Genomic DNA, 72,089 nt, shown 5'->3' on the forward strand with positions numbered 1-72,089 from the left:
AGGTAACCTTTCAGTTACCTGAAAGGTGCAGCAGGCATGAGCTGAAGGATTAATTTTAATGTTTACCTCTCTCAGCTCCTTTATTGCATAATTTGCATTGGCTTAAGAGTTTCAAGGCCTGCATTAGGAGCAGAGGCAATTTCTACTCCCTGAAGATCCTGCTCACACCTACATCACCTCTTTGTCCACTTGGGAATCACCACTCCCCTTGTGTCAGTTTAAGGCACATTTTTTGCTACATAAATAAAATATAGACATGGGGAGGAAACCAAGGGTATTGGGCACCTCTCCTTATTTTGCTATATAAGTTACAAATAGTGGCTTTTCCCCCAGTATTCCCTCTCCTGGTCCACCACTGTGGTTCCCCCTGCTTGATGTAGTCAGGGGTCACATTCACAAACTGTCAAAGGTGGGCAGGTGAAATGTGAATCTCTCACTCAGTACCAAGAATATCCCAAAATGACATTGTTAGGAAATTTACCTTCTGTTAAATTTGCTCACTCTGCTGTGCTCTGCTCCCTGTGGAACTCTGAGGTGACAATACAGGGCAGCACATGCAAGAAAACCAACAACCTCAGCAGCAGGAACATCTCCCAGCACCCCTGGATGAGCACCTGGAGCTTGAGTTGAACCCAGGGTGCAGAGTCTCCATCACAGCTTTATCTTTGCACAAGAATTAATCTAAACCTTGCTTTTGCTTAGGAGTTAGTTTGTCACAGCATTGCAATTTTCCATGATATTTTGACTGCTGCTCAATGGCAGTTTATTAAATAACTGGAGAAGGTCTTGGGCCAAGAGGCTTGTACCAACCCATTCCAGCTCAGCCCTGGCTGCTGTGGGGTGGGAATTGGAGTAGCTGCTGCTCCACCTGCCTCACACTTGCATGAGCAGAGGAATCAAAAGGTCTCTGTTTCCTAGGAGTGCTGAGCAGTGCTTATTCCTCCCTTAATGAGCTCTTGAAATGGCATCTGATTTCTCAGTTTGCCCCCAAAGGAGTGGCCTGATCTCTCCTTACACCCCTTTGCAGAGCTCTGCCCGTGTCCAACCTTGTTATGGAAGGCACGAACATTTTCAGACCTGACACTTCTCCCTTTGGCACTGCAGGCTCTCCTGGGAAGTTGCACCAATCTGGGACTGAATTTTACTGCCCTGCTGCCTCAGGAGCACAAAATAGAACGTTAATGGTTCAAACATTTCCCTGGGAATGCTCAAGGAGAAAGGTTTTTATTGAGTTGAAAATTCAAGTGCATGCTTGAGTGAAGCATCGATCATACTTGGACAAGCGATTGTAAGAAATAACGTAGTTAAAAAAAATTAATTCTGAAAATACTGCCAACAATTTCATGATATAGATACTTTTAATATTAAAAGTAAATTGTAAATGTGTCTTTATAAACAATATGCATAAAATAGATCTACTATACTAAGCTCTCTCTTTTTAAATGCTGTTTCACAGTAATCTCTCAGGTACGCCAAGTTTTTCCCTCATAGAAATAGTGCAATCTGAAGAACATACATCATGTCAGGGGATTAACAGCTGCTCTGCTCATTAATACAGGTCCTTGTAGATCTCCTGGAGCAGAGGATGCAGGTTCATGTCCGTCTCGGTTTTCTTGATGACCTGCAGGAGCTGCACGTGCTCCGTGACGATCTGCCTCAGGTCCGTCATTTTCTGCAGCAGCTTTGCAAACAGCTGAGAGGACTCGGGGTGGTTCAGCTTCAGCTGCAGCTCCAGGGCTTGCAAAAGGTTGTCCTGAATGTCTTCAATGGGCTTCACATTTAGCAACCCCGGGCGGTCTGGGGAAAAGAAGGTTGGGAGTTTATCAGCACCGTAACATCCATTTTGGTCATTAATTTCTTACGTGTTTATCAGCAAGTTCAGATGGCATTGCCTGGGAGCTCTCTGGCCATCAGGTATTTTATAAGGTTTCCCTGAGATCTGTTCAAAGAAGTTTTAGGATTTAGATTTAGATTTAGGTTCCAGTTTTAGAATTGGAAATATTTCCCCTAGGTAGTCTGGGGAAAAAAAGTGTTGGGAGTTTATGGACTTTATCAGCACCATAACATCGATTTTCTGCATTAATTTCTTACGCAATTCTCAGCAAATTCAGATGGCATTTTCTGGGAGCTGTCTGACCATCAGGCACTTTGTAAGGTTTCCCTGAGATCTGCTCAAAGGAGTTTTAGGATTTAGATTTATATTCCAATTTTAGAATTGGAAACATTTCCCCTAGGTGGTTTTGGGAACAAAAGGGTTGGGAGTTTATCAGCACCATAACATCGATTTTCTGCATTAATTTCTTACACAATTCTTAGCAAATTCAGATGGCATTTTCTGGGAGCTCTCTGGCTATCAGGCACTTTGTAAGGTTTCCCTGGGATCTGCTCAAAGGAGTTTTAGGATTTAGATTTATATTCCAATTTTAGAATTGGAAACATTTCCCCTAGGTGGTCTGGGGAAAAAAAGGGTTGGGAGTTTATCAGCACCATAACATCGATTTTCTGAGTTAATTTCTTATGTGATTCTTAGCTTACAAAGGTACTTTGTAAGGGATCTGCTTACAAAGGGTACTTTCCCTGGGATCTGCTCAAAGGAGCTTTAGGACTTAGATATAGATTTAGATTTAGATTACAATTTTAGAATTGGAAACATTTCCTCTAGCTGGTGTGGGGAAAAAAAGAGTTAGGAGCTTATCAGCATCTCAGCATCAGGGCCGTGCATTAATTTCTTACACATTTCTTAGCAAGTGAAGCCTTTACAGATGGCATTTCCTGAGAGCTGTCTGACCATCAGGTAGTTTGTAAGATTTCACTGGGATTTGCTCAGAGAGGTTTTAGAACTAGTTTTATGCTCTAGGACTAGGTTTATAGACACTGACACTTCTCTAGGTTTAATCTACTGCAGTGGATTTTCCACAGTAAACTGGGAGTGTGTGTGGGAAAAAAAGAGTTGGGGGATAAACAATCTGTATCAGGTAATTCACTTCTGGAAAATCAATATGTACTGAGGGATTTGCATGTAGCTGCTGTCACTAAAAAGGTTTCCTGCTAAGGTGGATGTGAACCCATCAAAATTAAAAAAAAAAAAAAAAAAAAAAAAAGGCATAAACTCAACTTCTGCAGTTTATTTGATTCTCCAGCACTGAAAGTTAATGAAATGTTGAATGTCTAAGCAATGAAAGATGCTTGACTTTGTTAAATTCTCACATATGACAGTGACCACCATGAATTTGTTACTGCTAAAATACTTAATACTGGGTAACACATCCCAAATATCATAATAAATCATGAAAAGAGTCAATAATTTAAATAAAATTTGCTGTGTAGCTATGAAATTATTTTCATAGCTTGATCAATAAAGAGCAGTGCCTACTGCAAGCCTTAAATCACTTCCCTGAGGCAATAATTCCATTTCAACGAGGAGGAGAGGCTGATCTCCATTAAAACCATGAAAAATAAGCTGTTATTTCCTGTGATCTTGGTAACCTTTCTGAGCAGAGAGTTCTCCTAACTCAGCTCGAGTTGTGCTGGCAGAAAGGCTGGGAGAAAACAAAGCTCTTTATAAATACATGGCTTTACCTCATGGGGGAAAAACTGCAGCGTAAACTAAAAGGCAAAGCTGGCAGGAAAACCAGTGAGGGAGCCATGAAAACGAAGGTCACTGACCAGGAAAGGCTACTCAGCTCTCCAGGAGGGGAGGTTTAGGCAGAGTCTTTTCAAAGACAGGAATGAAAGCAATTTTGAGTGTGAACCTGGATATTGGTATGTCAGTGTGCTCATCTTGCAGACATCATTTATTTATCCCATCCAACTGATAACACCACAAAATCTGGTTCAGAAAGTCTGGAGTGAATATAAAAAAGGTTCCTTTTTATGAATTTTGAGCAGTTTTTTAAGGATACCTAAAGAATTTTTGATAGATATTTATTTTTCAGTTACCTGAATGCATTGCATGGGCTGCAGAATCGAGTGGAATTCTTTCTGAAAATTGCCAAATTTCAGCCTTTCAAAGCTGGTAATGATTTGGGGTTGTGATAGCTTTAAATTCTCCTGGTGTGCTGCAGCTGAACTCTGAGCTGGCTGGGCATGACTCAGTGTGCAGGGACAGAAAAAATCAGAGAGCACAAAGACGTGGCCTCGGTTTCCCCTGAGATCCAGCCCCCTCTGCCCCCTGCTCCTTTGGGGTGGGAAGATTTTGGGGTGTGAGTTTTTCAGGAGCCAATCCCAATTCAAATATTGGGCTTCAGAGTCCAGGAGGAAACTCCACTGGCTCTGGAATTTATCAGAAGCCCCCTGAATTTGGGTGTCTGGGACTGCAGTGGCTAAAATCCTGAAAAACCCCAGGAAAAACCCCAATCTGATGATTTTTTAGTGACCCAGTGGGACCAGAGGCAGAAAAGATGACTCTGACAAAAGCCTAGGAGATCATCAGATGTTATTTTTGTATAAGCCAATTCAAGAGGAAGGAAAATTCCCATTGAAGGCAAGAGAGATTTTTCATGAATGAGAACTCCAGGATATGGGCAGTGTTTTTTGGGTGTTGACAGTTTGCTTTACTTTCTCAGTAAAAACCTCCTACAGAGGAAAATGCTGCTTCTGTTCCAAGAAACTTATCTAAATCAGGAAAAAAAAAAGGAAATAAGAGGCAAAAGCTTAAACATCCAGCTATTATGGTATATTTCAAGCTGTTAAAATGCTCTTAAATATAGATCTGCTCCAGACCAATTTGGTTTTGTACCAAAAGGTGAATTTTGTGTAGTGAGGAGCTGCAGGAAAAAGGAAAATGCTAGGAAAGCACCACGGTTCCCTACTATTTATTATGTCTCTTTATTCACATTTTCTTTATGCTTTCATTCATTGTCACTCAGCTGCTTCAATTGGTTTGAAAACTGTTCTAAAAAATGTTCACAGTGACTGGGAAAGGCCAATAACCCCAAAGTTCTGAGAGCAAGCAGTACCACTTTGTGTAAATTGATATTTTACACTGTCTCAAGGGAAAATACTTTATTTGTTTGTTCACTTACTCATTTGGATGCCTCTTTCATGTCCCTAGCAATAATTACAATCTTTTTTACCTGGTCCTCACATATGAAATTGCCACCTGCATGTCTTTACATTTTATTATCTTTGAATAAATGCATTTTGCTTTTAAATGCCCATTTTAAAATCTCCATAACAAACAGGCAAAGATCTGGCTGAGTGAACACGTGTGCTCCTTGTTTTTTCTTTTGCTGAGGCAGATGTGACTCAGCACTTTGAGGTTTGTCTTCTGAGACTGTCACATGTGTTGGAGTCACCAGGAGTTTGTCAGAACAAAGAAATGCTTTGTAATCAGAGCAAGAACTGCAGATCATCACTGCAGGCATTGAACCAGAGTGCAGGATTTGTGTGGCACTGAAATAGGAACTACTTCTTGGTAATAGTCAGGGATAAAATCTCAAATTTTGCTGAGCTGAGAATGCAGCAAAATTATTGAATACAGTGTTTGTATCAGGAGCAGGGACTTGTGGCTTAAAATTTAAGGTAAAAAACACACAGAAAACAGAAAATGTGACTTTAGAAACATCTCTGGATTTAAATACCAGTTTGATTGCACATGGACTGGCAAGGTGTGGGTCTTTACAGGGATACTCTGCCCCAAATACTGCTGGATTCAAATATTCCTGTATCCAAATATTCCTGTATCCAAATATTCCTGCATCCCAACATTCCTGCATCCCAACATTCCTGTATCCAAATATTCCTGTATCCAAATATTCCTGTATCCCAACATTCCTGTATCCTAAAATTCCTGCATCCAAATATTCCTGCATCCAAACATTCCTGCATCCAAATATTCCTGTATCCAAACATTCCTGCATCCCAACATTCCTGTATCCAAATATTCCTGCATCCAAACATTCCTGTATCCAAGCATTCCTGCATCCTAAAATTCCTGTATCCAAATATTCCTGTATCCAAACATTCCTATATCCCAAAATTCCTGTATCCCAAAATTGCTGTGTCCAAGCAGTCCTGTATCCTAAAATTCCTGTATCCAAACATTTGTGTATCCCAACGCTGCTGTGTCCAAACATTCCTGCATCCAAACGTTCCTACATCCCCAAATTCCTGTATCCCAACATTGCTGTATCCAAACATTCCTGGATCCCAAAATTCCTGTATCCAAACGTTCCTCCTCTATCCAACCACCGTAGAAGATAGTACACAAAAATTCGAGTCCATCCACGCTGCAAAATTCCCTTTTGAGCTTTTTTCTTTGTTTGACAACAGCCTGCTTGAGTGAGTTTGCCCAGCTCACAAATGTGAATTATTCCCATAAGGTTTGCAGCATTATCTTTCCAACTCGTTCTCCCTAAACCTTCTTGTGGCAGAGTTCATTTGCAGCTCAGGTGAATGTGATATTTTAAAGATGCTTCAGTTTTCTCCATGTATAGCAGAGCACTCACTACTGACTGAGGGTGAGTTCAGTGGCACAGAAAAAGAAAATCTCCTAAAAGAATCTTTCCAAATCTCATTTACCCAAAGTGTGTCTTTTCAAGTCACCCCAGCTGGAAGGATGTTGCAAGGAGGGTTTGCTGGTGCTGATGGCCAAAAGCATTTTTGTTGTACAAACCAGGTGAAATCCCATGCTCACACACAGGCTCTCTGTCTGACCAGCATTAAATTCAGAATACAAGACTTTGTTACATTCAGAATACAAGACTTTGTTTTTCACTGACTTTGTTTTACAGCACCAGCAGTAAGAGCAGCTCTGCAGAAATGAGTTCAGAGAAACATTTGGAGTAGTTGAGGCACAGAGAGGCTGCACTGAGCAGCTCAGGAACAGTAAAATTCACTGTGGGAGTATTTCCCCTCTGTTGCTATTACAGTTAATTTGTCAGCTCCTTATTGCTGTGATTTGGGCTTTTTGCCTTTTGAGATAACATGCACAAGCAGCTGTTTGGTTATCAAAAGGCTAAAGAGTTTTATAGGATTTGTGGCAAATTCCAAACACTTCCCAAGGAAAAGCTTTCCATGTGTGATGTTCCAGCTGGAATTATCTTTCCTTTTCCCTTCTCCCCTTCTGTTAGAGCTGCACAAGAGCCAGCCCCCGTGGAGCCAGCAGAATTAGCATAATTTCACCAGGTAATCACAGATTCACTGACATGCAGAGCCCCTGGCTGGGATCTTTTTGGGTTTCACAAAGGGGTTCTGTGTTAGAGATGTTTGTACACAGAATTTTGTGAGGGGATTTAAGCATTGCAGGGCTCCTGCAGCAATCAAGTCCTCGAGGTGCCCTGCTTTTGAAATCCTGTTCTCAGTGAAATCACCCTGCTACATTCAAATAGTTCTTACACAAATACAATTTTGCAAGGGCGTAGCTCTTACAGAAATGTCTGAGACAGCTGAGAAATAGGACCTAGTTTTATATCACACAAGATATTTTAATCCCACAGAATGCACCCCGTTCAATAGATATATCTGGCTGTAAATTCCATGATAAAAGCTTTCTTTAATTGGCAACAAAGGTTAATTGTTTTCAAAACATAAACTCTTTTTTTTTTTCAAGCAGCTGTCATGTTTTTTGGAAAAAAAAAAGTTCTGCAAAAAGATAGGGAGATCTTTGTTGAAATTAAAGGACCTTCCTAGAAAGGACTGATTTATATTTAAATGGATTTATATGTCTCTACAGATTTGTTTCAGAGTTTTGCTACAGTGACTTGATTCAAATTCATCAGTTCTTTACAAGTCTCTGTTTACAAATTATTCTGGAAAAAAAAAAGAGACCTGCAGATAAATCTGGTTCAACAGTTAATTATTGTGTGTGAATCACTGTCCTCCTGCAATCTACAACCTGACATTGGTTACATCATCCCTATTTCCTCTGGTGGAAACCAAACCCTGCTGAGGACAGGGCTCTGCTGAACACCAGTTCCCTTTTTGCAGTGAGGAGTGAATTTTGAGAGGCCTTTGCTCATCTGTCACATTTCATTATACCAAACCCACAAAATATTGGCATGTTCTGAGTAGCGCCCTGAGAGGCTTGTGCCATTTCTCCTCTCCCATGAAAACCAGCCAAAAATACCCCAGCAAGGTGTTTTCCTTCCTGAATGAATGAATGCAGAGCCCTGGGGGATCACAGTGCCCAAGGTTTGCACAAGGAAATTTCTGGGAGGAATTCTTGTGGGGAGCAGAATCAGCAGCACAAATTCTATGGTGACCCCTTGTTTTTCCTGAATGAAACCCAGTGCCAGGAGGAACTGGAGGTGAATTTAAATGCAGATATACCTCAGAGTGCCCTCCCAGCAGCAGGGCTGCTTTTAGAACAATAGCACAAGGTTGTGTCTGATTGCTGAAATGTAATTTAATAACAAAATCCTCGGCTGCTCTGCGGAGGAGCTGAATCCAGAGCATTCAGCACATTCCTGCCATGGATGTGTGCAGCTCCACCTTGGGCCAAAATACACACAAATCACAGGGCAAGATTTTATTTGTGCAACATCACTGCCTTGGGAGTGTTGGCCAAAGGAACAGAGCTTCGATGTGTCTGGAATAAATCTGGAGGTGTCTAAGTGAAATAAATCCTGGTAGGCACCACCAATTCCCAAACCAGAGCAGTGACATCACCTCAGGAGCAGAGAACACACTGGCTGGCTGCAGAAAAGCTGAAATTCAGAGTTTTTTCAGTTGAATGTGGGCAGTCTGATACCTGGGATTTCAGGTTCATGCTTTGCTCAAAGTGCGATGTATGAAGATACAGCTGAGGAAAGCTGAACAAGCACACAATGCCTGGGTTGTTGTTTTTATTTTAGGGGACCATAATTTTCCTGAAAAATGCATTTCCCTCTCCTTTTAAAGGCAAACAAAACGTTGCACAAATGCAAGAACAATGAAAAGCACCATAACCCTGGAAGCCCAATGCCACCTATGCTTTGGAATTGTTCTGGAGTCAAAGCTGTTTTGTGGTCAATTAGCAAGCCACACAATCTAACTGAGGGTTTAAAAAACAAAAAAATCTCCTGCAGAATTTTAGCTCCTGGCAGCGAAATTCCACCCTTCCTGTTTTCCAAAAGATAGCCCTGATTTTGTTTTGTGCCTAAATGGACTGATGACTCAGCAGACATTTCCAGGCCCATCACTAATATCAGGGCATTTCCATTTTCAGTTTCTGTCTGGAACTGAATGAAAGGTGAACAACAAAAAGAGATTTGAAAATGACTAAAAAAAGCTCTGTGTAAATGCACTCACTCCCAGCCCGCAGTGCTGAGCACTTTGCTGTTTGGGCAGGAGTTAGAGATGTCAATTCCATAAAATCCCACATAAATTCTCGACAATCCCACATAAATAGGAGAGCACTTACCTCCACTTAGGATAATGACAGCTATAAATATTGCCAGGTCACTGTCATCTAATTCCAGTGCATTGAACTTCACAGCAAACTCAAACTTGGGCTCCATAAAGTCACAAAAAGGTTTCCTCAGGCTCTTCAGGAACTCCCGCGTCATGAACCCCTGTCCATCGGATATGAGAACCCCATCTTTATTCATCAGGGAGGCCAGCAGGGTGTAGATGATCTCGTGGACCCCATATTTCAGCAGAGTCACTTGGTCGTTGAGGTCGAGGTTGACAAAGCCCGGGATGTTCTTGGCGAACTCGGTGATCTCCTGCACGGCCTCCACGGAGCGGAACTGGCAGCGCTGGAAGATGCGGATGGCCACCTCCTTGTTCTCCTCCTGCAGGGGGGACACGTGCTTGCACTTGATCTGGTCTTCCCCCATCATCAAAGAGTTCATGTCATAAATAACGAAGGGCTAGAAACAAAGGGAAATTCCAGTTACTCCCAAACGTCCTCCCCGAGAGCGCCGGACTCCTGAGGAACCCCAAGAGAACTCAGCAGCAACCCCTCAGACATCTCTGAGGAACATATCAAGGGTTCCCCAAAGAGTTAATTGTCCTGAGGAACCTGTCAAGGGCTCCCCAAATAGTTAAATTGTCCTTAGAAACCCATCAAGGGCTCCCCAAATTGTCCTGAGAAACCCATCAAGGGTTCCCAAAGAGTTAAATTGTCCTGAGAACCTAAATGGTCCCCCAAATAGTTAAATTGACCTGAGGAACCTAAAACTTCCCCAAATAGGTAAATTGTCCTAAGGAACCTATCAAGGGTTCCCCAAATAGTTAAATTGTCCTGACAATCCTAAAGGGTTGCCCAAATAAATAGTCCTGAGGAACAAGAATTAAATGATCCTGAAAAACCCATCAAGGGCTCCCCAAAGAGTTAAATTGTCCTGAAAAACCTAAAGGGCTCCCCAAATAGTTAAGTTGTCCTAAGGAACCTATCAATGGTTCCCAGATAGTTAAATTGTCCTGAGGAACCTGTCAAGGGTCCCCCAAATAGTTAAATTGTACTGAGGAACCTAAAGGGTTCCCCAAAGAGTTAAATTGTCCTTAACCTATAAAAACAAATATCCTACAATGTTAAAATGATTTACAGAAAGGCCAAGTAAAAGGGGGAAAGGAGCACTATTTTAAAGCATACACAGTTTTGCCTTTTCTTTTGTTTGTTTGCTTTTTGCTTTATAGAATGTTCTGTAATTCCAGAATTGAAAGTTTGGAATGTTGAACAAAAGGTTAAAATGATACAACTTTTACCTGAATTATAACAGCTTCTATAAAAGAGAATCTAATGAGTGGAAAGGAACCTTCTTTTTTTTTAGTAGAAAGACAGAGAATATTCTCATTTTGATTCCTTTATTGACATTCATGTTCCTTTCATGTTCTATCCTTGGAAACACTGCAAGTAATATCAACTTTGGGGTATTGATTAACAGATAAATGAGACCTTTTGCTGTTAACTCCTGTAAAAATAACAACATTAGATACGTTTAAACCCACTCAACTTGTCTTTGGGAAAGCAAAAACAAATACCATGCTACAAACCACAATTCAGAACACAAAAATGAGGCTGACTGTGAAATAAACTCAACTGGAACAAATCAATTTTGAAAGCAGCTTAGCAAAAGTGGTGCCAGAATACTTGCATTAGGATCTGGAAACAATCTTTTCTAGAATATGCAAAAGAAGTTCTTGGGTTTAAAGAAGTGGTTATGTGAGGATTTCTCAAATTCATTTGAAGAATCTTTCCCTCAAGAAGATTAATGACTGAATACTTCATTGCTGCACTGAACAAATCTCACTGATAGGCGTAGGTTTGTTAACATACTTGATTAATTAATTAAAATACAAGGGATTATACTTCAACAATCAGACTAAAGAAATAATTTTTAAAATGGAAGGTCATTTATGATTGCAGATTGTAATAGGGACGCTGATTCTCATGGTTTTGTGTTTACAGCTCCAGACCACGACATTCCAGGAGGGATTAAATTATTTTCCCACTTGCACTGAGGATTTTCAGTGTGAAACTGAAACAACAAACACACTGCACTGAGAAAAGCCAGGAGGGCAAGAATTGTTCAGGTAATGACTTTTTGGCAGCAGCAAAGCCATTAAATACATATCTGCACATATGGTTATATACATACATGGAATAGTGGAGTAACAGGACCGCAGCAGATGCTTTCAAAATGCATATTTTGGTTCTAGTGGGCAATTTCTTCCTGCTCTTTCTAGTGGGAGCACCAAGTACAAGAAAAAGTCATTATTAGTCCATGCCCAGGTGCTTTAGAAAGCTGATACTACATCATTGGCCTATCCATGATAGATGAAAATCAAGAAAGAGTTCAAAACAGCCAAAGATTTTTTAATATAAAGATTCAGATGAACTTGAGAGTAGAATCCTATGTCAAATGAGCTCTGTATGCCCCAGGAGATGATGAATAACTCATTCTAGTTTTGATACACTCACTTGCTTATTTAAACATTTTAAATTAATTCAGATCATACAGCAACTAAAAAATAATATGAATTTAAACTATGCCCATAGCAAACATTTTGATGCTCCAGAGCACCAAATCCATTGACAAGAACATGAAAGTTGTAACCATTAAATCCTGAGGGTCACTCTTGCAGTGGTATCTTCAAGAAAGACTTGAAAGTCAGCAGCACTGAAAAGCTGGGTTCTGTCTACTGCCTTATTGCTGTTTCTAATGTGCCAAAGTTTAAAAACTCCCAAGAAAAAAGGAGAATTAATTGATGCAATTATACATTTACTGGGTGAGAATTGCAGTGGTGGAACTTTCAGGCACGAGCAGGTTGCACATCAGTTTCTGCAGAATAAATAAACTTAGCTAGTTCAAACTTTATGCTGAAAAGTTACTCACATTGTTAGTGCCCACCACATCTTTTATATGAGGGGTCAACCAATTTCTGGACAACATTAAAATTATTATTAATTGGCTTTAAGGAAAGGAAGAAATACCTTTTTGGAGCCTGAAGTACCTCTGAGTTCTGGGTTGTCTTTGAAATTCTTAAGGAAAATAAAATACACTCTCTGCTGTAATCCTGACAATAAAATTTCTGCCAATGACTCTTGAAAATACGTCAAGCTAAGAGTTTTAAGTTGTGTAAAACTATTTTGCTCCTTAGGTATTAAAATGTTACCAACATGATCAGATATTATTTATGCTCCTCTCACTGATACAGAAGATTATTATGGATGGCAAATGAAGTTTCCAATGCAACCCACAAACCCACTTATCACTATTCCTTACTTTTTCAAGATTTTCCTGTCTATTCTCCTAAACTTCCAACTGCACCAACACAGGGCAGTGATGTGACCTGAGATAACCCAGAGAAAAGCAGGAATTAATCAGAGCTTCATAAGAACGAGCATCACATAAGAATGTGCTGGGGCTGGAATCATTTGCCGCTTAGGAAAAGGGATTTTCCTCAGGGAACAGCAATTCCTGACAGCTGGAGAGCCACCTTAAACAGATAGTGTGGGAGATAACCTCTGGGCAAGGAGAGGGAAAACGGGAAGAGAGGATCAGGGAATACAAAAAGGTTAAGGTGACCTTCAAATTCTTGTCCTGGATTCAAGTATTTTATTAGGTGAACTTGGAGTTTTTTCAAATAATGTTTACTTATCCTATCTAAAAACATTTCCTGTGTTTCAGAGACAGCTTGAAATGTGTAACTGCCAACAGCAAAGTGGGGTTTTTTGGTGTTTTTTGTTTTAGGTTCGGTGTTTTGTGTTTTGGCTTTTTTTAAGAGCTGCGTTGTCAGCTCAGCGAATCATTTACTCGGAAAAAAGGAAGAAACAGAAAGAAGAGGGAACTGACTGATTTGTCTGTCGTCTTTCCTGTCAGGATGGCCCTCGCCTTGGCTTTGGTCAGAGGGAAGGACTTGATGTAGGAGTCGTAGAGGTGCTTGGCCAGCGCGCGCAGGTCGGCGGACTCGGGGTTCAGCTGCTCGATGTCGCTGGAGATCTCGGCCAGCAGCTTCTCCTTCTCCGCCTGGGGCATCCGCCCGAACCTGATGGCTGAGAGCACCACAAGAGTTACAAAAACCCACACTTCAGGGGCTTTCCTGCCACCTTTCTGCACCTGCACTTGCACCTCAAGAAGCACATTTGAGTTTTTGTCGCCTTTCGGTGCTGAAGTTTGTGCTGGACGGGGTTAGGCAAGCAAGGAAAGAGAATTTTCTGCATTTAGTCAAAACAGCTGGAGAGCTTTAAAGAAATGTAAACAAACAAATCATCTCTGTGCCCATTATCATACCTTGCTTGGAAATGCAAACCCCCTGGTTCTACCTCCAATCTACATAAAATGCAAAGAATATTTAAGATATTAAAGTGCTGTTGGCTCAGGGTGGGAACCACCATTGAGCTTTGTGTTGTTCTGGGCAAATCACCACATGGATCTGAGGTTCTTCATTTGTTTAGAAACAAAACCCTCACATGCCTTGCAGGAAGGAATTCCTAAACAGTTCAGCAGAATTTAACGTAGCAAGTGCTATGAATTGTTACCATCAGAACGAAGGAATGGGGAAGGAGGTTGTGCAGGGAATAAAAAGCTGGAAAAGGCTGAGTTGTTTGTGGGACCTCTATGCATCTGCAGTATTGAAAAACCAGGAAATGGTTCTACCTCATCAGATGAGCTCAAAATTGCTAAAATCTCCTCTGCACCTCCTACTTTTCCATCATGTACTTCCTAAGCAAGACTGTTTATCCATGTGGGGACTGACTGGAGAATGTTCCAAATGAGCCATCAAAATCAAGACTGATTTATCACATGATATTTCAGTAAACAGAATTTAGTTTGTTTTATGGAAACAAAATAGAACAAAAGAGCATCCAAACAAGAAACGGAAGGAAGAAATCAAGGTTTGCATTTAGGCCCTAGGGGGAAATAGAAATATTATGAATATTTTTTCAGTGATTAGTGTGTTCCTTGGATAAAGGATAAGTGCTAAGATCATATAGAGATGATTTTACTGGGAATGTTTATTTTGGAAACAAGCAGCCATTTTTCTGTGAGTTTGCTGCAATGTGTTGATGGCAAAACAGGACATATTTTTTCCAAGAATAAATAATTATGCCAGAACACATCCCCCCTCTCCATGTTTCCTATATTATATTTATTGATCAGATGTCTTATTTCCTAGAAACAAAGTTGTTTATTTTTATGACTGAACTCTTTCAGCAACCTGGGAGTGAGACCTGCTGGATATTTCAGAATTACTTGGGTGTCCTTGATATTAAATTATACTGAACACCAGCAGGAAATGATTCTGTTGTGGGCCTGCTCCTGAGAGCTGGGGTTTGCAAAAGCAGATTCATAATCTGGAATCCCACTGGCCATTCCATCAAAAGAAAAGGTGATCAAGACTCAAATGCATTTTAAATACAACATTTCATTATAAAGTATATTTTAAATATAATAGTTTGTCAATAACAAGGAGGGTTGTGAATCAAGAATTCCTATTTTACAATTTCATAGACATAGGGTTTATTTTTACATAGAATACGTTATTCTAAGTACATTTGGAATATATTTTATTGGTGAGATATCAGATGCAGCAGATTCTGTTCAATGTTTGTTTGCATTGCAGGCAAAATCCGGGACAAAATCAATTTTGTGGGACTAGCCTAGCAGTTTCCTTTTGTAAAAATCCTTGTCACTGTCATTTTCAGAGGGCTGAGGCAAAACCAGGGACAGCTCAGGCAGCGAGAGGTTGATGGGAGGAATTGGGAAAGGAGGATTTCGGATGGGAGGAGGAGGAGGAGCTGATGATGGTGCCACTGCCAAAGGTCAGGCTGGGAAAGGAGAGCCTGGGGAGGGATCAGTAGGGCTGGGAAAAGCCTGGGAGAGCTCTGGAAACCTGGCTGGCTGAGGGGTTCTCTCCCAGCTTCTCTCCCAGCAATCCCAGACTCTGCAGGTCTGGGCAGGAGCCTGCAGCTGGAGCGTGGATTTCTCTCTTTCCTTGGGCAGTTCCTCCTTTTCCCTGGATTCCAGCATTCCCCACATGTCAGGAGCACAAAGCCAACAGTGAACACAGTCAGTCCCTCGTGCTGCATTTCTGTGGAAGAACTACAATATTTATCCTCACCCTAGATTTTACCACTTGGAGAAGTTAAATGTAAAAAAGATGATTGTTTATAGACTCTTCTGTAGGGCACTGCTCTTCTGATTGTCTGGATTATTTATGGGCATAAAGGAGACCCCAAATAGCAGTTTGTTACATTAGAAAACACAAGGCAAAGCCAGGCTGGATACCTGTCTGATTTTGGTGGAGATGTGCCCAGATTGAGCAATCCCCTGCTCCCAGAATTGATGACAAAGACATTGCCATGTGTTCTTTTTTTCCCATTCCAGTAGCTGAGTTAATACCAGCAGCACTTTTAACAGAATAGAACAAGATAAATGACATTTCAACACAAAAAGGACCAAGCTGCTGCTCAGTAGCACTTGAGAACCCAGTCTGCACCACCCAGGGTTAAGCCCAGAGCTGCACCGTGGCTAGAGAAAGGAAAGGAAAACAATATTCCAAGCATGAGAACACCACTGTCTTTTTTAACCTTTAGCCAAGTGGTATGGAGCATTTCTACGTGAAAAAATGTGGCTGTAGCTGCTGAGTGTCTCCTTGCAGTCCCCCTTTTGTCCTGATCCTTTTGCAATAATACATCCACACAAGACTGGAACCCTCAGGCACAAATAACCCACATTCTGCCTCAAAGCATTTAAAATTCTGGTAATTTCCCTACCCAAGTGGCTGAAGTGGAATCTGGAGATGCAACATTAAAATGTGTTCCAGTGTCATTGGTGAAACCCCCTGGTTCCACTTCCAGTCTACATAAAATGTAAAGAATATTTAGGATATTAAAGTTCTGTTGGCTGAGGGTAGGGACCTGGGTAGGAACACATCCAGTGTTGAATTTCTTTAAGCTTCTGGGTCCTCAAAAGTGAAATTCAGCTTTTTCTGATAAATTAGTTTATAAATTATGAAGGAACGAGGGTGTTTTGTGCAAGACAATGTACCCTGAGCAGGCAAAATAAAAAAGACAAGTGTAGAAGGCAATGTTTGAATAAAAACACTGAGTCCTTGTTGGCAGAATTCCTGGTTGGAGCAAAGGAAAATGTTCCTTGGAGCCCTGGGGCAAATGGCTTTGCCCTTTTCCTGACTCCTCTGAATCCTAGAATTTGTTGCCACAGCTTCTGCCTGGGCAGCGGCTAAAGAGGGAAAAATGCAGATGAAATGTGAATTTTAAAGCTGTTCTAGATGTTGTAGGGCAGAGGGAATGGTCTGGGCCATCCCTTCCTGAAGGAGCTGCCCATGGATCCCATGGACACCACTGGGAGCTGTGCTGCCAGGCCAAGGGAGAATTTGGCCTGCACCTTGAAAATAATAATAATAAAAAACCCTCCTAAATTACTATAAAAATTACTATAAAAATACCCACAGTAGCATTTCAAAATTAGATTTATTTTTAAGTGTTACTGTTGCATCGCAGGAATTTGAAAACCATATTTTCTACTAGCAAAACATTTCCCAGACCAATTTACATTCAGTGCATGTATTAAACTTTGCAAACCACAATCCAGCTTTCCTCCTGGGGACAGCACACTCATTTTTTATATTGAAAATAATGAAACTTCTAAAAAAACCACAGAGAAATTATTTTCCCAGTCATGTTTGCAATTCTTTACCCTTAGAATTACATAAGTCTCTATGTTATGACATTTAATTCCTGTTTTTACTCAGCTTTGCCAAAGCAAGGCAACAAAGAATCTTCATTATGTCCTTCTGCCCAAACATTCATAAGTATTTCCACATGAATTGCTCTGGTAATTTTAAAGTTCAGAGGGATTTTCTCCTAGAGCAGGATTGTGATATTCTTCCTGCCATTACTTATGGTAAAGGAGGCAACCACAGAGGGGGGTGCCCTAGGAAGGAGGAGAAGGAGGATGGGGATTTTTAAAACCCGACAGTTCATGAAAATGAATATTTTCATTTCAATTTGTTGTGTTTTAGTATGAGAAGTGCTAACTCAGTGATGCCAACAGCCCTTGGTAAGTGACCTGTGCAGCAAATTCGAGTTGCTGTTATTCACAAGGCTTCAGATTCTCTAATCCATATTTCCTAATCAAGTTTTTGGCTTCCAGGAAAAGCATCTTGAGCTCCAGCAGGAAAAAGGGTCTGTCAGAAAATGAGACAGCAAAGTGAAAAATAGCAGTTCCACAAGGGATATATTCAGCAGGAGCTATCAATGAGCAGGAATGATGGAGAGTAAAACCAACTCATGCTACACTATGTATTAAAGCAAGAAAAGCAAATCTCCACCTATCTGATTTTGATGTGGAAGCAATTTTAAATCAGAAAGAGGCTGTTATTCACAAGGCTTCAGACTCTCTAATCCATATTTCCTAATCAAGTCTTTGGCTTCCAGGAAAGGCATCTTGAGCTCCAGCAGGAAAGAGGGTCTGGTCAGAAGATGAGAGAGTGAAGTGAAAAATAGCAGTTACACAAGGGATATATTCAGGAGGAACTCCCAATGAGGAGGAGTGATGGAGAGTAAAACCATCTCATGCTACACTATGTATTAAAGCAAGAAAAGCAAATCTCCACCTATCTGATTTTGATGTGGAAGCAATTTTAAGTCATGGAGAGACCCCCAAATCAGGGCAATCTCTCTGACACGTATGTCTAAACGGAAGGTGTGGGCATGCCAGCAGCACTTTCAGCAGCTGTGTGATGTCCCAGGCTCTTTTCCAGATGAAGCACTGCTGGTTCAGAGTTGCCATCACTCACCATTGTGTGACATCCCAACGGCCAGGCACTTCTGGAACCTGCAGTACTGACATTTGTTCCTGCTCTTCTTGTGGATGCGGCAGTTCAGGTCACACCTGTCGTAAATCAGCTTCAACCGGATGGTCCTCCGGAAAAAACCCTGCAGGGATGGGAAAAAGGGAAAGGATGGGACCAGGAAACAGGGAAAGGATGGGACCTGGCAAACAGGGAAAAGGATGGGATCAGGAAACAGGGAAAAACCCTGCAAGGACAGGAAACAGGGAAAGGATGCGATCAGGAAAACAGGGAAAGAGATGGAACCAGGGAAGCAGGGAAAAGGATGGAACCAGAAAACAGGGAAAAGGATAGGACCAGGGGAAAGGATGGAACCAGGGGAAAGGACGGAACCAGCGAGCTGCCAGTGCATCCTGGCCCTGCTCCACCCACCCAGGACACCTGAGAGATGGATTTCGAAAGGAAGCACAGCTCCTGTCACCATCCTCTCTGCTCCTGTTCATCCTCTGATCTGGTGTTTCTAACTCAAATCAACAGAGGCATAAAATTCCCAAAAAGCTGGAGAACCTTTAGGGAATCAGTGGGGTTTAAAGGACATTAGGGATGGCATTTAAGGGCACAACTCCAAAGGAAGCAAAGCTCTGTTTGTCCCACTGCTTGTGGGAAAATTATTACAAACCAAATGGGACATTTTCAAAATATAAAGTTCACTATCAGTGTAGAAAATTAGTTGAAAACAATGACAAACAAGAAATTCTGCCAACAGCAGTTCAATTTCTGATAAATGAAAATGGTTCTGGGTTATTTCTCTTTCTGCAGTTTAAAGGTATTTTTTGGATCAGTCATAATTAATTAATAAAGTTTATCCAGAGTTATCTCCCTTTTTTTCCTTGTAAAAATTATTTTTTCCTCACAGGGAATAATAACAGTACAAAGATGATGCCAACTTTTATTTATATAATTAACTGTAATTTAAGTAATGTTCTTTGTGCTTATTGCTTTATGTGTGTTCCTAATTCATTGCTAAGAATCTTATTTAAGCTCTGGATTGGTTCTTTCCTTTTAGCTATTTTCCTCAAGATACTGAAAATAGAGAAGATGAGAATTTCACATTAAAATCTAATGTTTTTCTTTGAATTCAATGAAATATTAAGAATTTAATTCTCTGACTTTTCTTCCCTCATTCTTGAGGACTGCAAATTTTACATCATTAATTTTTCCTTTACATATTATAAACACTAAACATCACTGACATAAAAAAATCTTTGTGGTTTTAAAGCAGTAAGCACATTCCTCAATACCATCAGACTTCTCTGTAGTCACCTAAAATGTGTAAAATGGGTAAAAAAACTCGGATTAATCAGAATAAGAGAGCCTGAATTTTAACTGTTCAAGGTTTTGGAGTTGGGCATGAGTTTGGTGCATTCTAAGAATTCAGATTTTCTGTACATGGCACCCAAGGAAGGGAATGAAACATGCTTGCTCGATTAAAAGAAGGGGAAAGAATGCACCAAAAATTTGAATAGATAAATACAATCAACAAAGAAAAAACAAACTTTTAAAAAACAAGCAAGGTTTTAAAAAAGCAAGGTTTTAAAAAACCAAAGTTTTGAAAAAGCAAGGTTTTAAAAAAAGCAAGGTTTAAAGAAACTCCTGCTTATTAACCCATAAATTATACGCAGGAAAACTGACGCAAAACCTAAAACTTTTTTTATTTTTTTAAATAAAGCGCCAAGGTGTGATTTTCCCAAGCGATTATTGAGATGAACACAGTATCAGATGCTAGTCCAAGTGCTTTTTGGGGCTCACCTTGCAGCCCTCGCAGGCGTGCACGCCGTAGTGGAAGCCGGAGGCTTTGTCGCCGCACACGCGGCACTCGATGGCCATCAGCGAGTTGGACGCCTCCTCGTGAGCCTTGTTGTACAGCTGGACCTTCTCTGAGAAATAGGGGGGGGAAGGAGGCTCCAGCTTGATGGCACCTGTGCACAGGGGAGAGGTGAGTGGTAAATTCCAGCTGAATTCATGCAGGGAGTGGTGCCTTGAGAAGGCTGCCCTAGAGCAGAGGCTGGATGGAGTTAAAGCAAGGATTTATTAAAAGGATCTCCTCAATGGATGCACCTTGGGAAGCACAAGAGCCCAGCCAGGGTTGCACCCAAGATGAACCAAAATGGCCCCAAAATGCACGGCCGGGCACGGGGTCTGTCACTGGGATCAGTTCTGCTCCATTTGCACCTTGCAGTTCATTGTCCCATTCCAGCTTTAGCCCCTGCAGTCCCACCCTGCTTGTTTTTCTCTCTCCAGCCCACAGTGTTTGTGCTCTTGGGCTGAGATTTGGATCATTTGTCCTTGGTCCCCAGCTGGAGCAGGAATTGTTTTGTCTCCCTGCTCTGTGCACAGAGCTCACCATCCCATAATACGAAGCCCAGACCCACACACTAAAGCAGCACAGAGTCTGAAAATATAAAAGCCGAAACCTGAGGCACCAGAAGCAGCGAGGAATAAGCACAAAACATCCCAGGGGTGCTGGGCTGGGATGGCCGGGTCTGCTCCAAAGCAAAACCAGCAGCAGAGCGGGGCTGCAGGAGGAGCTGGAGATGCACTGCAGAGGCTGCAAAAGTTGGAAGGGGCAGGTTCTGCTGGACAAAGGGGATTACAGATCCAGCTTTCAGCTCTGGAGTGTGCAATGGTTTCAAGATGGATACTAAAAATTAATGTATGGAGAATTCAGGCTTTACTCAGTCTCCACCTGGTTTATTCCTTCAAGGTGTTGAAAACTCCTACAGGGAGATGGGCTGGAGTGTCTAATCTAGTTTAAAACATAGTCAAGTGTCTAATAGAGCTGTATATTCAACAATATATTATTCAATAATAATATATAATATTATAAAATAATATTATATAATATACAGGAAATTATTATGTATAGTATATTATACCATATATAATAATATACTGTATACTATATAATATTATTATAACAATATATTGTTATATAATATATATAATATTGTATTATAATATAATCATGTATGTTATATAATATAGTATATTATATAATACTATTATAATAATATATTATATAGTATATATACTATATAGTATATTATTATATTATTCAATAAATATCTAATAATAGATCATTCATATATATGTATAAAATAAAATAATATCAGATATTTCCAGAAATTTAGCTCTCTCCTGGGGAAAACTGTTCAACTTCGGTTACAGTTTAGAGATAAATTTTCTCTTCTGAAACTTTGTAATGAAGAGAGCAATTTCTAATATTGAATGGTCTCAAACAAGTAAATATGATGTCTTTAAATCAATCATCACTGGTTATAGAAGAGAGCTGTGAGCTTTGAAAGTTACATTACATCAGGGGTGATGTAACAGAAGGTGAATATTTTTATTTTTCCTGATTGGCTATACTTAACAAAATAGAAAGCTTTATTCTTATATAAACTGAAAAGAAATTATCTAAGTAAAGATGAGGAGAATTTATGCCATCTAAACTCTGCTGCACTCCTTAAAAGTACTTGGCATTAAAGTGTTATGAAAACTTCTAATTAAACAAAAGAAAAAGAAATGACTGGTGGAACATGTCCATTCATTTATTATAGCAGTAGTGCAGAGACACACAGCTCCTGCTTCACTGTACCACCCAAATGAAACACCACGATTTCCCCAGCAAGAATCCCCTGAAAGAGTTCTTGTACAGATGACTACAAATAAAAGTGAGGTCAGATCTAAGCAGAAGTGGATCCTCAAAAGAGTTCCAGGCACAGCACCCTCACATTCCTACTCTGAGCAGGAATGCAGTGACAATTTATTCAGGAATAGGTCACTTCCTTTCTTAAAAGGACGATTGAATGTGATTTTTCAGTGTAAATTGTGGAAGAGCAGCATGTTTCACAGCAGGTAAATCATCCAGGAGCTGTGAGGGAGCTGGAACAAGGCTGTGCCTCAGATGTAGCCAATATTTCTACTCCATCCCTTTCTGCACATATTAATAATTCAGATTATGCTCTGTATGCTGGGTATTCTGCAACATTCAGGGAGTTTATTCTGCACTGGGTGCACTGAGTTCAAAGGAAAAGCTGCACACGAGGTGCAGGAGTAGGAGACAACAGAGGGGTTCATGTGTCTACTAAAATGTCATTTTGGATCCTTTATGGTACCTCTGCTAAGCTCCAGCTGCTGCTCTGGCAGGGTGAAGGTCTGCTATGAGCATTTTCCCTTTTCTCTCTGCCCTCAAGAACATCTCTGCTGACAAAGGAGATCTGAATTCCTAATCCCTTTGCTGCTAGCACACGCTCCAGGGAATGAAGGAAACACGGACACGAGGGAAACACTTCAAAAAAAGGCAGAGCTTACTTTGGCAATCCTGGAGCTTGATATCATATTTGTAATCCAGGCCTGACTGGTCAGCTCTGGCAAGGGGGAGATCTTCATAGTGAGGGGAGGAAATGCTGGAGAAGTCAACGGTGGTGAAGGGCTTGATGTCAAAGGAATGTGTGTGATCATCCATGGCTGACAGATCCACGGGGCTGATTCCAAAATTCAGGGGCCAAAACGGCATCTCTGTGTCAACCATTGTAAGCCCTGCAAACATCAAGAAGAAAATGACATTTTAGGATGTTTATCTCCAGTCTGTTCAGCCCCAAGCTGAGCTCCAAGTGTCCCACATTCACAGGCTTGAGATGAAAACTTTAACTGCATCTCTCCATAGCATTCATATCAATAAAATTAGAAGTCTTCCACAAATAATTCTCATTTTTGCAAATTCTAAGAACCATTCTTCTCAAGTGCCTGAAAATCTCAAGGGTTTTTATATTAAGAAAAAAACCCCAAAGTAGCTGGTATTAAATAGTGGTGGTTTTCCTCCAAATAACCAGAAATATTTGAAAACTGTGCTCATTCGAGTTTGCCAAAAGTTTAATCCCAGTCTTGAACCCAAGGATCAAGGAAATGTAAATTATGACTTTTCAAATTCCATATATATTTATGCAAACCTTGAAAGCAGAAAACAAATAACAACTTCTATCTGCAAAAATCTTCTGCAAGTTGAGTGAATTTAGATTGAGATATGAAATGTTTTTCCAAGTCCTCTTTTGAGAAATAGCTGAACCAAAATCCTTTATTCAGATATACTTCAACTATGAAAAAGTTTATAAATAACAGCAAGTGAACCAAAATCTTTGATTTAGACAGATTTCAACTATGAAAAAGTTTGTAAGTTACAGCAAGTGAACCAAAATCCTTGATTTAGACAGATTTCAACTATGAAAAAGTCTGTAAGTTACAGCAAGTGCAAAGGCTATTTTATAACCAGTGTCTGTGTTTAATTTTCCACTATTTATAAAAAGAACATTCTACCCTAAAAATAGCAGAGATGTTTCAGAACTAAAATAACTTGGTCACTTTGGTTGTTTAATTTGGACTTTAAACCCAATCAAGTGAGTGGCCTTTAACCTCCAGATAACAGAAACTTTGATTTGATCTGCTTGGAATCAAAACTACTCTGTCACACAGCCAGAATGCTGTTGCAAAATAAAGCTACTGGAACAGGGGTGCTCTGGGGTTTGGAGCTCACCTGTTCCTGACAGGTAAGTGAGGCTGTGCCTGCCCTCCCCATCAGCTCTGCTGAATGCCAGTGCCCAGAGATGCTGGCACTTTGCCTTCCCTCACAATGGCACCAGCATTCCTCCACTTTTAGGACTCCCAGCACAACCCTGCAGTTGTTCTGCCTTGACCTTGATAAAGGATCTTCTAAATTCTTAAATTTGAGAGGAGAGATGCTCACTGCAGAGGGAGCAGAGAGAGGCTGCTGCATCCCAGCCACCCCCAGTCCCACTGGATGGGATATCAGGGATGTTATCCTTAATGAAAGGAGGGAAACAACAGGATGTAAAATTGCCACAAATCCCTTGGGAAAATCCATGGCAGCTTGTCAGGGTACCTTGGTGTTGGGTGTTATCTCCCAAATGGTGAAGTTTCAAGTGCAGGGCTCAAACCACGAGCTCTGCCCACGCTCCCCAGGGAATGGTGGCATTCCCAAGGCTGCCAGAGCTCCAGGAGCCCCCAGGGCTGCCCAGGGTGGGATTGTTGGGGTGGCTGGGCAGGACCAGGAGCTGCACTGGATGGTCCTTGGGGGTCCCTTCAGCTCAGGAGATTCTCTAATTTGATGACTTTATCTGTGAGCACAAAGTGAAATCCCTGGCCATGAACACTGGGAAATGTCTTCCCAAAACATTTCCCAATGAAACAATAAACGAGGACAGACTCCTTCTTAGGAGCCCATTTCTTGTAATGGCCAGACTCATCTTGAAAAAATACAGAAACCAAGAGACATTTTAAATTGGTTTGTATTCCTTTAGACAAGAGACACCAGGGGTTATTACTTTGTGCTGGAGCTCTACCTCAAGGGTGAAGGATGGCTACAGGCACAGCCCAGGTTCATCCCAGGAATTCCCAGGTTGCTGTGTGGCCAAGGAATAACTGCAGGAAATCAAATCCTCAAAAGGCAGGAGGACTCACAGGCACAGCTGTCCCTGCACAGACACCTCCCTGCTCTGAGGCAGCTCCTGGAGAGGTTCAGCACCTGCTGAAAGGCAAGGACGAGCTGGGGCCACTCTCTGAGGAGAGGTGAACACCATTGCCTGCCCCTGATCCCACTGAAAAATAAACAGTTTTACCGCACTCTCCATCAAACATCTGAAAAACATCCTCACAACCTGGAGACCTCAGCACTTTGTCTTTTCAAGTTAAAAAGCTCCAGTTTCAAACCCCTGTGGGCTGAACAGCAATTTAGAGCTGAGCTGGGTTTCAATTCACTCAGCCCATGGTTGGGATGTTCTGGAGAAGTCTATGATGTGTAACATGAGTAATTCTGTGACACTCCTGCATCATTACAACCCAGAGAGTGCAGGAATTTCCCTGGGCATAGATATCTCACAGCTTAGACAAACTCAGATAAGCAGGTGAGTCCAGAGGTCTGGCTTGGCACTCACAAGCTCCAAAATCTAAGGGCTTGTAGTAATTCCTTATCAGAAATCTCACTTCCCAGTCAGCACAGCCAAATCATTTCAGCAAAGTCCACCAAAAAATGCCAGAGTGGTTTTTGTGGTAAAAGTATCTCTAGCCTAAAAGTGTGATGGTTTAGATTTTTGTTATGTTTTAGAAGGAACAAAATAAAATTAAATAATTAATGAGTAATCTGTTGTTGAAGCATCACTGAATAGAAGGGATTTGGTTTCATGTTTTCCCCCTGCCAGTTGTTTTTATCTCTGTGTCTGTCCAAATCACACACATGCTCTGTATGCTGAGAACACAAATGCCAAGATCACCCTGAAGAGAAAACCAGGGAATTGTGGCTGCACCTATCAGCTACTGAGTAATTCTGCTTTATCCTACTCCTCTTTCTGCTGCAAGGTAATAAAATCTGGAGCCAGCAGCCATTTACAAATCTTTAGTCAAAAGCCTGTAAACTCCACCCCTTCCAGAGGTTAACATCCGTGACTCTCAAGATCCCACAGTAATATTGTTCACAAGCATTTCTGAATGATGGACACTTCCAGGTTTGCTCAAGTTTTGGGTATAAAACACAAAGCATCTTGCTACAGTTTTAAAGTTCCAATCTTCACATATGATTTTAGCAAATTATGGGTATCTTGTTCAATTTAACAAAATTTTCCATGACAAAGTAAACAATGAATTTCAATTTTCAGATGAATTTATATTAGAGATACTCAAATGAAGGAAACATCTTCCATGCTGTTTTTATTCTTGCATTATTGAAAACCCAAATGTGAAGGCTGTTCCTATGTTTAATGGTTGTTTTACAAACACTTCTATTTTGCATGTAGCTTTACTTGATTTTTGCTGTGTAGTTTGTCTTTTTTCCTCCCTATGAAAGAGGAATGACAACATTTCCCTCTGGAAAAGAGAAAATCAACTAATTCTAGTCTTCTCATGGCTTTAAAAGACCCAAAAATCAACAACCAAGATTAAAAATCCAATGGACAAGTCCAACGAACAGATTAGAGAATGTTTTTATAACTCACAGCTGCCTGTGTGACATCCAGGTAATAGATGTGTAAGTATTTCTCTGGTTTAGAAGATTTTCATGTACAAAAACCCTTCTCAGCCAGCAAGAGGCCATGCAGAACAGCAGCAGAGATGTTATTTGGGAAGTCAGATGGAGGAGCTTGGACATGAAATCCTCCAAAAGAGCAGGAGTGAAAGAGATAATGCTGCTGAGATAACATTTAATTCTGAGACATGGAGCTTGCTGAGTGCCTTCACCCTGTGTAATTCCTGTGGAGCTGCTCAGGGTCATGTGCAGGGAACCAGAGGCACTGAGCTCACCTGGCACAGCCAGCCCCGGTCATTCTGCTGCTGATAGGCAGAAATCTCGTCTCACCATCACCTCATCCCCTGATTGATCTGCTCTCCAGCTCCTCAGACAGTTATTCCCTGCATTTCTCCTGCTAGGAGAACATAAAATCGAACGGAGGAGATTGCCATGGTATGAAAAACATCCTGGATCACGAGCTGCTCCTTACCATAAACACTACCTGTGCTCAGGTAACCTGAAGGGCCTGTTGTGCTGCATTCTAGACACGCTCTTTCCAGACAAAACTACCAAAATATGGCCCTACAGGTATTTAATGAAGCAACCAGAACATCCCAACTGACGGGAGTTACAGAAAATAAAAAGACAAAAATAAATAGGTGAAGCCTCTCAGCTCTGAAACATTATTAAAATCAAGCTAGGTATAATGGCATGACATGGACGGGAATAAATATGGACAAATTGATACATGAAATAAATAATGCTATTTCTATATAAATACTGATTTATGGATCTGAAATACTCACAGGCTGGTAGGTCAGATTTAAAAGGAAAAACACTTCAAAATCATGGGTTTTTCAAAATCTGTGGGTTTTTCTTAATGAAGACAAATTTCCTGGAATAGATTGGATTTCCTCTCATGTATAAATGTGTCAGAGTTTGTCAAGTAAACTCATACCCAAGTCCGGCAGAGCTTAATGGGACTTTTCCCAATTAATTTAATTAAGGCAGCTCAGACCCTCTGTGAAATAATCTCTACAAAAGTTGGTTAAGATCACACAGTCCTCCTCAGCTTTTAGGAAAGATTTAGAGATGGTGAAGGGGCAGCTTGATACCCCATAGATCCAATTTATTGATCTATTTGGAAGAATAACAACACATTTTATATGTGCCTTGCAAAACCACATCTCCCCTCAGTGATGGCACCACAGGCACTGAGTTAAAGACCTGAGCTGATGTCTCAGAGGAGAAGGGCTCTGAAAAGGGAGCAGACAGTCTTGTGATACCCCCCTGCATTCCCCTCCCAATAACTGAGTCCTCTCGTTGCCTCTGACACAGAAATTCTGTGTGGCAATGCTGGAGCAGCTCAATTCTGCCTTTGATCAGTGCTGCCCTCAGCTCCCAGATGTGAGGGACTGTGAACTTCAGGTTATTGAGAGAAAATCCCATCTTACTGCATTTGATTTTTCCTGCCCCAAACCCCTCAGATTCTTGCCTCAGTTCTCTGCTTTTCCAGTGAGAGAACATTACCTTCCCTCCCTACCCTCCATTCTCTGTGCTGTCCATAAAACATCTCTCCTCTTCAGCAGCTGTGGGATTACTCCACGGATTTTGAATATTCCTGTTTATGCCAGTGGAGCCCTAAGCTTTAAATCTTTAGTCCACACCTTCCTCAATAACAAAAATGATGTATTTTTCACTAATAGCAACTGCCACTATAATGAACTGTATCTAATAGACAACGTTTGTATCAAACAGATAATTTTGTTTTGGATTTACCAAACTCTGTGAATTTTTTTGTGTCCCAAACAATGACTCAAAGCTGTTGCCCATTGCTGTTTCACACATTCCCGGCCGGCAGATTCCCGATTTTCCCCCGTTTCCCGGCACAGGACCCGAACCTCTCCGTGTCCTGTTGCTGCAGAGTCAGCAGAGGGAGCACAACGTAACTAAAAAAAAACCTCTTTCCAAGAACTCTGCTGGCACAGCCAGTGATGCTCCTAAACAAACAAACAAGCACAAAAAGGGTGGAGAAAGAGCCTCGGCGGCTGATGCCCCCAGTTCTGAGTTTGACAAAATCAGTGCTTTGCCAACTGCAGCAGGAAAAGCAAAGGAATGGAAAAAAACCCACGAAACCTAGAAAGCCTTGCTTTAAAAAACCCACTATAGAATTTTTATTGTTTAAAAGATTTTTTTGGGGGTTTTTATCCATGCACGCACTCAAAATATTCTTAGAATGAAACAAAAAATGTTTCAATGATGTGATGATGAACAAACACCCTGAACAGTAATATTGATAGGATTAAAATAGTTATCCAAAGCAGTAATTTCCCAAAGAAATCACACATTAGAAACCAGTATGGATGTGGGAAAAGGGTCCAGGCTACTGAGAGGATAAGTGCTGTTAAATTTTTGATTGTAAATTCAAGGGGTTATTGAAGCCACAGTGTTGCCCCCTGCACCCAGCCCGGAGCCAGGCACACTCCTGGGGCACCACTGCCTCACCAGACCTGGGAATTTCCTTTTCAAGCATGAATTTATCAAAAACTCTCACAGGAATGAAAACTGACCTCACTGTGGGACAGAAGAAGTAAATTTTTATGGGTTTGTTTCAATGAAAGTACTGCAAATGAATGTTCCCTGCACCTTAATTTAGCTGTGAAAACAAAGAAAATACCAGCGTCTCTAGCAAATGTTGGGTGTCAAAACAGCTTCATAATAAAAAGTAACTTACTGAAAAAATGAGTTCACAAATGACCAGTAATGGCATTTTTTGACATAGATGATTTTAAAAGCACTGCTGACTCCAAGCACAAGACAAGTTACGACATTTTCCTCTCCATTCCTCAGGTCCAGCTCTGAAGCCATCTAAAAATGGCCCCCAAAAATTGACATGCCCACCAGAAAATCCCCAAAAGAAGCCACAAAGAGAATACACTTTGGAAAGAAGGGAATAAACACTCTGTGTTTGTAATCAATAAAACCAGAGGAGGGTTCTGGAGCTTTGGCAGCCCAGGGCACACCTCAAGGGTTAATCACTGAGTAGGAGGGGCAGGAGCTGAGGAAAGAAAGGCTCCTCTCCCACCCACTGTCCAACCTGCAGAACCAGCACAGGGCCCAAACTCTGAGAGCAAAAGGAAAAGCAGCGACCTGGGGCTGAGAGGAATGCTCAAGGTGTGCCAGCAAACCCAGAAACACCTGCAATCACTGCTGGGGATGCTCATTGCTGCCCCATCTCCCATCTGACCAGTGCTGGATGGTCCAGGAAAAAAACCAAACACTGCTGGGGATGCTAATTGATGCCCATCTACCCTCTGACTAGGACTGGGTGCCTCAGAAAACAAACAAACACTTCTGGGGATGCTCAATTCTGCCCCATCTCCCAGTCTGACCAGTGCTGAATGGTCCAGAAAATAAACAAACAAAAACACGGCTGGGGATGCTCAGTTCTGCCCCATCTCCATCTGACCAGTGCTGGGAGGCTCAGAAAACACAAACTCTGCTGAGGATGCTCATTGCTGCCCCATCTCCCAGTGTGACCAGTGCTGGGTGCCTCAGAAATCCCAGTGGTTCAAGGGCTGCAGAGCCTTGTGGCAGCCACATCCTTCAAAAAGGCAAATAAAAGGTAAAAGGGGAGGTAATCCATTCATCCTCTCAGCAAGGCTGCACAGTAAAACACCAGGAGAAACTGTATAAATCCAAACACTTGGAAAGGCCAAAAGAAAGCAACTCATAAATCAGTGGGAAATGTATTTTATTCCTATAGCTGAATTATAACTACAAGCTGTGCTCACTAAAAGCATAGTCCATAAAATTTACCACAATGTTTAAGAGGCAGTTTTTAATGGGAACAAGGAAGAAAAGCCCATTCAGGGAATAATAGAGCTGTTTAGTGTTAAATAAATTTTCTATTCCACGGAATTCACACAAAATGGCCTGGGTTACTTGGAATAGCAGCATTTTATACCCTTGCAGCAACACAAACCCTTGTAAATATAATTGCAAATGAGAAGCAAGTTCAACAATGCCACAGGCTACTCAGATATGCTACAAATTCTCCCATCCTATTTTAGTTTGTTAATGTAGGGTTTGTTGCATTCTGATACTGGATAGAGAGCCACAAAACTTCAGGTTATTCCAGGGTATGAAAGAAACTGATTGCAAGGCTGTGCTCAAGGAGCCTCAATAGAAATTGAGAATATTGGACAATGAGAAATTTCTGTATAAGAAATTGTGATTTATGGATCTGAAAACTCACGTAGGCAGGTCAGATTTAACAGGAAAAACACTTCAAAATCATAGAGAGAACTTTACAAATTTCTGGAAGTGACAGAGTTGGTCTCCTGGTGCTAAAATGTGACAAGAGAAACAAAATTCTCTACTGCAGTCACAGCACTGGCAGAACAGGGAGATGAGGAGATGGTTTCTGTTAAATCAGATTCAAAGTCTGTGGGAAAGGATCCTCCAACTGTTCTTAGAAATCCCTGAGCAGAGAAACTGCACTTTCCTAGTTCCAGTCATGCTTTGTGAGACACCATGTGTGATTCTGAAGAAAGGCTTCTCTTCCAATGCCTTTTGTTTGAAAATGTCTTCAAAATCTCTCCCACTCTTCAAAATAGAGATGATTATTTATTTTCTTTGGGGAAAAAAATAAAAAATACACTACCAGGAGCATAAATATCCAAAAAATAAGGTATTATCTGGTTGGTAAAATAAAGTCAGAATAAACCTCTGTAGGATTCTGAGGGGCAAAGACCATAAATTGGCATCTGGAATGTGCCTCAGCAGAAGTGAAATGTGGCTCCTGTTGGTTTTGAGGGATTGGAGGAAAGCAGGAACAAGCAGCACGTCCCTGCCTTGCGCTGGCAGTATTGTAAAAGTGCCTCATTATATAAAATGTGGGTGTTGCTCTCTATGAATCATTGTGATTTAAAATAGGATCCTGATAGACAGGCAATGAATCACTTTGGGTTTTGTAATCAGCAAGGGCTGACTTCTCGGGAGAGCCCTTTGCCCCCTTTGGCAAGCAGCTGAGGCAAGGTCTGCTCCAGCCCTGGAGGTGCCTCCCCAGGCTGAAGGAAGTCATTGATTCTAAAATATCCCCAAAAATGCCGTGTGGGACACAAGATAGCAGGGCCTTGTCAGCTGGAACAGCAGCACACAATTCAATTGATAAGAGTGTTAACATTCTCAGGCCTGTGCTTGGCTCCAAGGCTCGACATACTTTAATAATTGGCATTTATTTCTACTGGGCAGGCTTCGTATTGCTGGCTCTAGCAAAAGTTTTACCAACTACAAGGAATTAATAGAATTCCAAAATATCATATTTGACGTTAAAAGTATTTTAAGAGCAAGTGACCCATCCAGAAGGTTCATCTGCACGAGTTGTGACTGTGCTTTCAAAAGTCAAATGTGCTTTGAACTCAACAGAAAGTTTTCCAGCTTTGACAGAAATTCAGTATTTGGCTCAAAATTGAGCAAAAGGCTCATTTTGAATATTGCATTGGTGCTAATGGCATCCAAACACCTGCCTAGAGTTAAACTCTTTTAAAACCACATTTTTGGCTAAGAAAGGACTTTGGCCGAGATACATGGTTAAATTACATCTCCTACCCACAGATAAATCAATGTGTGTTGTAACACACATTCATAAGAAATTAAGGGTTCATAAAATGCTCCATTTCCTGTGTAAAACGACTGCTCCAGTGGCAAGGCTGTGCCCAGAGTTGATAAAACAAACTCCCAGCACCACAGAGTCCCAGTGGCACTGTCAGCCAGCAGCCTGCTGATGTTTCAGTAGGGAGCAGCTCGGTCTGAAACCTTCAAAAGCAGCACAAAAACATCCATGGAGTGTGTCCTGTGCTCACACATGGTGTGTTGTATGACAATGTGATTTTCCAGGATTTCAGGTGGTGTGGCAGAGCACAAACCTGTGTGAGCGCCACAGCTATTGACAGGACAATCTGCTGCTCCACTGCTTATCTGGTTTCATTTAGGGCATTATCAACGTGTCTCTTAATGCAGTTTAATAAATTAATAATAGACTCCATTCTCTGGAAATGGTGCTTGGCCAATAATTAACAGCTGAGGTATCAATTTAGCATGGAATTTTAAATGGTTGTAGTCCATTATGGAATTCAGAACACAAAGTTTGCATTTGTTTTTGAAACGTTAATAACTTTCATAGTAAAGGTTATGTACACCATATCCAGTTAATCTTCTTCTTTTAAAACAATGTAGTTGTGATGAATTTAATACTAACCCTGAAGAATTTTTGTAATTTTAATACTGAACTAACCACATCAAGTTTTCTCAATCCGTGTTGTAGAAATAGGGAATTTAGGGATGCAGAATTCTGTTGGGAAGAAGCCTGGGATTATTTTCTCTCCTCAGACTCTGTCATGTCAGTGCTTTTTAATGTTCACAAGACAGTAAACTCCAGTATTGTTTCCAAGAGATGAGCTAATAAGGCACACAACTGGACTGGGGTGAAATACACTCATTAATATCCTAAATGCAGTTCCCTGCCATGGCAGAATACTGAATACTCCCACAGGAAGAGGAGGAGGACGAGGAGGTGGAGGAGGAGGAGGAGGAGGAGGAGGAGGAGGAAAAAACTGCCACATGAATTTAAACTCATTCCTTGAATTAAATCCCACTTTTAAAGTTTTTCCTGGAAGTCAAACACACTGCAAATAATCCCTAAAAATGCATCTCTCTGATTGGGATGAGTCGTTTCCATCACATTCTCATCTTCCCAACACTAAAAATGCAAAATATATTTGAATACAGCAAGACTGGAGGGAGGGCCCACATGATTTGACTGAGTGCTGGGTTTTGGCAACATATTTAATCTGTTGGACAATCACCAAGTTGTAAAAGTGAAAAAGAACCATGTTGCAAAACTCATTCATGAACGTAAACATGCTGAGCATTTCTGCATTAAATACAGGGAGCTCAGAGAAACAGCAAATACACTTCCCTCTATAGAATTCTAGAGAATTTCTGTACATCCAGTGTAAAATAATGCTCTGCGTGCCTCTGCAGCCCTGGGATGGCAAAGATAATTCCAACACACCAAATCCTGAGAAAGCAGATAAATAGCACCAAAGAGGGCTGAGCGTTCACCATTCTTCTTTTAGCTGTCTCCAAATTCATCATCTCACACACAAATCACAAATCATACACTGCAATTTTGCCCACAGACTCTGGGATATTTGATAACTGGATTGGTTTATTTTTAATTTATTTGGGATCATCAGATTTTGGTTTTTACACACAGTTATTGAAGGGTATTTTCATTAGGGGCTCAAATTCTTCAAGCACACTTTCCTAAGCTTGGAAGGGAAGCAGAGGTGACATCCCAACATTATTCTGACAAGATAAACTAAAAAGGACCCCTAAAATTGACTATATCCAACAGCAGGCTTTCTACGCTACCCTGAGTAGGGTTAAATAATGTAATAATAAATACACATGATAAATAATGTAATAATTCATTACAATTAAATAATGTAATAATAAACACACATGAAGTTTTGCACACCTATCATCTGTTGCACAAATGGATCCCTTTCATCTTTTAAATTAGCAAAAAAAATAAAATTAACCTTCTCAACTGTACAAACTGCAAAGCATCCAACCTGCTCAGCCACTTTCCAGCACCAGAGCAATCCCTTGTCACCTGACTCCTGTACTTTTGACCCTCCAAAAATTTCCCAGCTGAAGCATGTTGACATGTTTTCACATGTGATTCAAGAGTGATTGCTCTCAATAGTGCTGGATGCTTATCACAGGTTGAGATCGATGTTCTTTGCCTCCCGTGTGCTCTCTCTTTCCGAGCTGTAATTTTTCCAGGCTCTCCTGAAGTCAAGGTGGCTTCAGGCTGGGAGTGTGGGCTCGGGGCACAGGGAGGGTGAGCTGCTCTAACTGCAATTGCAACACTCTGAGGAGTATTACATGAGCACCAGGAAATTAATGTGCAGTTCTGCTCCAGATTTAAGTTACCTTGAACAGTTTTCACTTGGGAGTCTTCTGCTGGACTACAAGGTTCAAGAGAATCTTCCCCTTTTTTTTTTTTTTTTGGGGGTCAGTATAAAATACAATATTAAGTAATGTTGTGCTCAGTGTTTTATTCCAGAAAAAAAAATAGGTGGGGAATTTCAGAAGGAAATTAAGCATTGAGAATTGGTATTAGAAATACTAATTTTAAAGCCTGTGTTTGACTAAATAATAGCAAACTGGAAGAAAGAATGCTAAAGCATCCACTATGAAAACTGGGAATTAGCACCAACACACCTCCTTTTGTATTTCTAACTTTCAGCAAAAAAGAGAGGAATTTCATTAGGATTTTTCTGTTTTACATACTTCAGAAAAGCTTTGTGCAAACTGGTACCTGAAACTATAGCAACTACTGAGCAAAGGGAAAAAAAACCTTCAAATACCCTTAGATCCAGCAGCCAGAATCTGAATTTCTGTGAAGTAATGATTCCAGAAAGCCTCAGAACAGAACTGCTTCATTTTGAGTTCTGAACAAAATAATTATCACTAATATTATAATACTGTAATGTATTAATTTATAATATTGGTTAATATTGTAAGTTTATAGCCAACAGCTCCCCTACCAAACTCCAAGTAGTCCTGGATGCCACTTTATACATTGGGCAAATCAAATTATTTTCAGTGATGTAATTTTCCTCAACCCCCTTTACCAGTCAAAAAGAAAGTACCACAGTCCATGGCTCAGACAGGGGATTATCAGCTCACTTGAGGTGATAATGAAAGAAGGGACCTGAATCCTCCTGCCACCCTCCCTCACAGTTTTCTGAGAAAAACTCCCTGCAACACAGCCCAGAACTGATGGAAATATTGAATCCTTTTCCAAATATTGAATTCTTTCCCCTTCTTTTCAAGGGAAAAAAACCTCAAGACACCATTCTCTTCAGAACACAGGAGGAACTTACTGAAAACACAATGGGGAAGTGCTGTCTGAACCTGAACTAAGAGATGAATATTCCCCCTGCAGCCCTTTTATTACAATAAAAAAAGACAAAATATTTGTGGGGAAAGAACACGATTTCATCTTTTACTTAATTTCAAAATCATTAATGCACTTCAAAAAGAACTTAAATATAACCTGCATAATGATACATTAATGGGAAAATCTACAAAGTCCTGACTTAGTTACAGTTTTAAAAACCTGCTGTATTTTCTAATAAAGTATCTGGCATAGTTTGGATTTTATAATATGTCTGAAAAGTAAAAGGAAAAAATTTCTTTGATCTTATTTTCTGTTGGGTAATTCTTCCTCTATGTTATTAATATCCTAAGAATATGTCTCATGTGATTTATTCCTACTTTTGTCAACCTGTCTATTTGGAAGCAAAATTTTTCCAATACCCCCATGGGAAGAAGGAAGGAAGGAAGGAAGGAAGGAAGGAAGGAAGGAAGGAAGGAAGGAAGGAAGGAAGGAAGGAAGGAACATTTTCACCTGCCAAGGTGTGGAAAATGATTCCATACTCGTGAGCTGCCTGGCACTCCTGTGAGTGTCCCTCATCCCCAAAGCAGGGACATATTTGTTTAAATATGTGCTTAAATATGTGTTTAAATAAATAAAATAAATATATATAAATAAATATATTTCTTTACAAATAAATGAATATAAAATAATATCTATAATAAGTAAGTAAATGAAACATCTGTGTCTGCCAATAAACAGAATTCCACGGCTTTTGCTACTGTTCTTTGCCTCTGCACTAAACCAAACATTCTAAAAATGGTTTTGATGTGATTCTTCTTAATACTGGTGATCCTTGACCCACAGAGTCAGCAGGTGGCAAGTGCCACCCCCAGGGCCCCTGCCACTGTCCCAGTCACTGTTCAAGGAGATGGGAACTGGCCTTGCTATTTTTGAGATGTCCAAGAGCTCAAGTGACATCACTCGAGGACGCCGACGGAAAGCGGAGGATCCGCGGCTGAGAGCAGCTCAGGAGAAAGCTATTTCTGGCCAATTTCACAATTCTGCTATTTTTAACAGCTGCTCCCAACCAGTCATTTTTGGAGATGTGTTTGCAGCTGGAAAGAATCTACCAGTGCTTGAGTGGAGCAGCAAAGCCCCTGCAGTTTGTATTTTACACAGAAGTGTTGTGGGGAGAGTGGCAATCTCAGGGTGCCCCAGCCACCTCTGCTCCCATGGATTTGGAACCCTCTGAAACCCTGAATTTGAGATGACAACTCACAGAGATCCCAGCCCATGGAAACTCACCTGCTGTCATTAAAAACCTCAGCTGCCATCTTGTCTTTGACAGCGTTTGCTGCTTTCACTTGAGGAGAAAAGTGTATAATCAAGTTTGAACAGTGTTTCAAAAAGATTAATAATTATAGGGTTATGCAACATTAACAATAGTGGTACCAGCAAAGCAGCTGTGTTAAATTTTAACAGCATTAAAAAGAGGGGAAGAAAGAGATTGAGAAAATTTCAGTTCCCTTCTCTGTCATGTGTTCTTGTCATCGTCTTGGTTTTTGCTATATTTAAATTGCTGTAGGAATTTCTTCTGCAAGGAACCTAAGAGGGCAGCTAACAGTAAATCCTTCAGTTTCATATTGTGTTAAATATAAGGATATACCACAATTCAAGCCAAAAATGTAGAGTTTCTAGAAACTAGAAAATTAAAAACTAGAGTTACAATTTACTATGATTGATAACATTGATAGGTAATTTCATGCCTTTTTTCTTTTTCTACTGAAAAAATATATTAATTAACTTCCTGAGAAGTGCTGTTTTGAATAATTATGTGCAAGTATATTTCTTTAATCTAAATACATGTGCCATTCTCACACACAAACCACAAATCACACACTGCAATTTTGCCCACAGACTCTGGAATATTTGGTAACTGGATTGGTTTATTTTTAAATCAGCAATTTATCTTCAATTGGGCCAGAATGCCATGAGTTAACTTTGCAACAAAAGATTACGATCATAACCCCATTTTTCTTTTTAGAAGATTCCTTTTCTAGGCAAGCAAGTTTGGTGTGAGGAACTAAAAGTGATTTCTGTGACTTTCTGTAACCCCTGGAGCAGGCGTGTGAACAGCCAAACATGTGGCTCTGATGCAGACTGAGGGTGAGCTCCTGGCACTTTTTACTGCTCTCAGTTTTCTTTAGTTGCCAAACCAAGCTCAGTAGTTACAAATTTCTCTATGCCAATGGTTGATCTCTTTAATGATCCAGCTGTAATTAAAAAGAATTATGTTAAAATACTATTGAGAATATCACCAAGAAGCAAATTGTGAAGGGACACCTGGATCCCACCCAGTGAGGGGGAGTGTAACAGAGCACTGGATGGCAGGGTAAGACTCTGCTGATGCAGAACTGCCCCTGGAACTTTGGGATCAGCTGCAGTCCACGAGATCAGAAGGGGTCTCCAGCAGCTGAGTGCTCCCCACAGCCCTCCTTCCCTTGCTAACAAAGTGAGAACAACTGCTTTAAACCTCACCCCTGCACTCTGTACCAACTCTGGTGACTCCTCACCAGCAGTGATGTGCCTGCTGTAGAGGGACATGACCAGCATGGAAATAAACACAGCAATGATCTAATTCCATTCCACCCACCCAAACTGCCAGGGCTTGTGAGTGCAGAGCCTGGTTGGTCTCTCCCCTTCCCTTTCTGCTGTCAATACAGCATCACAAATTGGGCTAAGCAGCAGAGTATTTGTGAAGCAGACAGGTGTTCACTGGGCTCCAAGCAGTGTAGGGCTCACAGCACACCTTCCCAACACAGGGGATGGGCTGCTGAAACCTCTGTGACGTGGTGTGCAGAACTAACACAACCAGAAACTGGGCTAATTCTGATTTCTGAACTGCTTCTGATGTAATCTGCTACTGGGCTTGGTTCACTTCAGAACTATGGATTGTTTTTTACAGCTTTCTCTATGTATGGCCACTGAGTCAGACGAGATAGTTCGCAGACAAACACTGGCTCCTTTGAACCTGGCTGTAAAATTTCTACCAGTGCACTTAATTTACCTTTTGCAGGGCAGCAATGGCAGCATCTGTTCTGAACAGGAGTACTGGGCCTCCTGCTCAATATCTGACCAGAACAACCCAAAATCTCCATCCAGAGCATGCAGGTACCACAGAGCTCATCCTTCCTCAGCCAACCTGAGGGAATCACTGCTCCAAAATCTGAGATTGGAGGGAAAAGTGCAAACTATTGATCTTGCCATCACAAGAACACATGGAGTGAGCAATGAAAAGCTTCCTCCTGAGATCTCCATCTCAATGGAAGCAGAGAAAGTTGCCAATCCCACTGTGTTTGTCAGCTCCCCTGGATTATCAATGGGCCACGTGCTGTGAATCACGTCTTGGATCCTGCCAGTTGTGTCTTGCTTTTACTATTTGTTCTGGGATGTTAAAACTACTATTGTAAGCAGTTCAAAAATACATGCTGGAAAATTGTTAATGCCCTAGTCATACAATGTCATTTTGAAGCTCCCTGGGAATTTAGATTTGCACAGCTTATTAGGATATGACCTTTCCCTTGATTTTTTTATTTTAAGATCAAGTTAAGATGAAATTTCCCCAGTGGGAGTTGCTGTGTTTCCTTCACAGATAAGGAAAAGAGCAATGGCAGCTCTGCATAGAGACAAATTCATACACTCCTGCAGCACGGACAGCCCTGTGGGCTTGACAGACATCCAGTGCATTCCTGGAGGCTGAGAGGGAGTTAACCAAAAAACCCCAGCATTTTAACAAAGGTATTTCCCTGAGTCTTTCACTTTTTTTTTAAATTTTTTTTTCTTTTTTTTTTTCAGTGCCATCTGAGAGTAAACTGTGAGTTTTAAGGCCTGGGAGCTTGCATGCAGAGCACCAGGGCAGCACTGGCTTTGTGGAACACATTCCTATTCCTGTGAGGAATATCTACCTCTACAGAACTGCTTTTTGCTCTTCACAACAGAGATTCTGGCTCAGAAATCCACACACTTCCCTGGGATTTCATGAACCTGATCTAAAAGCAGGAGGTTGTAAAGTTAATTCTCAATATTAGTGCTATGGGCTGATTACCAGCTAGCAATCACAGTGGTTACATACTTATTATATATTATGTATAATAAACATTTTTAATAGTTTAAGACAGGGGTACTCCAACACTTCTTAGTCTTTCTGCCTCTATGCCAATGGAACAAACAAAGACAATTAGTTAAATAACTAGAAGTTGAATGATGTTGCTTATATGTTAAAATTTTTCAAATGCTCAAGATGGTAAAAACCAACAACTGTTAATAAACTCTTATTTAGGAGAGAATAATTTTCTCTCTAAAATTAAAACCCATTGTCCAATAAAGAGAGAACTAAAAAGAAGTGTCAACACAAAAAGAAGTACATGTTTTGCTTTTTGGATATTCAGGGTGAAAGCTTTATGCAGTGAACCTTTGCTAGGCAAACAATTTTTTGTCAGCTATAGGGATGCCAAAAGAAGAAAAGGAAGCGATGATCAAATGAAGTGAATTACTTTTTGTTACTTTTACTATTTTGCTACTATTACTTCTTGTATAACTGGCAGGCTTAATAGGTTGGGGTGGGCATAAAACATTCCTGCAAGGGTGGCCCAGTAGACAGGGAGGGTTAGGAGGTCATAGCAATGACAAAACCAACAAAACCCCACAAAGACTCAAAGGAGCCTCAAGCCAGCCCCGCCACCTTTATGAGTTTCCGTGTCTGCAGCCCTGGAAGGCCCAGGAGGAGCCCTCTGCACTTCCCTGCCCCAGCTGGAGCAGGGGGCTCTCCCCAGCAGGGAAATTTGCATTTCCAGCAGCAGCCCTTCCTCCTTCCAGGGCTGACAAGAGATACGGGCTCACTGCTCCCACAGCAGGGAGCAGACAGCCTTCCCATGGTGTCAGGCTCTAGGCAGGGCTTAATCTGCAATTGATCCCAGCCTAATCTGCCTCTCCTGGGCAAGTCCAAAGTCATTATCTGCATCAGCAGCCCTAGAGCTCTGTGACACTCGTGTCCAACAAGAGAGCAAACAAATCCCCGCCGATAGCACTCACTGCCTATCGCTGGGAGCCCTGGGGTCACACAGCCTGAGCTCTCCTGCCAACAAAGCCAGCACCACTCCAGAAAAATAATAATAATAATAATAATAATAATACTACAGCAGGAAAAAGGGCCAGCTGAACAGCCCATGTTACAGGAAGGAATCTCATGGATAACATCATTCCTGCTGCAGCAGTGTTTGAGGAGTGACTCAACAGACTGGGGTATCTTTTTTATGGGGGTGACACAGGGCTGGTGCAGATGCACAGTGCAGGCACTAAAAGTTTATTTACAGAGGGCAGGACTGAACATTTCATGTGAGCACATTCAGGCCATGATAAAGAGCTTTGTCTCCCATTAGTAATTTAAAGGATTGTGATTTGCTACTCCCAACACACCTATAATTGAATTCCTCAGTCATAAAATCACTGGTGCCAAACAAGTCCTGATATCTTTTATCAAGCCTCTTTTTTCTTGTCATTTGTTAACATATTTCTTATGGAGCTTTTCTTCTTTTTATAGATACATTTGCTTTAGTTATAAATTAACCCTGGAATTTACTCTCCCAGAGGCCACAAACTGCTTTTTTATTCTCTTGGAAAAGTTTCAGGCTCTATGAATTGATGATTTGACACAATTTTTGAATAACAGCTCGTGGTTCAGATACAGAGGAAGAAAATTCAAAAGATGGACAAAGTAGTTGAGACTAAAGTGGAAATGTTTAGATGCCTTTCTGGGCCTTCTGCTCTGGAAGCCATGATTGATTTACCAAAAGGGAAATGTTTCCCTGTGGGATTTCTGGTGCTTCCAGTTCCCTGTAGTGAAATACTCAGATCCAACCTCATTCTGAAGTGAGGAACTTGTAGGAAGTCCCGGATTTCAGTGGCTCCAGAAGCTGGCCAGCACATCCCAAAGGTATGCAGAATACTTCAAATTTTGGAATGCATCCTAAAACACCAAGATTTGTTTAACAGATTGATTCATATAATGCCCATTACAAAATAATGTTTCAGTTGACAATGTCATTGTAAAGAAAATAAGCTTATAATATTCACTCCTATTGTGTCTTTGCTGGGCTCTTTCTCTTCATCCTGAGGGCTTTGGAAACTCTTGGTTTTTTTTCAGCCAGAACTGACTAAAAATGTAGAGGAGTTTGAACAAAAAGGGCTGAAATCATTGTTGGTGTCACCACTGGAAGAGCAACAATTTCAGCTCAACTAAAAAAAAAAAAAAAAATCCAAATGAAGAATTCCAAAATGGAGAATTCAAAAAATCCAAATGAAGAATTCCCCCCCAAAAATACCCATAGGAAACTAATGGAATTGGTTCTATTGCTGAAAGAACTCTTTGGATAAGGGCAGAGCCACACTTTTTAACAGCCACAATATTTCCCACATTATTCCCTTTAATTGTCCTTCTGTGTTACTCTCAGTCCTATTACAAACCATTGAAGTTGGAAAATTTTGATTTGCTATTAACACCCCAGATATCCATTTTTATGGTTTAGTTCCCATTGTAGCTCAGGTAAATATGAAAATTTTGATTTGATATTAACACACCAGATATCCATTCTTACGGTTTGATTCCCACTTCAGCTCAGGATTTCCAAGGTGCATGGAGAAAATATACCTTAAGTTATATTTGAAAAATATACCTTAAAGGTTCAGCAAAGAGGAAAAGGTCTCCCAGAACTCTGCATTTCTGGACTGCTCTTCCAGTTTGGAGAGGCTGTGGTTGTGCTGCTGCCTCAGCACACCTAAGGAGGGGATGGCGTCACAGCATCCCAGGGTGGTTTGGGCTGGAAGGGACCTCAAAAATCCCCCAGTCCCACCCCAGCCATGGGCAGGAACCTTCTCCTATCCCAGGTGGATCCAATTCCTGCCCAGCCTGGCCTTGGGCACTGCCAGGGATGGAGCAGCCACAGCTTCCCTGCGCCAGGGCCTCCCCACTCTCCCAGTTATGAATTTCCCTCTAACATCCAACCTGAATCCCCCCTCTTTCAGTTTAGTGGGTTAAAAAGTGACAAGTTTTGTTTTTAAAAAATGCTTTTAAAAATTCCCCTTTAATTAAGAATCACAAAAGGGCTTGGGGAGTGCTGGGGTGTTTTTCCTATAGAAATGAATGCTTTTCATATATAAATAAATGCTTTCCCATCTCTAGCTTCCCATATTCAAGACAATGCCCTTACAAAGGGAAGCAGCTTCCTCCTCTCTATGCTGTTTCTGAGGTTGCCAGTCAATTATTTGAAGTTAAAATATTGAAATTTTCTTCTGAAATTGTGCTTTGAGTCTCTGAATTGCCCAATTTTTATTATGAAGTCAATGTCTCATCCTTTTGAAAAATCTTCTAGCTTATTCTGTATTTCTTCTTGAATGCTTCACCTGTTTAATTACCCATACAAGGTTCTTGACATTTCTTTTTAAGTCTCAACAAAACACAGTAATTTCAGCTCCTTTAATTTAATCAATGATTACAGAGCTGAAAGAATCTAACACTTAAAATATTTATCAACTTTTCATGCAAAAATGAAGTTTAAAATAGTGCCAACACTGTCAAATATTTTAGCTCTCAACTTTTCAGGTGTTAAAACACACATTCATCTTTTAGATTTTACACTTCTGTCTGCAATGCTTTCTATTTAATTACCACCAAATTAAAATTCCATGGTTTATTTGTTGACACAGTTTGGGGCAAATCAGCCCATGTATCCTTTGCAATCCCACTGAAGGCAGGAGATGGCGAGCAGAGCTTAGGCTGCCCTGAAGGACCAGAAGAGGAATTAAAGCCAGGCCTAACCCCCTCCTCTCACACCTTGTGCACACATTTCAGAACTTTGTTTGCCCTCTGCGCTTTCACTGGAGCCAGGAGGAATTTTCAGAGCAAACAGTTTGCAATATATTCTTTACAGGTGAGTTACAATGTTGTCTCTGACTCTTGGAACAGACAGTAGGACAATAAAAAACTCAAATTATTTTTCCAGAGCAGTGACTGTATCATATACAAGTACTGCGCTAAGATCTGCTCAGGACAGATGAAAAAATAGAATAAATTTTTGTATTTACTTAAGCTAAAATGGAAAATAGAACATAAAAATGGATATCTGGGGTGTTAATATCAAATCAAAATTTTCCAACTTCAATGGTTTGTAATAGGACTGAGAGTAACACAGAAGGACAATTAAAGGGAATAATGTGGGAAATATTGTGGCTGTTAAAAAGTGTGGCTCTGCCCTTATCCAAAGAGTTCTTTCAGCAGTAGAACCAATTCCCTTAGTTTCCTATGGGTATTTTTTTGGAATTCTTAATTTGGATTTTTTTATTTATATTTTTTTACAAGTTGAGCTCAAATTATTGCTCTTTATTCACACCACAAATTCCTGTAACTTGTTTCACCAGGGGTGAGAAAAAAAAATTGGAGTAATCTAAAAGATTCTGGGCTTTATTTCTTTTATTTATTTACATGGCAGCCAAATAAACAGGCAACACAGGCTAAAATGACCCACAGAGATTTTTCTTTTCATGAAACTCCAACCTCTTCTTTACCAAACACACAAATTGTGTCTTGGGTGCCACAAGCCCTCTTAGAAAGATCTTCACATTAAAAATCACTCCTCTTTTAGAGCTAAAAATCTAGGAGTGGAACTTTAAGCACAGCTCATCTTGCTCTGAGGGCAGGAAGAAACTTAACAAGAAATGCTGACAGCTCTGGGAGGTGTTTCAGCTGATCCCATGTCAATAAACTGAAGGGCACCAGGGCTCCCACTCTGCCCATGCTTGTCCCTTTATCAGACTGGGTGGAAATTGTAAATGGCCTCTTGCAAATGGTCCATGGCCCCTGCTAGATCCTAAATTATTTCAGGGCAGTGATTGAGTGGCTCTAAATTAGCTGGGCTAGAACTGGAGCAGGGACAGGTCTAGAAAGCATCCATTGAACCTTCACTCCTGCAGCTGTGCCCAAATGCAGCACTCTCTGATTTACTGGTGGGTCCAAGCCTTTGGTGAGACTGGGGAGCATCATTGCTTTGGGGTTTTGTTTGGTTCTCCTCAAATGCACTCAGTAATTTAAGTGTGAACCAGCTTTTCTCCTACCTGTGCTCCCAGTTCCTGCTGGGAGTACCTGTGGGGGTTCTCACCACTCTGGAGCTTCAGCCCCAGCGTGAACGTGAGCAGGGCTCTCCTAAATCCCACCAGACATGCTTTTCTCATGTACATCCTTGTACTGAGCACTGATAAAGGCACTGACCTCTTCATCCCAAATCTGCAGTTCATTTCAGCCAAATGTCTGTGCAGAAACCCCTGTACAGGTGGAGAACTCTAAAACACAAGTTCCATTCTCGATAATGATCAAATTCCTGCAGTTGCCATCCAGCAGAGGCATTTACCCATCCATCTTTGTGCCTCATAAAAACACAGGAGATATTTTGCTGCTTCAAGACTCCACGATGTAAGAATGGCAATACTGCAGCAAACTGGAAAGCAGTTTTAAGTATTCAATTTATAATTATTCCTATTATTATTATTATTATTACTATTATTCCACACTGTAAGAATGGCAATACTGCACCAAACTGGAAGGCAGTTTTAAGTATTCATATTTATAATTATTCTTATTCTATTCTTATTCTTATTGTTGTTGTTGATGTTATATCTCCTACTCTGGGAATAGTGAATTACATACTGGCACCACAAAATCACCCTCAGCTGTTAGGATAATCCACATTCTCCATGGATGTAGAGGAAAACTCCCTTTTCACCAGATTTGCTGCTCAGCACCAAAGGAAATGAAGGAAGCTGTTCTGAAGAATGGCTTTTAGAAGAAGAAAGGAAGAAAATCCTGTGGGTTCTGTCAGTATCTCTTCCCACTGCCACCCTCCCTTCTGCAGCATATTTCTCTTTTTTTTTTCTCTGATTTAATTTCAGGAATTCTTACTCAGAGGATGTTTTCCTCTGTTTAAAGGACACCCTGGAAGTAGACAGCAGTGCTATTTAGCACTTAGCCTACATTGTCTTTATTTCATTTATTTCATTTCCATATTCATAGCTAAATGAGCGCTCTATCACGCTGGCTGTTTTGAACTCTAGAGAATCCCTTCATTTCACAGAGTAACTGCCAGGTATAATTACTACATTCATCAGCCTTTCCTGGAGTAATTGTCAGGAAAGTGGCAACCATGCCTGCATCAATTCCTTCTTCCTCCTTGCTTTTTCCTGCTTGCCTTCCAGGACAATTAAAGGCTCTGTCTACTTTCTCTTCCTTTGTTCACCTCAGCCCTTTTCCTCCCTTTATTCCTCCCTTCAAAACTTTGGGGAGGAAAGGGAGAGATGGTCCTGCTGTTTTCACACCTAGCAAGTTCTTGTGGGTTTGTTTTTTTTAAAATTCAAATTAATTTTTTTAATTAAAAAAAATTAGGAATTTTAAAATAAAATAAAAAAAAAATCGAATTAAAACTCTGCCATTCTGTGGAGATGCCCAGTCCAGCTCTTTCACCAGTGCCAACACAAGAGTCACCCTCGTGTCTAAGGGTCAAGCTGGAGCAGAAACTCAAAATTGCCACATGGTTTGTGTGCTGTGCCTTCCTGTTCTGGGGAGGGGAGGAGACAGGAATCTGCTGCCCAGCCTGCGTCAGAGGCATGCTCAGCACAGAAAATTGGGGCTATGGACGAGTTATTGTTATTCTGAACTCACCTCGAGTGCAGCAACACCCCCTGCCTGCCCTGCTGTCCCCAGTGACAGGAAAGCTGTCACTTGTTGTTAGCAGATCACACAGTTCCTGTTCTCAGAGGAGTCGTAAGTAAGGCTAGATTTAAAAAACAGAGCAAACTTGGGCAGAAAAAGAACAATGAGCAAGGATGCCAAAATACAGTGAAAGACCACGTTATGGCATTGTCAGCATATCTCAAACCAAGAAAAGCTGAAAATCTCATAAGAGACCAGAGAGAAGAATTCAAAATCAAGAAGGTTCCAACAATAAACTTTAGGCTTTGAGAAAGAAATTCAAACATCTGTATTTTTTTACAGAATTCCCCCGTTTTTTAATACTTCTCATTGGCAAAAATAAAAAGGGCTAAATAAATACAGAAATCCAGCAGGCATAGCTAATCTGCCCACTGCCTTCCTTTGAAATTTCCTTTAATTAATTTATTAATTAACTTCTTTTCCTGATATTCGCTGTGGACAGCTTCTTCCCATTTTCCCAACTCCCTGCTCTGCTGGGCCTCCAAAGTCCCACACTGGCCTTCGGTCCCTGCCCTAATCCACCACTGCAATTAATCTAATCACACTGCACACCAGTAGCCTCCATTAAGATTAAAGATAATCTTGCTATTTCACAAGATTAAAAAAGCCAGAGCCAATCTTAACATCACACATTACTCCACCTATTCTGCATAAATTCTGTTTTATGAATATTAGAAAAGAGGAGGGCGCCGGTGATACTGTTATCTTTTAAAAGCAGAATTGAGAAAACACGGAGCAGTTTTCTGGGCTTTCGTCTGATCTCTCACCTACTCGAAATTGGCACCAAAATGAAGAATGGCAAGAAGTGCACATGACTTCCACATCCTCAGTGTTACATCATGAAGGATGAACCAGCAGATTGTGTACAGCTCACAGTGTACAGCACAGCTGCTGTGCTGCGTGCAACTCTTCCCTTGCATAAAAAATGCCCTTCTCAACAAAACTGTGACTCATGAAAAAATTGACAGATACCAATGGAAACAGTGATAGGCTCATTTCATAATGGGACCCGCTGCTGTGGACTCTGACATTCCCCTGCTAAGTGGGTTTTTTATATAAATGAAGCATGTGGATCTTTAATATTCTAGTTTTAGATTACGATTTTCACTGCCAAAATTTTTTCAAGAAGATGTCTACAAGAAAATATCTCTGCTGTAGGAAAAGTGGGTTCTTGATGCTGAAGGGTTTCCCAGTACTTCAAGCACTGTCAAGAATTCCTGCCCACGCCAGCTGTGCTGTAATCACTATTTCTTAATAAATCAGTAATCCTGATCTAAGAAAATAATTCCTCAAATGTCATTACCTGTGTCAGAATGCAGCTTGCATAACCTGATGTGTTACCCTGTCTGAAAACCTGGAGCAGCACAAGGATTTCAAGTGTGGGTTTTATCCAAGGGCTTGGATCCCTGCTAAAAGCCCGACACTAAAGCAGATTTTGGGGACATAAATATCCTGCTGAAGTTGGCCACACGAGGGTCAGGCAACAAAATCTGGGCAGTGCCCAAAGGAAGCTGTGCAAGGAACCTTCTTGAGTTTCCTGTTCATCATGGCCTAATGTTCTGTGTCACAAAAACAATTCACCAGTTTGAGACAACTGGCAAGCTCACATCACAAATTATGCTCCAAAAGCTGGCAAAGCAGGAATTTGCTTCCAGTAGCATTTATTAAATATAGTAATAATACTAATAACAGCAACAACGATAATAACCCAAAGAAGCATGGTAGGAACTACTAATTGAGCTTCCATCAAATTTTAAAAAATTATTTTGCCTTGCCTTGCTAATGAAAAATACATTGAAACCGTTGGTAAAAACCCTGAGCCTTTCAATGGAATTCTTGAATATTTGCTTTTTTCCTATTTTAAATTCAACACCTGAAACTTTTGTAGCATCAGTTTGGAGAATTGTTTTCTGTAGTCAAATGAACAACTCCTATTTAGATGAGATCTTTACTAAAGAATCCACTCCAGGCCAATTCAGCAATTCTGGCAATAGCTGTAATGTAAATGCAAAAACATCTAAACCAAATGCAGGAAAATAAACCTTTTGAATGGTGCTTATTTCATTCAGAGAGCTGATTTAATGTGAAATCCTTTTGTTTTAAATAAGGCTTAAAGTTTCCTCTTTATCATCTCAAACCAGCTTCAGCAACAGCTGGAAATTCTGAAAGTGAAAGCACATTTGCAGAACTTTTGTTTCCACATTCTCTAATCCTGTTCTAGGAAAAAATCAAAAAGTCTGCACCTCCATATGAGTACCCCCCCAAATATCCACCCATTTGTAAAACTCAATTTATATTGCCAATACCATGGGATATTTAAAAGAAATAAAACACTTCCCTGTTTTTCTTAGCATTCCCAATAATTTCAAACCTCAAACACGTTATCATGCCCTGGTGTACAAACAAGGCATCTCAGAAATGCAGTTTAAGTGCAAATGTTGGCACCTGGGAGTGACACCGGGGAAGAAAAGCAGTGAAAGCCTTGCAGAACTTTAGTGGCTCCATGAAATAAATCCATCCCTTAGCACTGGTTAACTTCAGGGGGACTTGAGCATTCATCATTAATTCAGTGTAAGAACTTTGTTTTAGACATAATAACTGCTAAAAAGCAAATAAATATTATATTTTTTCCTAATCCTGAAGGGAATGAGACCCTCTGCTGCAGCCTCTTCAAAATTTCTCCCTGAATATGGTCCTGAATAAGTTTAGAGAATACAGATAAACTCTGAGTAAATAAAGCAACCTTTTGCCCTCATGTACTTCTGTACTTGCTTATCTATAGATTTCTCTGGGTGTAACTGAAAATAAAATTTGGGTTTCTTGGTTTTTTTTTACATTCATAGGTAGGATTCAAAATCAATCTAGCAATGTACCACATAATAACATGCTTCCATGAAGCTTAAAAACTGAGATTCAGCATAAAACACTGTAGCTGAAATACTGAAATACCACTGTAGGGAACAGCAACTCCAAGGAAAACACATTCGAGATGGAAGGATAAACTCTCAGTTTTATTTACTGTAGACATAAAAAGTCAGGACCTAAACCTATCATGAGGAAATATGTACATTATGAAAGGCAGTAAATAGAAGTGGCTGCATTTTTCCACAAGTCCCCACATTAGATAGCACCACAAGGCACCAGGTCCAGGTAGTAAAACCTGTTTTTCTGACCACCCCTTCTAGAAGATCTTGGTGTGAGTGTTAAAGCCTGTAATTAACATTTTTCTTTCCATAGTTCCTTTTTTTGGTGGAACAATCTGAGCCTTTGGTAGCCTGACATCTCTCTCACAGCACCATGGGTGAGCTCACAGCAATATTCAAATACTCCCCCAGCACAGGGAGTGAAAATGTTCCTCTGTTTGTACACAGATGGCACCTGAGTTCAAAGCCTCTCAAACTTCAGAATTGCTGCTACAGGGCCACAAATACTAACAGCAGTTACACAACCTCTCTGTTCAATAAATCTAAACAAACACACAAGTACTATGGACTTCTCATGCAATACTATAAGATTAAAAATCCCATTTTATGCAACGCGCTGTAATCATGTATTGTGTAAAAAGTTTAAGACGAGATCATAATTCTGGGCAGGACTGCTCTGTGCAAATATGAAATTCTCTGCAAAGTAAATGCTGAAACTCGGAGGGAAACATGAGATGCAAGAAGAAAACTTCCACTGCTCTGCCTTATCCTATAAATATTCCATACAGTTGAAAGTCTGACTGATGCAAATCACATATTTTGGATTTTATACACACAGGTGAGTTACAGGAATTGGAGCTGGAGGTCTATAAAAAATTCTAGGATTCTGGCAAAAGGGAATCTAAAATATGTCCCAATCTGATCTGTAAATGCTGAAACTCGGAGGGAAACACGAGATGCAAGAAGAAAACTTCCACTGCTCTGCCTTATCCTGTAAATATTCCATACAGCTGAAATCATGACTGATGCAAATCACATATTTTGGATTTTATACACACAGGTGAGTTACAGGAATTGGAGCTGGAGGTCTATAGAGAATTCCAGGATTCTGGCAAAAGGGAATCTAAAATATGTCCCAATCTGATCTGTGATAAAGAGGAAAGACATCAGTCCCCATGGAGCTCATGAAATTCCAGCAGCCCGTAAAGCAGCACGAAGGAGACTATTTTACAATGGCATAATAATAACTGTGAGAAGACCAAAAGTAGAATCCATGCCTAATTGGAAGTCTAGAATAAACTAATACCAACTGCAACGTCTGCACCAAAATGTTGGCGTTTCACTTGGAGCTGAAATATGTTAAGAAATTGATCACGTAAAAGGCAGATGAATATTCTCCTCCTGTTACACTGGCATTTCTCACAAGTTTTAAAGAAAAATATGTAGGACTTAAGCTATAATACATACTCATGGTTATTTAATTTCAGGCATTTAGTCTCACAGGGCAAGCAGTAATTCCTTTAGAGCCGGAGCCTCAATTTTGAGCATGCTAAACCCACAGCCACGCAGGAATCCAGCAGTAATTGCAAGGGAGCAAACTGTACAGAGGACTGAACTTTTATCACTGCAAGCCTGATCCTTCAGAGACAGCACATCCACCACTGACCTCAAGGAAGCTGGGATTTGGATCTATTTGTTAGATTCTATGCATCTCCCACGAAACCAAGAAGTTCCTTTGCTAGTGTGGAGGGCTCTGTGTATTTTCTGTTGGGATATTACCTAATATTTATTATCCTGCGTTATCAGAAATTACACAGAGCCTTTCAGCACTGCTGAGATTAGCAGGAAGCCATTCCTAACACAGGGTTAATCCCTTCCCTACACACACACATCCCCTATAAGCACGTCCAGAACCCCACAGGGATGTTCACCCCACGCAGCGCTGGCCGTACATCCCCAGAGCTGCGGCAGCTTTGTGTTTTGTAAATTGCTAATTATCAACCAGCAGAGTAGACTTTGGGATTCAGACACTTGAATTCATAGACTTTGTCCTGAATGTGCAGCCCGCACGGCATGGAGGAGATCTGCTTAGTCATGAGGAAAGGGGATGGTTTATGCAAGTCCACAGAGCATCTCCTGCTAGTCCATTCCAGAAATTCACAGCCCGGCTCTGGAGCTGCTTCCTTCTCCTCCCCTGTCGTAGGGGGATATTCCTGTCTCCAGGGAAAGCTTAAAAACTGCCAACTAAAGAAAAGAGGATACTGCTTAGAAGTTGAGGTGGTTTTTTGCTGCAAATTTGGAGATTTATTTCACAAACCCCTAACTTTTTCTGTCATCATGCTAATTAGAATCTATTACCATTGTCAGCATCATTTACTCTTGCAAGCTTAAATGGACACACTGAAATTTTAAATTTAATTTTTTTGCCTCAGCCTCACTCCTGCATTGCTTCTCCATTGCAAATGGGGAATTCTTTGCATTCTCACATCCCAGATCACACAGTATTGAGGACAGGGGCAATTATTCAATTATTTCATTTGAGTAAGAAGATGGCCCCAGTCTTGACTAGGCTGCTCGGTACTACTGCAACACAGGTAATTAAAAATATCTATATAGTTCATGTATCACGAATTTTAATTGGGGAATGATGTCATTGTTTAGTTCAGTTCCATAGAGTGGTTTATGAGAGGGCAAACAGGCCAAATAATATAATGGAAGGTGTGGGTGGAGTGGGAGAAAAATGTGAACATCATCAAATTGACTTCAGTTCTGCGAAAGTTTCCGGATAGGAAGACTGCAGAATAGGCCTTGCTTCATTTTTTTCCCCCTCTAAATTTGAAGAGCAAAGCTCCACGACAGATTTATTATAATTTGCCCTGCAGTGTGAGAAGAGCTGACAACTTTGTAGCAGGAGGAAGAGGGAAGTGCATGCTGCAGCAGAAGAGCTGATGCTGAAGTAGAAACTTAATGTTTCCTATGGTTGCCACATTTATTTTCTCCTTCCTATTTCCTTATACCTGCAAGACCTGGGAGTATCCCAAGCCCACTCACCACAGGGCTGAGTACCAGGGTGATAATTTGCTTAGCATCAGCATTTTCTACATTGTCCCTGGAACCTGAGAGCAGCACCACTGGAAAAAGGTGGACTACCCTACATTTAAAACAAAGCACAACTGGAAAAGCTCCCTGGGCTCTTCTCTTTGTGGAAAATAAGAAGTGGAAGGGGGAAGAGACAAAAGAAATAGAAAAGGTTTATTATTTAATGAAGGAATCAGCTGATGTTTCATATTCCTGAGAATCCAAAGACAAATCTTACGGCTTTTCCATTTTTCATTCTGCCTTGGAAAAGCCTCCACAGGGAAAAAGATGGGAGCAAAGAGGAGATTTTTTTCCCCAAGTACTCTGTAAATGAAATCTTTTAAATTGACCTGTTATCGGGAACCCCCAAGTTCTGTCTGAGGCGTGAGGACTAGCACTGAGTACATCAATATTCTCTTGCTTTGGATTGTTTCTAACTCTTCCTCTTGTTAGTTCACAAAAAGCGAACTGACACACAAAGAACGTTTGGCATAAAGTACCTGAAAACCAGATCCTGCTGTTAAAAACTAGACACCATCATGGAAATACAGAGTGAAATAATTAGCACTTATCACCTAATATCATGCTGGATTTAACAAACCTATTTGTGATTAAAAAATGAAACCAGTAGCAATAACTAATGGAAAGTGTTATATCCATGACTTCAAAAGCCTCATGGAGAATTTGTAATTGTAGGGTGATTCCTCTTGAGTAACTGCACTGGAAACTTTTACTGCGTGGCAGGGAAGGACATGGGAACAATCCTCGTGAAAAAGCTTGCAAAAGGAACCCAGATTCTGAATATCAAACACACACAATTAGTGATTCACAATTAGGCTGCTAGAAGGGCTAGGAAAGATCTTCAACTCCACTCTGAGCAGATTACATTAAAAAAAAAAACCTGAAGAGGGCCTCACCAATCAAGGTGAAAAAAAGTATTAATTTCACTTTTCATTATTTGGTCCAACTTTGTACAAGAGAGAGTTTTCATTCCACTTTTAATTTTTTCTTGTTTTTACAATAAAACCGTTTTCAAAATTCATTTTATTAGCCATTGCTATAAGGAGGAAATGACACTAAAAGTAATTGAAACAGTGCCTAAATGTATTTTATTGACTTAGAAATGGACTTATGGCTATTTAAAAAAGTCCACAAAAGAGTCAGATTCAGAAGCACTGTTGATAAGGGGTGCATTTATCAGTCCCACAAGGGAGGTTAAAAGGCATAGCTTCGATATCCTTCAATTAAATTCTAATATTTCACTGCCTTCATTTCAGATTTGCTACATGGAACACAAATTTATATCAGGAAAAATATTAGTTGTATATTCCGTATTATAATGGATGTTTCATTGAATGCTGATGTTAAATACATTGCATTATCCAGGAATTTGGCATTTCTGAGAAACACAGACCATCTTAAGGCTGTTTAGAAGTACAGAATCTCTGAACCGCTACAAGTTAGTGAGATATTTTACAAAACTGATGCCTAAAACCATTCAAATTCAAAAGTTGTCTGTGTAAAAATGCCTTTATATTATATTTCTGATTGGTTATCATTCAAAGTCAGTGCCAACTATTTTTTTCAGCTTTCTCTCCCCTTGACAAGCCCATGCTTATATTGTGCCACATGCCTTAACACACTGCTAGAAGTGATTTCTTGTAATCTCATAATTAAATCTCTGAGCAATTTTTGCAGCAATTTTTTTTTTTTGTGACAGCCAAAGTGAATAATGATGTCAAACACATCTCTTGATGCACCAAATTCTGATATTAACGAGAGCACACCATGTGAAACTTCTTTTCAAAGGAGAGCACTCAGTATCATATGTCACAGTTGCTTGGTGTACACTGGGAATTTTTGGTTAACTAGTAACAAATCATAGTAACCTTTTAAAAGGTAAATTACTTATTAAATGATTGGCTGATTGCTACCAGAAAATAGATATTTTAAAATGGAACATTGTAACAGTGTTCTACAGCAAAAGCTCGTTCACAGATGGGGCAGCCAGTCACAAATACAAATCCAAAGCCCTGGTTATTTCAAGGAGAATTAAAACTGATCAATCTGATTTAAAGGAATCTAAACTCCACAGGACGTCCAGAAATTGATAATTCCCTGAGCTTTTGATCACAATAAATTCCAGCCTTACATCACTGATATTAATAACGCATCCCTGTTAACTCAGCATAGTATTGTCGTGTGTACACAGGGCCACAAAGTTACAACACCACAGGAACTTGCACTCTCTAGCTGCAGAATACCCTGGGGAGAAATGACACCAGGAAGATTACAAAACGCTCCTGCGAACCTGAGGCATGCCATCAAGACACAATATATTTCAACATAGCATCTCAGTTGTTGCAGGCTGTGAGAGGCTCCCCGACTTTCTGCGATTGGGAAATTGAAGGAAAGGAAAAAAAAAAAAAAAAAAAGAGAAACGAGCTGTTCATTCATTACGAGAGCAGCCAGGTGAGCCCAGCAGTGCCCAGGCGGTGCTTCCCCCACGGACGGCAGAGATGGACGGCGCGCAGCGGATCCATCCCTCCATCCATCCCTCCATCCATTCATCCATGCATCCATCCTGCCCATCACCGCCTCACCTCAGCGGGGCGGCCCCGAGCATCCCCCGCTGCCGGTCGCGCCGGACCCGCTGCAGCACCATGGACACAGCGCCCGGGCTGCCCCGGCCGAAGCGCCGGGAGCGCACCTGGAGCGCGGCCGGGGCGCTCTGGGCACCGCATCCCGCCCGGGCTCCGCCGGCGCTCCGCTCTGCCCGCTCCGCTCTGCCCACTCCGCTCTGCCCGCTCCAAGGGCCCCGGCCCGCCCGGCCCGGCCGGCACACCGAGCATCCCCGGCGGCGCCGGGCTCCGCGCCCTGCCCGCCCCGAGCCCCCGCAGCCCCGGCGGCCCTGCCCGCACAGCCCGCGGCGCCCTCACAGCCCGCGGCGCCCTCACAGCCCGCGGCTCCCTCAGCCCCGCGCTGCCCCCGCCGCCCCTCACCTCGGGGCCGGTGCCCGCAGCCGCACGGAGCTGGCGCTGTCAGTTCTCAGCGGGAGCAGCCGTTCCCTTCCAGCGGGATAAACTCCCCCGCTCGGCCCGGCCTCCCGGGCAGGGCCCGCCTCCCCCCGGCACCGCCTCCGCCGGCCCACGGCGAGCGGGGCTGGCAGCGAGCGGGGCCGGGCCGGGCCGGGGATGGGAGCGGGGCTGGGGATGAGGATGGGGACCGGGGGCGGCCACGGGGATGGCGAAGAAGAGCGGGACGGGAGAGGCAGCGAGCAGTGAGGAGGAGGACGAGGAGGATGAGGATGATGATGAGGAGGAGGCGCTGTCCTTCCTCGCTGTCCCCTCGGGCCGTCCTGCAGCCCGGCCCGGCCCGGCCCGCACAGCGCAATCGGCCGCGTGGAGCCGAGGGCAGAGCGCGGCCCCGCAGCGCAGCTGGAGTTTGATCTCTGCTCCCTGTAATCTCCCGTAACTGAAAATTCACTTTTTCCGCCTGCCGGCTGCTTTCTCTTTTGCCTTGCCATTCTGCAGCCGGCTCCGCTCTGCGCTGCGCGGTTTGCTTTGGCTGGGTCGCCTCACGCCAGGCTGTGTCCTGCTGTGACAGGAGTAAAGGCTTTTCTGACAAGGTTCTTAGCAGTAACGGAGGTAACGCAAATTCTTTTTAACTTTTTTTTTTTTTTTTTTTTTTTTTCGCTTGAGATTATCTCTGAGCGCTCTTCCCCCCTGCCAGGAATGCAGAGCCGAGCGGTATAGGCTGTGCTCGGTACCTCTCCAGAGGCAGCAAGCCCCAACAAGCCTGTCACCTCCTCTATCTCAGCCTCTGAGGCTTTGAAAAAGAAGTTAGATGTGGAAAAAAAGGCACAAGATCAACAGGCTTTAGAGAGTCATCCTGGAACTCGAGGTGCCCCGGGATACAACAGTTTATCTTGAAAAACTCCTGATCCCTTGGACATCACTGCAAGGTTGAGAAGATCCCAAATTTGCCTCATTATGTCTCTTAGTCATCAAGAGTTTTGAAAGAGAGCCCACATTTGCTTTATTATTTGTATACTGAAGGCAATTTATAGATTAGGGCTGAACACGTCAAAATACCTGGACTACCTACAGATACTAACTTTGCCTCCAGCCTTTTGTTTATGAGAACAATCTCTCTGTCTGCAGAGGCTTGAAGCCTTGTGTTAATTTTTATGAGAATTATCTGTCTATTTGTATAGGCTTGAGGTGTTACCTCTGCCTTGACAGATCAAGGATTTTTTTTTTCAATTCCTGCTTTTTCCCTTTCATCTGAATTTTTTTAGCCTTGGAAATGTGGAAATATTTTTTTTAAGTGGTTCTTTTTTATTGTTTGGGTTGGGTATTTTAAAAATTATTTTAACATACTGCAGTAATAACCTATTCCAGTAATACCCTGGCTCAGAATAAGAAGCCAGGTCCTGAAAACAGGTAAAACAAACCCTCAGAATTACCATGGATGAACAAAGAGGCAAACGTGGGTAAAACAGTCTTAACAAAGAGGTTTTAAATACCTTGGTTATTAATATTTCTACCACTTTACAGCAATAGCTGAGGTAGAGTTTCAAGAGAAAGTTAAAAGGAGAAGGATCTGAGCTGGACCCTCACAGATCTGATTTATCCCTGGTGAGAGCAGGACTGCTGCTCTGCTGCTGGAGAATTCCCCATTTAGTTCAAGTGTCTGAAAAAAGGGGATCCCTCCCCAAAATCAAGTTTTTAACCTGCAAACTCTTTCAAACTCCATGCAACTGGAAGCATTCCAAAAATTGGCAGGTATTGATAACATCCAGTGGGGACTGGGCAGTTCTGCTTTGAGCCCAGGCTTTTAATAAAGGCAGAAATACAAAGCACAGTTTGGATTTTAATTAAATTGCACGGGGGAGACAGATATCTCTGTCAGTCCAGAGAAATCAGCCAAACACAGCTTTCACAGAAATATTACAAATACACTGTCAGTCTGTTTTTGTTCTAAGCATTATTTTCTTTAGCAAGTTCACTTTCTGAACAGAATGCATTAAACAGAAAGGAAAACCAGAATGATAACTTATATAAAATTACTTAGATTTTGTAAATATGCATTTTAGCAGATTGAGATAGGAAAGGAAAAGATTACTTAGTCTGATTTCCTGCTTAACGCGGATTTTTAGGTAGGATTTGATATCCTATTAAATGTTTCTTTTGGACAGCTAATCTTAATTTGAAGAATGAAGAGATGAAGAGCCCATACATTTTCTCTGGTAATTAAAAGTATGCCTTATTTATAATTTTAATTAATCTGCTTTTTTTGTTTTTTTTCCTTAACAGAGTGTGTTTTTTTCAGAAAAAGCCAATCATTTCTGTATTGGTAAAGAAATAAAACAGGCTACAAATGTATTATCTGTTCTGTAATCAAGTTGCTTTATACAGTAATGAAATGGTCATAATAAAGACATTTATCAGTTTCTGGTAAGTTTTTGTTTGCATTGTTTGGCTGTGCAGTTTTTGATGATCCAGACTTTCTCCCCTGCTTATCTGAGAGGATTCCTGAGTTTGGCTGGGAGCTCTGAGAGTTATGAAACAAGAATGAAATGTCAGGCTCAGGCCTTGCTGAACCATGGGCAGCTCTCCCCTATGTTCAAAGACAAGCAGAAAAGATTCTCTCAGCATCAGTTCTGGTTTTAAAATTAGAAGATAATTTGCCTTCACACAAGATCAATTATACTCTGTTTTTTTATTGGGTATAAAAGCATTAGTTAATTCTTTTCATGTGAAAGAATTGAATTTTAAACGAACTTTAATCAGCCCGTTTTTCAGGGTGAGTCTTTTTGAAGCATTTATTGCATCTGAAAAAAAAATATTATTTCTGCTTGCAGTTATTACTGACTGACTGTACATTATGTGTTTCAATTATTCAGAAAATTTGAAGTAGATTAAATTGAATCATATGGCAAAAATAGTTCTCGCTGAGATGAGAAACTGAAATGAGGACTTTGTGGAATCTCCAGATGGAACGGGGTGTTAGCAATGACAAAATAACCTCCCCTGAGTGGTTTCATTTCTCTTTTCCATCTTGGTGAAGGAATTTCCGTGCAACAATTCCTAAGGAATTCCAGGTAGGCATTTATGGTTAGAAAAACTAATTTATTGGAGGTGATGCTGTGATTTTGACAAATTTTTTTGAACACGCTGGCAACCTTGCAAGGATTTCTACCTCTTCCCATCTCTGCAAAGACACAAATTTCAGCTTTTACTGACTTTTTATGTTCCCCCTGGGTTTGTGCTCAGTCTCTGGGTGCATTACTCAAGTTTAAAATCACCCCTCACACGGTGTGTCCCATCCTGGTGCTCTGGGATGGAATGGAGAAGTAGCCAAACTTTTAACATCTAGAGGGCAATCTCCTGCTCTGAGAGTGCAGCCAGAAATCTGACAGCCTGAGCAGCAAGCCCTGATTGTGTAAAATGCAATGCTTTAATGGAATGGAGTTTAAATAAGTTAAAAATGTCCTGTGTTGCTGCCTTTTTCTAAAGTTACCCTGTGTTCTGTCTCTTGGGTGATGCAGTATTTTAATTCATATATCTGGTGTCCTTTTATTGATAAAAAGCATATCTTATTTGCCTCAGCATATCTCATTCTGTCTTAACTGGCAGTTTTTGGTCTGGGAAGGCATGTTTTTAAAAAGCAAGTCATAATATCACAGCACACTCCTATCTGCAGCTTGCACACTCTTTTCTTGAAGGGAATTCCAAGTTTCAGCTGCTATCAGTGGCATTTTACACAGATACATGGCAAAAGCTGGGGTATGAAGTGCATTCCTTGGGCAGAGGAGAGTGCTGGGTGAGTTTCTGCTGGGATCCAGCAGGAGGGAGAGAAGCAGGCACGGTGCAGATTTTGCACAGATAACTGCAGAGCGGGTCAAAACAAGAACCCCTTAAAAATGAGCCTCCTTCGCCTGAACTTCCAGGCTTGGATAAAAAGAGAGCAAAATCCAACCCATGCCTGCTTTAAATTCACTAAAGCCAAGATCACACCAGCCTGCCTACCTCTAAGTTTAATTTTTTTTTTTTCCTCACCTTCAGTCTCCCCCCAGCTCTTCTCTGATTTCATCTTGGAGGGAATAACTTCCTCCCTAGGACTGCCTGGCTCTTCTCTAGTGGGATATGATATTGCTGTTCCAGTCCCATTCTGATTAAATGGGCCCGAATTGCACATCACAGACAGCTGGCAGGCCAAAGGAAATACAGGAATAAGGAGCTTAAGCACAAACTCATGTGTCAGATGTGTTAATCCATCCAAAATTCATTTCTGAAGGAATCCTTTTAAAGCAACCAAAAGGTCGTTTTGAGCCTCATTTAAAACCAGTTTATCCGAATTTCTTGGCTGATTGGGCTGAGACAGATTTATGAATGTAACTTAACTTCAGAAATCCAGATTTCTACAATTATACATGCTTAGACATCTGAAATGAGGAGCTGATGCAACCAAGGCTCAGGGTTGTGCTAATCTGAGATGGGAAGGAGGTGGCTGGGTTGTGGTTAAAGCATGGGACTGGGCTGCTGAGAGGTCTTGCTTCTATTCCTGGTTGTGTCACTGACTTCCTGTGGGTCACTGGAGTCACTGAGCTCTGTCTCATTTTACTCATTTATAAAAAAGAAATAATATTGCATTGCTAAAGCGCTGCGAGACAAGTCACTGCTGTCTGTACCATTGTTTTATGCTCATAAAAGAAATTTGTGTCAGCAGATGACAAGCATATTCCTAAAGTAACTCATTTTGGATAATTTGCTGTCTTATACAACAATTCAATGAATCCACTAAAAACTAAAACCTCAAAAATACAAATTTTATCTTAAAATGTCTCAAGAACTTTGCTTGCAGGTTCCAATTAAACATTTGTTCACGAAGAGGATTGTGTTTTCCTTGTCAGAGTATGAGAAAAGTACTCACTCCCTAATAATTGTGAAGAAAAAAATTAATCACCCCCCACCATTGTTTCTTTTAGAAAACTGCTCATTTTACTCATATATAAAATAGAAATAATATTGCATTGCTAAAGCACTGTGAGCCAAGTCATTGCTGTCTGTACAATTGTTTTATTCTCATAATTTGTGTATAATTGTATCAGATCACAACTATATTCCTAAATTTATAGGAATATATCTAGTTATAAAGCTATATTCATGAATTTATAAGAATATATCTAGTTATAAAGCTATATTCCCAAATTTATAGGAATGTATATAGTTATAAAGCTATATCCCTAAATTTATAGGACTATATATAGATATAAAGCTTTATTCCTAAATTTATAGGAATATATCTAGTTATAAAGCTATATTCATAAATGTATAGTAATATATGTAATTATAAAGCTATATTCCCAAATTTATAGGAATATATCTAGTTATACAGCTGTATTCCTAAAGTAACTCCTTTGGATCATGTGCTGTCTTATACAGCAGGTCAATGACAAAAAACTCTAAAGTGCAAACTTTTACTCACAATATCTGGAGAACTTTGTCTCCAGATTGCAATCAGACATTTGCTCACGAGGAGGATTGTGTTTTCCTTGTCAGAGTATGAGAAAGGTACTCCCTCCCTCATAATTGTGAAAAAATAATTAATCCCCCCCCTCCCATTGTTTCTTTTGGAGGACTGCTTGAAGATCTCTTGGTACTTCCATTTCCTATAACCTTTGTCCTGCTTTATAGTTTTTATACATTGTTGTGATGGAGTTAATTTGAAGCACTATTTTTAAACCCCCTGCTTTTTACATATTTTCCCCAAATCTCCAGGGTGCTGGGATGGACGTAGGAAATGCTGCCTGCCCATGAAATGCTGATGATGCTGTAGAACAGCAGTTCTCACTGCAGCTCCTAAATCCCAGGGAAATCCTGGAATGGGGAGCATCTCCTTGTTCTGAGGAGCAGTTCTCAGCAGTTCTCATTCCTGCCATGGATCTCTCATTCCCATCACCACAATTTTCATTTCTACTGCAAAGAGGTTCTAAACCAAGGAAATCAGGGTCTCTTCCAAATGTCCTGTGAATCAGACTTACTGACTTAAGTGCTTAAAGACATTTTGGAATTATTTAGGGTGGGTATTGGTGACAAAGTCTGGAAGAGAAGTAGATGACATTCAGATTATCCTATAGGTTTAATGATGTTTACTGGAATTCCTTCATTAGTCTTTACAGTGAATGGGTTGCATGGCTTTTGATAAAAGACTAAAGATTGAATAGAGCAGTTTGATTGTCTTTGTAATTAATATACATTATTATGACCCTAAACATCCTAAATCAATGTCATTTTAGTCCTATCAGTTCTGACAGGATCACAATAAATTGTGAGCATCCTTTTCTTGCAGCTCACAAATTGTGCTGCAGAGGCTTCTTTACCACAGGTGTTGTGACCGGGCAGAATAAACACCAAACTCTGCCTTCTGATTTCATCCAGGCACGAGTGGGAGATCCACACAGAACCCAGTGAAAAATCACCCCAATATTTATCCTTTTTATCCATTCCCAGGATTGTTTTGTATAAATGCACACAGATGCTGAACCCAAAGGCCTCAGATAAGATTTTTAAAAGTGTAATAAATATCTCCTTACTCCGTGATTAAAAACCTTCATCATAAAAATGTGCAGGGAATTCTGCTGGGCAGAGAAACAGTGAGTTTAATCCTCACTTGAATTAAGCTTTGCAGAAGTACAAGAAAACAAAATATGGCCAGGCAAAGCAGCTTGAAATAGGTGTTACATTAAAGGCATCGTGTTCCAGCCATGCAAATTGTTCTCCAGCTTTGTCTGCTCCCCTTCTCAACTGACTCTTGGTAGTCTTTCAAATAAGTCATTATTTTCATTTAAGATCTGAAGACTCCTAAAAACTAAAGTTAATAACTGGTTGTTAGGCTGTGCTGAGCATTAGAGGATGCCAGGTAACTTGAGCAGTGAATCAGGGGCTATTTTGGGGAGAAAAATATTACAATAATTTTCAGGAAATAACCTTTTTGTTCCAAAACAGCTGTCATTGAACACTATTATATCTACAACAATTAAAATTATCTTTGGTAGCTTTTAGTATTTGGCACTGCTCCATCATTGTTCAGTTAAATATTTTTCAAGTGGTTTAGGACTTCTGCCCACTGTGTGCCTGAAAGCCTTCATCATCACTGGAGAAGCTCCTGGGTTTGTCATGTTTTGCTCTCTCAGGATATTTGACAATTTCTGTGGATGTTTTTTTGCCATTCTATAGCAGCAGCCCTTCTGCTGACTCAACCTGAGCTCTATAGAATTTGCCTTTTCATGTCAAGGGTTGAATGCCAAAAAATTTTTAAAATGAAAAAAAAAAGTGCTTGCTAACATATAAAGTGAATTAGGAAGCATGTGCAAACATCCTGGTGAATTTAAATAGCTGGTTGGATCAGAAATGGAGGAAAAATAACACTGGGTCAGGAACAACACACAAAGCAGCCAGAAACCTGGTATTTCTAATTTGGGATATAAATACTCCCTGCTGAAAATTTCTTTGTTACAAGATGCAATTGATTAAATAAAGGCAGGTCTAGAGTAGAGGGTAGTGTTGGTTGATGGCTTTAATATGTTTCAAACCCCAATTAAAAATATTTCCACATTGCTGGGATTTCTTATTCCCTCTGATTGTAACTAGCTGATAATGCTAATAACATTTTTTTGTGTTTTTCAGAATGAAATTGGAGTTATTTTTATTGTAATAACATTATAATTGCTTTCTGTGGCTCTGAGTCCTCACTATTAGCAGAGGAGAGCTGAAAAAGCTCTTCAAAAACTCTTTTATACACATGTGAGGTATGCTAATTTTTTATTAATAGCTCATTTGCATACTCTGGCATGTTCAGTTTTATTTGCATAAGTTCATATAGAAGCACCCCTTCTATGGGTTGTGGAGCAGATGTCATCAAACTCATTTTTCCTACAGAAGTTTTTTCTCTGTGAACTTCATTAAGAGTGTTTTCTTCTCCTGTGGTTGTGTGAGCAAAACAATGAAATTCTGGGAATTTACAGAGGACATTGTGCTGATTTCTGGCTTTTGAGTTTGATATAAAGCAATAGCTAATAAAATGCAGCAGTTCAGTACACCATGGAGTAGAACCTGGCAACCCACCGCTGTTTCATGAGCTGCAGTAAATTTAATGTCAATTCCCTGCTTTTACTTGAGAATTTTGGAGATTTGGGCCTGGTCATTTTTCTGTGCACAGTTCTGTGCTCCAGCAGCTGAACCTGGAGCCAAACCTGTGGAAGCAAAGTGCAAAAGCAGGGGTAGAATGGTAGGACAGAAAATTGGATTTTGTTGGGAAATTCTCATGGTGCATTGTAATTTATTGTGCCTTTGATTTATTTATTTTATTTATTTTCCCGATCAAATATGCTTAGCAACAAACTATCCACTTGTAAAAACTTTTTGAGTTGGGTAGAGTTTGGCCCTTTTTGCTGAATATTTTCTCTAAACAGACTTTGTAGGTAACTCAGTTTCTGCCATAAATCACTGAAAAGCTGATTTTTAAAGGATAAAATACAGATAGTAAAGTGTATCAGAAATCAAGATTATCTTATCATAACCCCTCCTCCTCAGAGTGTGACAGTTCCAATCAGGTCACAATTGAAGTCACTTTTTTGGTACCAGCTGCTTTTCCATAATTTTGGGGTTTTTTTTCAAGAATAATTTACACCTGCTTCCAGAGAGCAAAACATTTATTTAAATATGAGTGGAAAACCAATGTACAGCTTTTCCTTCCAGCCAGAGCACAGAAGTTTCAGCTCACTGGGGATAGTTCTCACTTTCACTCCTAGAAATAGAGGGGTCACTACTGAGAGCAGGGGCAAGTTACAACAGGAAAGATTTTTGGGGGGAAAATGGCTTTTTGTGTACTGGGACTTGGGCAGCTTTGCTCTACAAGGACATTTTGGCAGGCAGGATAAAATAACAAGGATTCCTAGTGGAATATAAAAAGCATAACAATAAATGCCCAAGAAGTGAGAAGCAGAATTTCGGATTTAAAATCCCATGCTGTGATGCAGAGCAGGAGTACTGAAGGATTTTAAATTCCATTAAGATCAGGAGAACAAAAAAGATAACAAAATTGCCTTTGTCTCTAGATATACATCCAGAAAACTACTAGAAATTGGGAAAAAAGTTATTGGTTTTAAGAAGTCAGCCTGTTCCTTGGAACTGAGTGATTAAACCTGCTGATCTTAGCTCAGGAGAAAGAAAAAACTTGGGGTCACTGCTCTCACCTATGGCAGCAGCCTCCTTCCATTCTGTATTCTCTGGTTCCAGTTTCCTGTTTACTCATCATGCAGCTCCAGGCTGGTTTTGTCTGGAGTTTTATTCATAAAACCATATTCACATTCATTCATACTCATAGTCATGCTCATACTCATACTCATTTATTCATTTTTAATTTAATTGATTTTTTAATGTTGTTGGAAATTTCATCTCCACTGATATTTTCCCTCAGCTGTTTTTATTTTGTAATATTCCTATTTTTTTAACTTGTGTGATGTGATCTCTGATGGTCTGATCCATTTATCAGCTCAGGTTTTTAAATGGTCTCAAACTTTAAATTAATGTTTGTATTTTTGAGAAACAGTTTCTATAAAAGTATCTGGGTTTTTTTTTCAACTAGACAGCATTAAAACTTATTTCCCAGAGACATTTATTTGGTTCTCTAATACTCTGAAACCACGTAAATTGAGAAAATAAATAATGATTTCTGGTAGCCAGGTGAGAGTAGGAATGTGCCCAAGCTGCTCTGGGATCTGTGGGTATGGCAGCAACTCCACTTGTTAAATTCACCTCTTTCCATCTTTTAAAAATGATTATCTAAACACTTTATATTTGTGTTTCTCCAATACCTGCTCAAGTTATTTATAAGACTAGATTTGATAATTATTCCCTCAGATGTCTAAACCCTGTTTTATAGATGTTTTTTCTGGAGTGCTGTTGGCTTCCAGCTACACTTTTCCTTCCCACTTTCCCACAGCTCTGCTTTTCCAGAAGCCAATTATCTGTTCCCCTTGAGCTTAAATAACAACCATTGAGCTGGTGCTGGAGCTCTTCTGAATGGCCATTTAAATAAATTATGAAACTTCCCCAGCACTCATTTCACATTCAAATGTTTGACTCAAAGGTAGAGAGCTGCCCTGGACTTAAGCCAGGCTTAAAATCCCTTTTAAGTGAGACAGAACTCCACAATTGTTTGGGGATCTTTGATTTGCTCAAGCCTCACCTTTTACCTGTTGGGTTTCAGCTGCAGGAACATCAGCAGCCCCCAAGATTTTTTAAAATCCTCTTTTTACCCTTTGTTTCTACAGAAACCAGGTAGAAGAAATACTTCCTTACTCTAGAAATTTATGCTCATTATGTAGGGCGCAGCAATAACAACAAAAATCCCAAACACCAAACCAAAGCTGAAGTAAGAGGCAGAATAATGATCAAAATGTCCTTGCAAAGGCTTTAGATTGATTTGCATAATGAGAACATTAGGAAAAGCCAAAGTTAATTGAAGAAGGGTTGACTTCAGATCTCTTAAATTTGAAATCACCCTTGGTAAAATCTGAGCTTTCTGAGTCCTGGAGACACCATGGATGTGCTGCAGTTTGCCTGAGCTGAGGGAAATGAATCGTCTCAAATGCTGGAATTTATTCCCTGCCTGAATGGTGCATCCTGTGCCAGGTGCCCCAAAATTCCATTCCTCCTGCCAAGCAACTGGGCCAGTCTAACAAATGAAATTTCTAAATGAAATTCCCCTGATAGAGGAAAAATTCCCCTAAAAAAGGAGGGTAGCAGAAGATTTGGTTGTCACCTTCTGACCAGGCATGTCTCAGAAAAGCCGGGCTGCAGGTGGGCAAAGCTGCATTTTGGAGAGGACCTTTCCAAAACATATTTCCAGATTTATTTCCTAATAAACCTACTGCAGCTGAGACCATTCACATCAGGCCTTTTGCAGAAAGAGTGTTCTCAGTTATTGGATATCTAGTTTGGGTTTTAATATTTATTTTTAAATATTTTTTGTTGCTGTTGCTGTTTATCCTCCAGTGCTAAAATTTCTAAATCTTCTTTGAGCTTTCTAAAAAGAGCTGCACTTCTGTCATGGCTGCTGTCAGCTCTCCTGGGAGTAAAAAAGCTGGATTAGTGGGAAATGTTGATGAGGAACACAGCCCTGAATTACCCCTTACATGCAACCTCAGGTGAGTGGCTCTCATTGGTGGTTTATGGGCAGAAATGTTAAACATTAAAAATCTGCTCAATTGTGAACAAGATCCTTGGAGTAGATAAATGGCCCTGCAATAACTTCAACTCCTGAAGCAGATGTTAATTAGGCTGGGGGTAATTTTTAAAGCATTGCCATAGCCAAAGTTTCCAGAATGTTTTCTGCTCAAAGCAGAATTTGGGAAATTCCTTTTGCCAAGTGACTGGAATATAAGGGAATAAAGATATTTCCATAAATTATTGGTTTTTTATTGTTTTTTTATTTTAGCTCCTTAAACCAGCAAGGTGATTCAACCTTTTCAGGGATTTCCTTAAAGGACAGAGCTGAAGGATAAAGCTGGATTTTGAATACTACAGAAGTTTTCTGTCAGCAAAGCTCTTCTGTATTTTCTGACAATGTTTAAATTATCTTTGTGGCATCATTACTTGTCCCCCAATGCCACACATGCTGACACGTGTCTGCTGTCACTGCCGTGGAATAATTGATATTCATGGGGTGATTTGTGTGTCAAGAACTGCAGGAATCAAGGCTTCAGCTCATTTCTGACAGAAGGATGAGCAGAATTTAAACTCTTGCTCCTTTTCTCAGAAGTGTGAGCAGACTCTGAGGGGGTTCTTTGCCCCAGCTCTCTGTTTTGGTGGGTGATCTGTAGCCCACCATGGAAAACAGATATTGCTGAACTGAAAATAACAAATGGAAATGTTGTTTTCTTCAGCTTTGCTTTCCCAAGTCTGAAAAGCCTTTTCAGACTCCTGTGCAACTAAAGGTGCCTGGATGAAATCTGGTGTGCAGACAGAAGAATCCATTCCTGCTCAAACCCAAACCACTTCTTTTGTACAGAAGGAAAATTCCTTCAAGAATGGGAACTGTGAGCCAGCTTTTTCTTGGATTCCAACACATGTCCTTCCTGAGGGTGAGGAAGGTGCCAGAAGGTGACAAACTCATGAGGTGAGAGAAGCAGCTTCCACAGAGGTGTGAAGTTCTCAGAGAAGCTCTGTGCACGCTTGTTTTGCTCAAGGGTTAATTTACTTCTGAAAATGACCCTCAACTTGTCCTCCGTGTGGGCATCTCCTCCCTGACTCCTCTTTTCTCTCTCTCCCTGGTAACTGTGCCCAATATTCCTGTGTTGGTGGCTCCTGGTGAAGAGTTAATCTGAGAAAAGGCCCTGGCATTTCTGCACAGAAGCTCTCAGATGACCAGAAGGATTTTGGTTGGTGCAGGGCTCTGTTTTGGGCCAGAATGGCCTTGCAGACACGGCAAGCAGCTTCTCTAGGTTTGGTTTCAACACCACCCAAAAATCCAATTAACAGTGATACGAGAAGTGATGAAATGTCAGTAATAACAGGTGATGGCTTTTTCTGAATTAATTAGCAATTTAAATGGGCTTCCACATCGCAAAGGCCACTGGAGGGCTGTTGGTACAACCTGAGGGCATTTGACAATGTGTGGGAAGAAAGGAAAAGCAATTTCCAGCTTTGGCGTGGCCTGGAGACACCAGGGACTCGGAGTGACCCCAGAAGGTAAAGGTAAAAATTGGGATCAAATCAGATCAAACCTTTGCTGTCTTCAACACCCCCAATATCTTCATTTCTTTATGTGTCTGAGTGTTGAAGATTAGTAGCACCAAGCAATTAACTTCCTTCATCCACAGTTGCTTTCATTCATTCTTTCCTCTATGCTGAATAATTTTGTGAGCAGTAAAATCCACGTAATCTTTCCCCATACATTAAATTTATCATCACATTTCCTTCATTCCTTCCTGAAGCAACAAGAACACCTCTATGTCCATAGCAACTTAACACAGAACACTTGGCTCCACAGCTGTTCACGGTATTTTATTTATGTTATTTCTTTTATAATATTTATTATTTTCAATGCATTTATTATAAAGTAGTCAATAATTCAATAAATATAAAATGAAATCATTCTATTTATTATTCTTCAATTTTTTATTATAAAGTAATAAATACTTCAATAAATAAAAATAAATAATATAATTCCATTAATATTATTACTTTTCAATGTATTTATTATGAAATAATAAATACTTTAATAAATATAAAGAAATAGAAAATAATTCCATTTATTTTGTTATTTTAAATTTATTTATCTTAAAGTAATAAATAATTCAATAAATAGAAAGCTATATAAAATGAAATAATTCTATTTATTTTGTTTTTTTAAAATAGATTTATTATAAAGTAATAAATACTTCAATAAATACAAATAAATATAAAATAAGATATTTAAATCTATGTTATTTTTCCACTTATTTACTATAAAATAATAAAATCTATTTTGTTATTTTTCAATTTATTTATTATAAAATAATAAATACTTCAATAAATATAAATAAATATAAAATAATTAAATCCATTTTGCTATTTTTCAATTTATTTATTATAAAATAATAAATACTTCAACAAATACAAATAAATATAAAATGAAATAATTGCATTTATTTCATTACTTTTAAATTTATTTATTATATAGTAATAAATACTTAAATAAATAGAAACAAATACAAAACAATTCAATTAATTTTGCTATTTTTCAATTTATTTATTATAAAATAATAAATACTTCAATAAACACAAATAAATATAAAATGAAATGATTGCATTTATTTTATTACTTTTCAATTGATTTATTATAAAGTAGTAAATACTTCAATAACTATAAATAAATTTATTTATTTAAATAAATATAAGATCAATCAATTAATTTTGTTATTTTTCAATGTATTTATTATAAAATAATAAATAATTCAATAAATATTAAATGAAATAATCGCATTCATTTTATTACTTTTCAATTGATTTATGATGAAATATTTTATCCCGTTCAGTACGCAATACAACTCCTGCATTAGAGTTTAATTCAGTGTGACTCTATTTAATCCCAGCTCCCTAACCATCCACATTCACCCCTCTCTGCTCCTTATCTGCTCCTCTGGAAAAGCGAGCATTTGGCCTGGCTGACCTCCCCCCTGTGCCAAACAGCAGAGCAGCCCATTGGAATTCTGTGAGCGCTCCAGCCCAGCCCTGGGCCAGATCCCCGCTGCCATCGGCTCCTGGGCTCCACAACTCGCTGGGAATCTGCTGACACAAAGGGAGCTGCAGCCCCTATCTGCAATCCAGGTCCATTCTTCCTCCCTCCCCTGATGGGAAGGAAATTTTTCCACATCCTGGTGCTGTTGTGTGCGGGCTGGCTGTCGGTGCTGCCACCTTTGTCCCCCTGGAGAGGGAATGTGCTCAGGCAGCAGCTGGGATGGAGGGCTGGGCCATCCCCGCAATGGGGCAGCGGTCACATCCCCTCCTGGCTCCTGCTCCCAGCCTTGGATCCTGTTCTTGCATCCTGGTGCTGAAAGTTCTGTTTACTGCAGCCTTCACAATAGCCCCGGAGAACGAGGACTCCCAGAACACAATAGTGAACCTCCCCAGGAGCTGCCAAGAGGGGAAAAAAATCCATTTCCTTCTCTGGCACTGCTGGGATGTAGGTAAGGCTGTGCACAGCCCTGGCCAGCCAGAGGGGCACAGCAACTCTTCTTGGCTGCCATCAAGGTTCAGCGGAGAAAATGTCTTTTTTTCTTGGGCAATGGGGGTCTAGAATGACTTTTCTTGTTCGAGGAGGTTCTACAAAGAGAATAAAGAAAGATGGAATGCAAACATTTAAGGAGGAAGGAAACTGCAGGCATCTCAATTGTCAACCTGCCCTGCAGGTAGCAAGAAGTGCCATTTAAAATAGAGTGCCCATGGAAAACATGGACCATGAGGGGGTCTAGAATGACTTTTCTTGTTCAAGGAAGTTATGTTAAGAGAAAAAAGAAAGATGGAATGCAAACATTTAAGGAGAAAGGAAACTGCAGGCATCTCAATTCTCCATCTGCCCTGCAGGCAGCAAGAAATGCAATTTAAAATAGAGGGTGCCCTATGGAAAACATGGACAATGAGGGGGTCTAGAATGACTTTTCTTGTTCCAGGACAATGAGGGGGTCTAGAATGACTTTTTTTGTTCAAGGAGGTTCTATAAAGAAAAGAAAGAAAGATGCATGGATTTTGTTCAGGGGTTCTTAAAGAAAAGAAAAAAATGGAAACAAACATTTAAGGAGAAAGGAAACCGTGGGCACCTCAATTCTCAACCTGCCCTGCAGGTAGCAAGAAATGCCATTTAAATTAGAGTGCCTATGGAAAACATGAGGGCATCTTGCTTGTAGGCAGAGTATGTCTGGAAAACAGACATTCTCGAACTGAAAAGAACAAATAAAAATGTTGCTGTCTGCAGCTTTGGTTCCCAAGTTGTAATACTGCTTATGAAATATCAGTAACAGAAATTGTAACATGACTGGGAATACCCATGGGACTTTTCTGGAAGCGTGGAACAGCCAAGAGAATTAACCAGAATGTACAGGACTGCTACTCCAGGGTTCTGCTGGTTCTTCTGCTTCCCCAAAATGCTTTCCTTGCATGAGAGAAGGACACAGGGGTTGAGGTGAGAAGCAAGGATGATATCCATGGTATTTTTCCCTCCTTTTCCCTGGAGAGCGAGGGAAGAATGGCACAGCCACCACTGAGGCTGGGCCTGGAGACCAGCAACTCCTTCCAGGAGCAGCACCACAGAGATCAAAGTGCTGAAGGAATTGGTTTGTGCTGAAAGGGAGAGCGAATCAGGAAAGGGCTGGGGGGACAAAATGGAAACAGGGACACTTCACTGGGAAAGGGCGTGAGGGTCCCAGTCAGTGGTTTTTCTGGCTCTGGATTGAAGGCACTTGAGACAATAATTTGTGTTCAGACTCAGGTGTTTATTATTTCTTATCAGTAAAACAGTCTCATTACTGTGAGTTGGGCAGCTTTTCATTAGAAGGCACAAAATGCCCAACAATCTCTTGTTCCAAGGTCCTTTAAGACTAAACTGTCCAATTAAGAGCTGACACCTGGATTATTTTCCCTTTTAACCCAATAACTGATCCCACAGAGCTGCAATGGGGACTTTTCTGCCCAATTACAAAATGCCACCCAAACCCATGGAGAAGGAGGAAGAAGAAGCATGAAGAAGAAACCCAGGATGACACCCTGTGCCCTCCATCTTGCTTCCATCCTCAACACACTAAAAATCCCAAAACCTAAATTTCTCACCAAATGATACACCTACACGATTCTCTATAATCTATTGCACACTTTTGTGGATTCTAGTTTATCTTGAAGTCTGGGAAACTTTCTCCATGAGTGAGGGTCAAAGTCAGAGCTTCCCTGGGGGTCAGGGCACCCCAGAGCAGACAGGGAAATATTCCTGGTGCCCTGGGTTTCCACAAAAGGGAAACAGAGGAGCCACACAAACGGGAAAGAAACAGAAAGAGAAAACAGACGAGTAGAGGAACTCCATCTTCTGGATGCTGTCATTAGAGTTCCCTATGTCTGGTACAGATTTTAGCAGGATGGGTGTTGATTTTGAGTCAGTTAACAAAGGAGAGCTGTGCTCTCACAGCTTGGGCAGCAGCCTGCGTGTGGCTGTTCTGCAGGCATGAGGCCTTTTCTGGGTTTTTTTTTTCAATCATAGTGTTAGTTTTGTTCATCTTCAGCACCATTTACAACAGAATTAGTCAGAGACATGTTTTTTAAATTAAGCTTCAGTCGAAGAACAAATGGATTTAAATAACAGGAAAACGTGCTTCGTGAAACTTTGAGAAGTTCGGTAAAGCTCAACTTAAAAATCCTACAGGTCCAGTGACACCCCCTGTAGAACCCCACTTCTTTTCCTCATCTCAATTTCAAGCAGGACTGCTTGAAACTCCCAGTGCCTTTGGAACAGCAGAGG

General features: G+C 40.6%; 1 protein-coding gene across 1 annotated transcript; it reads right to left on the bottom strand.

Annotated features, from left to right (window-relative positions):
- Positions 1 to 1,343: 1,343 nt before the first annotated feature.
- PPARG (peroxisome proliferator activated receptor gamma) lies at positions 1,344 to 55,119 on the bottom strand. Its single transcript, XM_030956643.1, has 7 exons — positions 55,037 to 55,119; positions 22,561 to 22,788; positions 19,996 to 20,165; positions 18,193 to 18,331; positions 13,224 to 13,423; positions 9,344 to 9,794; positions 1,344 to 1,797 (listed from the first exon to the last, which is right to left on the bottom strand). Exons 2-7 carry the CDS (start codon positions 22,778 to 22,780, stop codon positions 1,550 to 1,552), a joined length of 1,428 nt encoding a protein of 475 aa, XP_030812503.1. The 5' UTR covers positions 22,781 to 22,788; positions 55,037 to 55,119; the 3' UTR covers positions 1,344 to 1,549.
- Positions 55,120 to 72,089: the final 16,970 nt, after the last annotated feature.

This window comes from Camarhynchus parvulus, chromosome 12, assembly GCF_901933205.1.
Source record: "Camarhynchus parvulus chromosome 12, STF_HiC, whole genome shotgun sequence".
NCBI classification, from domain to species: domain Eukaryota; kingdom Metazoa; phylum Chordata; class Aves; order Passeriformes; family Thraupidae; genus Camarhynchus; species Camarhynchus parvulus.

Coding starts and splice junctions, on each gene's coding strand:
- PPARG (XM_030956643.1), bottom strand. CDS start 22,780: ATGGTTGACACAGAGATGCCGTTTTGGCCCCTGAATTTTGGAATCAGC. Junction 20,166..22,560: donor CAAGCTCCAGGATTGCCAAA/GTAAGCTCTGCC, acceptor CCCTGTGCACAG/GTGCCATCAAGCTGGAGCCT. Junction 9,795..13,223: donor GAAAGACGACAGACAAATCA/GTCAGTTCCCTC, acceptor CTTTGTTTCTAG/CCCTTCGTTATTTATGACAT.